Raw genomic sequence first — 72,089 nt, 5'->3', positions numbered from 1 at the left:
TAAATCAGCTGATGCTGAGGAAATCAGTTTAGGAAATGAGACACTTAAAGCAGCAGATGAGTTTTGCTATTTGGGGAGCAAAATAACTGATGATGGTCAAAGTAGAGAGGATATAACATGTAGACTGGCAATGACACGGAAAGCGTTTCTGAAGAAGAGAAATTTGTTAATATCAGTTATAGATTTAAGTGTAAGAAAGGGTTTTCTGAAAGTATTTGTATGGAGTGTATTCATGTATGGAAGTGAAAAATGGACGATAAATAGTCTAGACAAGAATAGAAGCTTTCGAAGTGTGGTGCAACAGAAGAATGCAGAAGATTAGGTGGGTAGATCATGTAACTAGTGAGGAGGTACTAAATTGAATTGGAGAGAAGAGGAATTTGTGGCACAGCTTGTGTAGGAGAAGGTTAGGTTGGTAGCACACGTTCTGAGGCGTCAAGGGATCTCCAGTTTAGCATTGGAGCGAAGCGTGGAGGGTAAAACTCGTAGAGGGAGACCAAGGAATGAGTACACTAAGCAGTTTCAGAAGGACGTAGGTTGCAGTAGGTATTGAGAGATGAAGAAGCTTGTACGGGATAGAGTGACATGGAGAGCTGCATCAAACCAGTCTCTGAACTGAAGACCACAACAACAACAATACCACATACATCCGGCGCCAAATCGCTTGCCATCTGGAAGCTCCCAGAAAGGAACAGTTCGCGCCAATAGGCGGGAAGTCCTTCCACTAGATCGCGCACTTCTGGGCAGAAGCGACAGCAGAAGTTTAGTCTGTAACAAACGGCCAATGACAGTCGGAGTGCGGCCGCAGTGTCGGAACGGTTTTTGTTAATTTAAGAGAAATGTCCATGGTCAAGATTTTGAGGTGTTCAGTGATTTGAACAAGTAGTTCTGTAACTGTGGAAATTGAAGTTTTGTCAATATGTTTCCAAGGTATCGAAAGTTATAAGTGGAAGGTAGATCACAGAATATTACTATGTTGTCACCATTAATGTCACGCGGGTATTTCAATATTAATAAGGTGGTTGTTGATATTATCGAATGTTGAAAGTAGTTGTATGAGAGCCAGTGAGGGTTTAACTCTTCAGAACGTAATTTTCAGGTTATTGCTACGTTGTGGCTAGATAGAGAGTGAGTGCTGTGAATTTGCGTATGAGACAGATTAGCGACCATTTACTTGCATCAAGAATTAAGTAACGTTTAAATAGAGTGACTTTTATAGTTTCAAGAACCTCTTTAAATATAGATCCCTATGCGCTTAGGAAACAGTGCCTAGGAGGGTTTCAAGCACACGGTAGCATCCAATAACTGCCTACCTATCTGAATGGAATCGCTAACCCATTTCTCTTACTTGCCAGATAGGCAAAAGAATTATTAAATAACAAAGTGGATGGTTTCATCTCGTATCAGAAATGGAACTTTTGGAATCTTGAGGCACCCCTCCCACCTCTTGGATAAATTTCTGCGGACTCCCATGTGTACACTAAAAATACTAAATGGATATAATCGTTTGAAATACAATAAGTGATGTATACGTCTTAATAAATTTAATTCTTGGGGCGCAATAAATTTTCAGACTGACAGAATAATTTATATCAAAACTAGCAATTTTACATTATTGCCGCCTATTGGCAAAATTTCCGCGGACGCCCGTGGATAGGCAGGACTGGATACGTACTGAAGAAGTAGCTGTTTGCAAACCCAACTAATCACCTAAGCCTGTTCTAGCGGTGGGAAAGGGAGTACTTCTCCTACAGCTGTCGTCTGCTCACTGCTGAGTGTCTGACAGAGAGTTCAATGAACCATCTTCAAGCTGTCTGCACATACCAGTCATCTTACAAGCATAACTTGCAAACAGTTCTTGTAGTCAAAAATATGACGGCTAGCTTACTAGTTCTTTCATACTCGTTCAGCAGCGTAACGTTTACTTTTAAGCACTCATACGTAAACATAACTGTTACAAATCTCAGGTGGCGCGTTAACTGGCCGCGCGGTTTGAGGCGCCATGTCACGGATTGCGCGGCCTCTCCCGCCGGGAGTTCGAGTCTTCCCATGGGAATCGGTGTGTGTGTTGTTCTTAGCATAGGTTAGTTTAAGTAGTGTGTTAGTCTAGGGACCAATGATCTCAGCAGTTTGGTCCCTTAGGATTTTACACACATTTGAACATATGAACAAATCTCGGGAAACGAGCCCCATTCAAAGATTATGCTAAGAGTTGTAGCTTTGTGGAGACAAAGCTATCGTCACAGTTATCGTCAGACGAAGCTGTAGTTATATGATTACAGTCTTGCACACATGTCGTTAATCTTTATTAAAATTCTGTCGTAATGGATTTTGACTTTACTTACAACCACTATACACACATCAAAGAAGTTTTGCACCACCTAGGTTCTGAGAGTTCCGGAACCTGTACAGAAAATTGAAAAGAGATCAACATAAACATCATTGCCGCCATTTTTATTGCTCATGAAAACCACACATTGCATGTAGCACCACCACACAGCGAGACCTGCAGAGATGGTGGTCCAGACTGCTGTACAAACCGGTACCTCTAATACCCAGTAGCACGTCCTTTTGCATCGACGCATGCCTGTATTCGTCGTGGCATACTATCCACAAGTTCATCAAGACACTGTTGGTCCCACTCCTCAACGGCGATTCGGTGTAAATTTCTCAGAGTGGTTGGTGGGTCACGTCGTCCATAAACAGTCCTTTTCAATCTATTCCAGGCATGTTCGATAGGTTTCATGTCTGGAGAACATGCTGGACACTCTAGACGAGCGATGTCGTTATCCTGAAGGAAGTTATTTACAAGATGCGCACGACGGGGGTGGGAACTGTCGTCAATGAAGACGAATGTCTCGCCAATATGCTGCCGATGTGATTGCACTGCCTGTCGGAGGATCGCATTCACGTATCGTACAGCCATTACGGAGCCTTCCATGACCACCAGCGGCGTATATCGGCCCCACATAATGCCACCCCAAAACAGCAGGGAACCTCCACCCTGCTGCACTCACTGGACAGTGTGTCTAAGGCGTTCAGCCCGACCCGGTTGCCTCCAAACACGTCTCCGACGATTGTCTGGTTGAAGGCATATGCGACACCCATCGGTGAATAGAACTTTATGCTAATCCTGAGCGGTCGATTCGGCATGTTGTTGGGCCGATCTGTACCGCACTGCGTGGTTTTCAAAGACGGACCTCACCATGGACGTCGGGAGTGAAAATGTGCATCATGCAGCCTATTGCGCACAGTTTGAGCCGTAACACGACGTCCTGTGGCTGCACGAAAAGAATTATTCAACATGGTGGCGTTGCTGTCAGGTTCCTCCGAGCTATAATCTATAGGTAGCAGTTCAAAATAGTTCAAATGGCTCTGGGCACTATGGGACTTAACTGCTGAGGTCATCAGTCCTCCAGAACTTAAGGACAACACACACATTCATGCCCGAGGCAGGAGTCGAACCTGCGACCGTAGCGGTCGCGTGGTTCCAGACTGAAGCGCCTAGAACCGCTCGGCCACACGGCCGGCCAGGTAGCGGTCATCCAATGCTGAAGTAGCCCTTGGGCGGCCTGAGCGAGGCATGTCATCAACAGTTCCTGTCTCTCGGTGGCTCCTCCATGTCCGAACAACATCGCTTTGGTTCTGTCCGAGACGCCTGGACACTTCTCTTGTTGAGAGACCTTCCTGGCACAAAGTAACAATGCGGACGCTATGGAACCGCGGTATTGACCGTCTAGGCATGGCTGAACTACAGACAACACGAGCCGTGCACCTCCTTCCTGGTGAAACGACTGGAACTGATCCGCTCTGTCGGACCCCCTCCCTTTAATAGGCGCTGCTCATGCATGGTTGTCTACATGTTTGGGCTGGTTTAGCGATATCTCTGAACAGTCAAAGGGACTGTGTCTGTGATGCAATATCCACAGTAAACGTCCATCTTCGGAGTTCTGGGAACGGGGGGGGTTGATGCAAAACTTTTTTGATGTGTGTAAGTATAATCAAACACTTGTTATTGCTGCAAGAATGCCATTCATATGCATTGTGAGTTAAAAAAATAAAACTGAAAACCTATGTTAGTTAAAATGGTTGTATCGTTTAGACGAAGCTATGTATTTTCTCCTTCCATATCTGAGGTAAACAATGCCTACGAATTTCGAACTGAAAACTTGTTATGTGTCTTGATACAATGTTCTTTGAATGGTAACTGAAAAAGAAAGCGTTTGTACATGCATTTTTATATGATATTCTTTCTCGTTTTTCGATATGAGAGACCCGTCACCGAAGTTTGTCAGTGTATTTTTGTGGAATATTGTGTTTCCTTTAGCAGTGTGACAGCTGTACGGGGATGTGAAGTTCCTTTCTATTTTCCTGAAGTAACAGGTGCTGCAAGCGGCGGAAATTCTCGCACCCGTTTCTCCGCGCGGCCGCTTGTATATCGTCCTCTTGACAATCGTCTGGTGTGACAATAACAGTAAAGTACCCGCCGCGACAGCAGCGATATCGGGAGGCAGGCAGGTTCCATAACTCGGTGTCGCTCGCAATAGCGAAGGCGGCACCGCGGAATATACTACTGAGAGCGTACGTCGGCAGGGGGGTCTGGAAAAATGCTGCGAGCCGTCTCCAGCGCTGGAGGCGTGCAGATTCACGGCAGGGTCAGCGCAGTGCAGGGCAGGGTAGGGCGAACTAGAGCGAGATAAGGCGCCGGGACTCCGCAGAACATGGCGCAAAGCTGTTACGGAAAATGTACGTAGAGTGGTGATCGAGCCATTTGCTTCCAAAGAGGGGTGACCTATTCAGCAGCTTGTGAGAACCTTATATCCTCACACGTTATAGATGTTTACTACCTTCATATTTCTTAAGTTCATTCTTTCCTCTGGCGGTATGTATCGTTGAGTATCGACAGTTATGCAACAATACCTGGTTAAACTGTGATAGTGGCAAAAATAATCTTTGTTTACTATCAAAAACAGTCTTGATCACAATTTATTTATTATGGTGACCGGTTTCGACCACTACTGTGGTCATCTTCAGGCCTATGAGTAAGAACCTCCTTCTGCTGGAGAATCAGAGTAGTGATTCTCCAGCAGAAGAAGGTTCTTACTCATTGGCCTGAAGATGACCACAGTAGTGGTCACCATAATAAATAAATTGTGATCAAGACAGTTTTTGATAGTAAATATTTGTAACACATTGATCACTGTCACTCCCATAATGTATTCAAAAGTAATCAATATGCCGAACATGTTGTTTGATTTATCGTCATTGATCGAGCTGGGCATGAGTTTTGTGTGAGTTGTGGTTAAGTAACAGTTCGTGGGTAGAATTCACGAGATATAGGCGCGTCCATGTTTTTTTCTTGTCATGGCATGTTGTTATATCAATTACTGTTTATACAGGATATTCGACACTGAATTAAGCACTGATGTCAGGATTTTTGGCTGAGTAAAATACTGAGGTGTGCAAGAATTTCTCGAAATCCTTGGCATGCAGGTATTTCCCGGAAATTCTGCGTTTTCGATTGCTGCAATTAGTGTAACAAGCGAGATAATATACATGAAGCTGATACCCATCATTGACTACGCCAACTCACAGCCTTCACTGACCTCATCGTCATCCCGTACTGCCAAAAATTTTACCACACTAATTAAAAGTAAAATTATTACATCTATCAAAATTCAGACTTATGACCCGCCGTTTGATAGAGGATAAAATAGGATTACAATAGGGAAGAGAAGATTATTGTGACACTGCTTTTTGGTTGACATTATTGCAAGTTCTCATCACCTTTGAAATGGAAAGGCACTACAGCAGTTATATTTTGCGTCACAGACTTTTCTTTAAAAATTAATCTATTAATGTGCTGTATGTGAACATGCTGTATGATAAAACGAGTAAGCATACAACAGACGTTGTATCTCGTAAGTGTAAATAAAGGCTGCAGATGCAAGAAAACAGTACTTACACGGATTTAGAATGCAAAAGAATTTCGTATAAAATGAAACTACGAAAGAATATTAACCGTGAGAGAGGAACATATTCATAAAAAGCTATGTTTGAAGTGCAGTCCTGTATTGGTGGGAAATGTGCATATTGGGAAGACGGAAATGAAACAGACTATTACCGGAGACTGTCGAAGGTAAAATGTATCGTTGCATGAAATCTCGGGTGAACGGTCGGATGTCAGTAAGTTGGCAGCAAATTTTCAGAGAACAGCTTTCATGGAACAATGTGTATGCCGGCAAAGATTTAAATTTCGCATCAGATAAAGTGAAATGAAGAATTATTGCTACGTGTCAAAGAGAAGAAAAATCTGTTTTACTAGACCGGTATCCTGGAACCCAAGACTACTTGCAGGTTGTCTAGCAGACGGCTTCCAGAGGCACACAAATAATTTCATTTTCAATATTTCGCGTAATTATTGGCCGAATTTATAATTTTAAACTGCTGTTATAATCTAATCGTTAAGAGCTACAATCTTATGTTAAAAGTTTAACACAATAAAACAAGCATTACATTTAGAAAGTATATGTTTGTCTTGAGGCAGCGAAACTGACGGCGCGCAAATATCCTGATTATATTCATTCAGTACGTGGCAATGAGCGCACTTAGCGACTTCCAACAAACTTTACACATAATTTCAAATGTTGCGAAACTTTTTCTCGCTGACGCCACTCACCAAATGATGAAAGGAAAAATGTCTATCGCTTACTACGATTTGCTCTTCATCTAGTCAAACTTAACCATCAGGCAGACGTTTTAATTTATTACTTCTTCACTATCGGCTATATTCGTAACACACTTTGCAAACAGTATCTACAGATGTCACTGAAAGTAGCTACAGAATTATGTCATTGTACGACGTATAGGTCATTATGTGTATAAACGTTTAGATGCGTCAGAATCTAGCTTTTGCTTAAAATGGCGCGCAGTGTAATTTCATTAGGCATGACGATCTAATTTATTATTTCTTTATTACTAATTTTTTTAGCAACTGTACTGTCTGCCATCGGGTTCCCCTAAATGTCAGGCAGCACCGCATAACAGCCACGCTATGAGGGCAACAAACCAACAGCCAAACAGGCGAAGACATCAGGTAAACACGCCGAAGATTCCAGTCGATTAATAGGAACCTTTCCTTGCAGAGGTCGCTGCACATATCCAGCCACGGATTCCTACGCCGGGTCTCTATTGGCTCCAGCTCACTATATAGGCCCGGCCGGTCGAAGGCAGACCAGTCTTCGTCCGCTGCTAATGGCAAACGCCATAGCAGAGTCTCCGAGAAGATATCACCGAAGCCGCTGTACTGCACCGCCGATCGAAGTATCAGCCGACCGAGAGGAACCATATCTCCGGCTAAAATCGACGGACGTCTACATCTATTGTACAGCCAGATATTGTATTGTAGAAGTTACGTTCAATAAACTGTTGGAGAATACAACAGCAACAAACTTTGCAGACAACATATATTTAGATCACTGAATTTACCTTTAAAATTATATTATTGTACGACACAGGAAAATTAAAGAGACCTTTGGAGAGAAGAGAACCACTTGTATGAATATCAAGAGCTCAGATGGCAACCCAGTTCTAAGCAAAGAAGGGAAGGCAGAAAGGTGGAAGGAGTATATAGAGGGTTTATAAAAGGGCGATGTACTTGAGGACAATATTATGGAAATGGAACAGGATGTAGATGAAGATGAAATGGGAGATAAGATACTGCGTGAAGAGTTTGACAGAGCACTGAAAGACCTGAGTCGAAACAAGGCCCCGGGAGTAGACAACATTCCATTAGAACTACTGATGGCCTTGGGAGAGCCAGTCATGACAAAACTCTACCATCTGGTGAGCAAGATGTATGAGACAGGCGAAATACCCACAGACTTCAAGAAGAATATAATAATTCCAATCCCAAAGAAAGCAGGTGTTGACAGATGTGAAAATTACCGAACTGTCAGTTTAATAAGTCACAGCTGCAAAATACTAACGCAAATTTTTTACAGACGAATGGAAAAACTGGTAGAAGCGGACCTCGGGGAAGATCAGTTTGGATTCCGTAGAAATGTTGGAACACGTGAGGCTATACTAACTTTACGACTTATCTTAGAAGAAAGATTAAGAAAAGGCAAACCTACGTTTCTAGCATTTGTAGACTTAGAGAAAGCTTTTGACAACGTTAACTGGAATACTCTCTTTCAAATTCTGAAGGTGGCAGGGGTAAAATACAGGGAGCGAAAGGCTATTTACAATTTGTACAGAAACCAGATGGGAGTTATAAGAGTCGAGGGGCATGAAAGGGAAACAGTGGTTGGGAAGGGAGTGAGACAGGGTTGTAGCCTCTCCCCGATGTTATTCAATCTGTATATTGAGCAAGCAGCAAATGAAACAAAAGAAAAATTCGGAGTAGGTATTAAAATCAATGGAGAAGAAATAAAAACTTTGAGGTTCGCCGATGACATTGTAATTCTATCAGAGACAGCAAAGGACTTGGAAGAGCAGTTGAACGGAATGGACAGTGTCTTGAAAGGAGGATATAAGATGAACATCAACAAAAGCAAAACGAGGATAATGGAATGTAGTCAAATTAAATCGGGTGATGCTGAGGGGATTAGATTAGGAAATGGGACACTTAAAGTAGTAAAGGAGTTTTGATATTTAGGGAGTAAAATAACTGATGATGGTCGAAGTAGAGAGGATATAAAATGCAGACTGGCAATGGCAAGGAAATCGTTTCTGAAGAAGAGAAATTTGTTAACATCGAGTATAGATTTAAGTGTCAGGAAGTCGTTTCTGAAAGTATTTGTATGGAGTGTAGCCATGTATGGAAGTGAAACATGGACGATAACCAGTTTGGACAAGAAGAGAATAGAAGCTTTCGAAATGTGGTGCTACAGAAGAATGCTGAAGATAAGGTGGGTAGATCACATACCTAATGAGGAGGTATTGAATAGGATTGGGGAGAAGAGAAGTTTGTGGCACAACTTGACTAGAAGAAGGGATCGGTTGGTAGGACATGTTTTGAGGCATCAAGGGATCACAAATTTAGCATTGGAGGGCAGCGTGGAGGGTAAAAATCGTAAAGGGAGACCAAGAGATCAATACACTAAGCAGATTCAGAAGGATGTAGGTTGCAGTGGGTACTGGGAGATGAAGAAGCTTGCACAGGATAAAGTAGCATGGAGAGCTGCATCAAACCAGTCTCAGGACTGAAGACTACAACAACAACAAACGACACATAGTTCAGAAGATGTGATGTCATTATATGGAGATGCAACAAAAAGTAGTTTTTCCTTAAAATGGGGCGTAAATTAACCAGAATACATTCATCCAGTTCTTCGTAATGATAGAACTTAAGTGACTTCCAACAAAGTTTAAGGGTAATTTCAAACCTTCCTTAAACTTTTTCTCATTTAATTGCTTCAAGCGTAATATTTTGCACATTTACTCATACGTAAAGTAGTTCGACGTTTGAACCGTTTTATTCATGGGAGTCCGATTCTTCAAACAATCTGTAGTTTACTGGTGCCTAATGAAGAAAACGGCGAATCGTAGCGACACAGTGGTTGAGCTTGTCGTAATACATGAGTGGCTCCTGAAAACTATGCGTGAATGGACGGTGGAATTAAGAGGCAGTCACAGATATTATGATGTGGGATACGGCAGTTGTGCTTGGATGAAGAGGATAGATGATGCGGGGTAGGAAGAGGAACTGCATCAAATAAACCTTAGCATTCCCTGAAACGTGTGAACAAATTAATTTTTAACAAGGGAACTATTGTTATTAGCGACCAGATAAAGCGATGGATAAAGACGATCTCAGTACCTAAAGAATGGTCGCAGGCCTCTGCGTGGCCTTATATCGGAACTTAAACTATCCCATAGTGTACTGGTATTAAAAAATAACTTTAACAGTCAGGGCGGTAAAGAAACTGAACGGCTCTGACCCCACTTCGATAGTGACGTCATCTTCAGACTGCGCCATTGTACTCTTATTGCTTTTGAACAATCTATGGAGAGAGGAAGGAAGACTAGAAGTTAGGTATCTAGTGTCTCTTTGGCTACGAGTTTATTCGAGATTGTAGGATGTTGGGGAAGGAACAGGGCGTGCCTTATCGAAGGCACCATTCCGACATTTGCCTTAAGCGATGTAGGGAAATCACGGAAAGCCTAAATCTAGATGTGTGAGGAAACGAGAACGCGGGATGTGCTTGGGGCGTACGTAGCCATGTGTGCGCACAGAAGGAAAGCGGGTTACCTGCGTAGGGGAAGCCAGCGTGGGGTGGCTGGCACTAGTACGGAGACTATCCCCTTGTTATCTTATGGGGCAGCACACGATGGCAGCCTTGTGGTGACGGCAACTGGTGAGAATACGCGTATTCCAGAGGTATTTTTCTTGGAAAATCCATTGCTAGACAGGTGAGTAGGGTGATCACCAATTCCGAATTTCGCACGACTGTTCTGCATTTTGATACATTTTAAATTGTTCCAAGCGGGACCGGATTTGTCCTGTAAAATGTGTTTCAGACTTCTTTACATTTTTTCAAACATGAATTTCGATTTCAGGTAATCGATCGTCTTATGTTAGTCATCTCAGCTTTTCGATTGTTGGTCCAGTTGTTGTATTTGTAGGCTGCGTCGTAACACACGTTAATTTACTCTGATGCAATCTCTGATTGGAAGTGAAAATGCGACTTGCAGAAAGAAGACAGCATAAAAAAAGAGAGAGAGAGCGATATCGGGAGGTACCTCCAGAACTATACTGGCCATTAAGCCATTAAAATTGCTACACCAAGAAGAAATGCAGATGATAAACGGGTATTCATTGGACAAATATATTATACTAGAACTGACATTTGATTACATTTTCACGCAATTTGGGTGCATAGATCCTCAGAAATCACTACCCAGAACAACCACCTCTGGCCGTAATAACGGCCTTGATACGCCTCGGCATTGAGTCAATCAGAGCTTGGATGGCGTGCACAGGTACAGCTGCCCATGCAGCTTCAACATGATACCACAGTTCATCAAGAGTAGCGACTGGCGTATTGTGACGAGCCAGTTGCTCGGCCACCATTGACCAGACGTTTTCAGTTGGTGAGAGATCTGGAGAATGTGCTGGCCAGGGCAGCAGTCGAACATTTTCTGTATCCAGAAAGGCCCATACATGTCCTGCAACATGCGGTCGTGCATTATCCTGCTGAAATGTAGGGTTTCGCAGAGATCAAATGAAGGGTAAAGCCACGGGTCTTGCCACATCTGAAATATAACGTCCACTGTTCAAAGTGCCGTCAATGCGAGCAAGAGGTGACCGAGACGTGTGACCAGTGGCATCCCAAACCATCACGCTGGGTGATACGCCAGTATGGCGATGACAAATACACGCTTCCAATGTGCGTTCACCGCGATGTCGCCAAACTCGGATGCGACCATCACGATGCTGTAAACAGAACCTGATTCGTCCGAAAAAATGACGTTTTGCCATTCGTGCACCCAGGTTCGTCGTTGAGTACAACATCACGGGCGCTCCTGTTCGTGATGCAGCGTCAAGGGTAACCGCAGCCATGGTTTCCGAGCTGATAGTCCATGCTGCAGCAGACGCCGTCCCCTTCTGTTGACTCAGGGATCGAGACGTGGCTGCACGATCCGTTACAGCCATGCGGATAAGATGCCTGTCATCTCGACTGCTAGTGATACGAGGCCGGTTGGATCCAGCACGGCATTCCGTATTACCCTTCTGAACCCACCGATTCCATATTCTGCTAACAGTCATTGTATCTCGACCAAAGCGAGCAGCAATGTCGCGATTCGATAAACCGCAATCGCGATAGGCTACAATCCGGCCTTTTTCAAAGTCGGAAACGTGATGGTACGCATTTCTCCTCCTGACACGTGGCATCACAACAACGTTTCACCAGGCAATGTCGGTCAACTGCTGTTTGTGTATGAGAAATCGGTTGGAAACTTTCCTCATGTCAGTACGTTGTAGGTTTCGCCACCGGCGCCAACCTTGTGTGAATGCTCTGGAAAGCTAATCATTTGCATATCACAGCATCTTCATCCTGTTGGTTAAATTTCGCGTCTGTAGCACGTCATCTTCGTGTTGTAGCAATTTTAATGGCCAGTAGTGTAAAATGCGTTTATGTGTAAACAGTTCAAAGTGGGAAATGAATGCATCATCCTTGGGCTCATGTGCAAGTAACCGATTCAAAGCCATGTGTACAAATTGTAATAAGATATTTAGTGTTGGGCATGGAGGCTTCAACATATAACAAAATATCATAATGGGCAAGAACAAGAAAAGACTGTGAGCCTCTCAGTCAATAACAAGGCAATGACTTCATATTTTGGGTCAAATACTGAAAACAGAATGTATCAGGATAAAGTTACAGCTTCTGAATTGATCAAGCTGTATCACAAGGTTCTACACAATGTGACTTACTGTTATTGTGACTGCGACTCAAAATTGGTGTCTATGATATGTCCAGGTTCAGAGATCGCCAAGAACATTTCCTTGTGATGAACAAAAGCGACATCAATAGTTAACCAATACGCTTGTACCCTTCTCAATAACTCAATATATTACAGCTCTTGTTGATAGACATATGTTTTATTCAATAGAAAATGGTGCCTCTAATCGTGGACAGACTACAATGTTTCCATTTATCATTATGTATTTCAGTTTTAATGAAGAAGTAGAGCATGTGCTGTTAGAATATTATATTGACAGTCATGAGTCTGCATATGCTATTTTGGTTAAATTAAAGGCAGATTAACAAAGCACAATTTAATCTTCAATAACATTTCTTCATACACATGTCAACTTTGGGAATAAACATTCCGCATTTTCTCTGTTAAGAAACGAAAATTAATTTTAAATACCAGCAAGTTGCTCAGGTCATAAAATTCGTAATGGGTCTCAGTCCGCAACTGATAAATTTCAACTTTTTGATTTAGAAAAATACATGGGAATTGTCAGACAAATCCTCACATGATGGCTGAGCATTTATACAGCTGTTGATAGGCTACTACAGCGCATTCCAGTCATAACACGTTATTTGATTTCACAGTGGGAGAATCGACCAGCAGCCACACAAAAGTTTTTCCAGCATGTTCAGATTGGTGATGAAGACGTAAATAGAACACATTGCTATTCTCTGTTTTTCATAATTGTCTAAAAATGCTTCATGTGACTGTGGAGCCCTTAGAAAGATATAATTTGTCGCATGTTCAACTGTTTTCTATAATGGAATCCCCTTAAAAACAGTTAGAACAACGAATATCAGGTAGGTTTTTTGGAATCAGAACTATGACGTGTGTCTTAATATTCTGCTAGCAGGAAATATGCAATCAGTGGAGTTACGGTTTAAATAATGGTATAAAATGGCAATGGAGTAGTTGATATCTAGGATCTGTAAAATGAGCATCATGCCTCTGGAGAAGGAGATTGATTTCAACTCTGTTCCGAAAATGCTTCAGGGATTAATGGCAGTCTTGCTAAGTAGTTACGGTTTTTGTCATCAGCTTTGAATGTATTGTCAATATCAATGAAATTCGCCAACAGCCGTGTAACTGAGATGTTATTTTATATTATTTTGATACCAGTTTCGGCATTCCGCTATACCATCTTCAGGCCCCATATGCATGTCTCAAAATAAAGGATATTGTCATACAGTGCCATATGTTCCTGGATGTTGTGAATTCAAACCGTTTCTCAAGTGCTTCATTGGAAAACTTGATTGTCTGTATGACAATATCATTTATTTTGAGAGATGCATATGGGAATTGAAGATGGCATAGTGGAATGCCGAAACTGGTAGTCAAAATAAAAAGTACCTCATTTACACGGCTGTTGGCGATTTTAATTGATATTGACAATTACTTGACCAGCTGATGTCCCCTGTCCATGATGAATCAACAGAGAACAAATGAATTTGTTGAAAGAAGTTTCAACCAGGGTATAAGATTCTGGTCAGTTAGTAGAAATGGGCTTCACAGGGATACATTCAAAGCTGAGTTTCAAGTGAAAATAAATTATAATGTAGAGTGTCAAGACTTTCTCAATATGGTCCAAAACATTAAGGAAATTTTGGCACGTGCAAGAAGCAAAAGAATTATTTTTTTAACATACATAACACGTGTTATGTGTGTGAATTCAATTTGCAACAGACAATACAATATGTGTGTTTCTAAAAATAAATCAGGTCAAACCTGTTTATAATTTATAATCCTGCAGTAATTTGAATACTGATTTTTTGTTAGGTACGGTTAAATTGGATTTGTGTGAAAATATTTTTCTATGAATAAGAGAAGGAAGAGAACGTAACTATGAATTTAATTTCATGCTGTACTGCGTGTCTCAAAATCCTGAAATGTCTCTCTTTTTTGGCACACTTAACCCTTAACCTACTCCTACAGAGCTGGTCACCATACAGGCGAGCAATCTTTCCCACGTTTTACTCCACGAGTGGACGGAGATTTTCAATCAGTTCTAAATCTACAAGTAATTAGCACACTGAGGAATCTGTTTTAATAAATAAAAAGCAAAGGGTGTCGTATATTTCGAGTTACAAATAAGAAAACATTATTGTTTTGCAAGAAGGGGAAGAGGCCTAGCTTGTAGTGGGGAATTTGGCTATCGTCCATTGGTTCAGCTCGAAATCGAGCAGTAAATTACAATACGGAGCAGTATGCTAAAATAGTGGGGCAGGGCTTTACTCTTTGCTGCATCTTGATAGACGAAGGACACGCCCGAGAGGCTGCACAGTACTGACTGAGTAGCACGTTCCACGGAAATGCGGTAGCACGCTTGGACTGTTAACTAGACTTAGCTGTATTTGTTAGCATACGAATTATTTATGCGTTATTTTTTCCAGTACAGATATTTAGTTATAGCAGTAGCGTGTGGGTAAGAGCGAATGTATTAGGATCATCTTAGCAGGAATATTTCTCTGGCGTTTCGTCCCGTTGAAGTAATAAAATTCCATTTAGTTCACTAGTAACGAATGTTTTCATGTGTCTCACTGTACAACCAATATCATAACACGTTAGTAGACGTGAAGCTTAACTCTTCGGACTTTGACATGAAGATCAACCGAACTTTCTTTCATTACCTTCCTTGGTGGTAAAGCCTAGTGATGACCCTGTTATTCGATAATTGATCTGTTTATATTAGGTTCGAGGATCATTACTTGTCTCATAACAAGACCACAATTAATTTGCACTCTGGCAGGCCGTGGGGCAGTGTGCGAGGGAAATAAAGGAGCGCGAGCGCTAGAGGAGAATACCAGTGACAGCCGTCCAGGAAAACCGTGTAATCTCACAGACGGGCGGACGGGGACCAGAAACATCGTTCTCCCAACAAAGACTGCCGTGCTTTCTACTGCGCTACCCATCTGGGAACGTCGTCTTCTGTGATCTCCCGCAAGCTGAAAATGTAGCTGCTGGTCTACGTGCCTCTACTTAAAAAAGAGTTTAACTCACGCCGTCTACGGACCACATGTGGCCCATCGTTACCATCCGGCCGCCGTGTCGTCCTCAGCTGAGGATGCGGATAGGAGGGGCCTGTGGTCAGCACACCGCTCTCCCGGCCTTTATGATGGTTTTCGTTGACCGGAGCCGCTACTATACACTCGAGTAGCTCTTCAATTGGCATCACAAGGCTGAGTTCACCCCGAAAAATGGCAACAGCGCATGGCGGCCTGGATGGTCACCGATCCAAGTGCCGGCCACGCCCGCCAGCGCTTAACTTCGGTGATCTGACGGGAACCGGTGCATCCACTGCGCCAAGGCCGTGGCTTACGTGCCGCTACAGCGACCTTAAATAGGGGTAGTTCACCTTTCGATCCACGAGTTGATTCCTCACGCTGTAACTCCACGTCATGACGTCACAAAATCTGTCATGCTCCACGCTTATATATGTGTTGACGGCCTACGTAAGGAGGACTTTGGTCATGTCTTTGTGGAGTCGACCACGCTTTAGCCGTGCCATGAAACTGGACTCCAGTAAGAAGAATAAAGGAAAGTGAACAACAATATATTTAAAACGTAAGGAAGGAACCAAAATACTACTCTCATAAACAATGCGAAAAACCCTGTTTGGCTGCTCTCCATTTCGGAGGACCTTTCTTAAGATATATAGCGTGTTTCAGTCTTTTCATTGAATGTCTAGGGGTGATAAATCATGTCAATGGGAAGAACTTCTGTTGGAGACAAAATGTTCGCTGACCTTCCTAGCGACTGTAGGCGTCCTTTATTATTCTCTGGTCCTGGGGCGAGTAGATATCACTGAACTAGCAGGGTCTATTAGCCAGGGGTGCTGCATCTGCGTACCATCTACACCAGCAAATTGATTTCGCGATTTTCAACAATAAAACCTTAAAAATGAGTGTGTCTAGGTGGAGAAAGGTACTTTAGAAACGAATCAGAAACCATCTTTGTTTGCCCACCGTTTTTCATGCGGAGGTTATGACTCGATTATAGGCAACAAACATTGCACACGCACACCGCCAAATGTCTACATCCTGCCGCCTCTCAGGGGCATAACCAAATCAAAAGGACGCCTAATGTCACTGGGAAGCACCAGTGAATGTTTCGTCTGGAACAAACGTTATTCCCCACGATGTGATGTGTCACCTCAAGATGTTCGATGCAAAGACCGAAAAGCCCTGAATGTATCACCTAGGCTGAACCTGAGATGTAGACCCAACCAGGGGAAATTTTGTGATAACTGACTGGCAAAAATGGCGTTATAGATCAGTTTTAGAAATAACAGCCTACAACACAGCGTTGAGCCCTTTCACTACTTTGAGATATAGGTATCCCATGACAGGCTATTACAGAAAGAGTGGGTGGGATTCTGATGCATGTTATTGCTATGTTTCAGTGTCCGACTGTGAAAGGGAAGCCTGCTAATGGTTTGAAAATTCTTATAATTATAGCTTGCTTCTTGTAATTATAAATACTGTCTTCAGAAGTCATTGTTAACCTATTCTTCTTCTCCTTTACGTATTGTCTCATCGAATTGGGTCGTGCCTGCAGCTGGGCAAGCCAATGAACAAATATCTGAGGCGGGTTGCTGTCGTGCCTTCCAGAACAACTCGTGTCGATGAATTGCACATACGTACTGACGTCTGCTGCGACATGAACAGTGTCCATATTGAGCACCTGTAATGTGAGCTAAGAACATGAGAAGAGATGCTCGGTCCATTGATCTGTGTGTTTCCTGTACGTGTTGTAGTTCTTGCAACCGTCATCTTCTGAAAACGTGGAGGGACGTATGAATAAGCTTGAGTGTCCCACACCGAGTTTGAGAACAAAACAGAGGGAAATAATTTTTCATCTTGTTACTTTTGACTACGTTAATTAAAATACTCCTATATTAATGTCTTCCACACTGAAAACAATTGGTAATGAAAGGATTAAAGTTTATTATCTGAGCTTATAAAATTTTACTATGCAGTTTATGATTTAGTGGAGTATCAGTTTAAGAAAATGAAATGAATTGAAATCAGTGAATTTAACAGGATTTACTAATATTGCTATGAATAGCTATATTTAAAAAAAATGGAGAAGTGCGAATAGGACTCGCGCACCGAGGAATCGATACAAAGTTACTTATGTATGCGGATAGTTCATCCAACAGGGAGTCGAGCATTTCGACGAGTTTTGCCTATTATCGATATCGATACTGGCAAGACATCAAAATATGTGACATAAATGGCAGCATTTCTTGAGTGCATGGTTCAAAAATGGCTCTGAGCACTATGGGACTTAACTGCTGAGGTCATCAGTCCCCTAGAACTTAGAACTACTTAAACCTAACTAACCTAAGGACATCACACACATCCATGCCCGAGGCAGGATTCGAACCTGCGACCGTAACGGTCGCGTGGATCCAGATTGTAGCGCCTAGAACCGCTCGGCCACTCCGGCCGGCTGAGTGCATGGACTTAGAAGTTTAAAGGTATGATACGTACATTAGTATACCACACGAATTTCAGCTTGATACGTTTACTGGTTTCTGAGGAAAAGGGATCATAAAAGACAGATAGACAGTCGGAAAACAATTGTGTGGCGAAAGTACGAATTAATATTTTTCGGATTTTTCCCCTACTTTTACTGTGGAACCTTGTTTAGGTTTTGATGTGTGTAATCACGAGTATCAAAATATGTGACATGAATTTCAGTATCTTTTGATTGTATTGACGTAGAAGCTTAAACTTTTTATGTCGCAAGAAGACCATAAACCTTAGTGTTTGAGATAAATTTCAACTTCGTACGTACGTCTACCCGTTACCGTGAAAAAGAGTTCTTAACAGTCGGACAGACAGACAGATGGACGGATGGTTCTATTTTTACCGATTGTGGTACGGAACTACAAAAAGAAAGAAAAGTTAAGATACTGTCCACGTGAAAATCAGTGTTTCTGTTTCAAAAATAATATATTGTAACTATAACCAAAGATATTGATTTGGGAAATTTAGAGTGACAAACGGAATGGATCAACCAAACAAATTTAATCTATATTCACATATTTTATTTAAACATAATATTTTCCAAAAACAATCACTCTTAAAATGAGTGTTTCAAGTAATTGTACTGGAAATACCTATGGCACCCATACTTGATATTAAGGAAGCTACTCATAACATCTTTATAGCTTAATTATCTTAAAATACCGCATTCATTATTAATAGAGGACAAAATGTTTAGCCGGATGGAAGCCTGTTTCTGATCTTCCTCTGTTTGTGATCTTATGTGATAGACTCATTTCTGCACTAACGTCTATAGTAAGAAAACAATCTTTGACTTTTTATGGGTGATAACTTCGATGAAATGAGGTACGAAATATGGAACACACTTGACACCACCAAAATTATGCAAAAAATTCTTGTAAAAGTCTATAGCAGATTTGCCAGTTGTAGTGTCATGCTGCTGGTAAACTTTTCGGAGTACAAGGTCGTGGTCTACGAAACTCTTCTGTTCGTAACGTTTCATCCAGAAACGGGCTGGACATCTTCAGAGGCGTTGCTCCTCTGATGAATCTTGCTGACTTGTCGGATATCTGAGAGCGACGTATATACTGTAGAGAAAGGACGTAGCCGAAGTTACACGTGATAAGCAGGGATGATCCTTGTCAAAAATAAAACTTAATGCGCAGTTGCTCTGCAGAATCGCTAAACAGTTTTTTATCTTTGACAAGGACCATCTCTGCTTATCATGCGTAACTCCGGCCACGCCCTTTTTCTGTAGTATATATGTCGCTCTCAGACATCCGACCGTCAGTCGGCAAGACTCAAAGGAGGAGCAACACCTCTCGAAGATGTTCAGTGCAGTTCTGGACGAAACGTTACAAACAGAAGAGTTTCGTGGACCACGAAATCTATACAGAAAAATTTACCAGCGGCACTGTCATCCGGTCTTGTAAGCCTTCATTTTATCATGTAGTACCATTCTTTCGACTGGACCCCACTGGAGATTTCAAGCTGGTTTTGAGAGGTACTTGATTGATATCAGCTGAGAACTCTAGCCAAATAAGCCCATAAAAAGGAATTACGTCTACGTTTTTTTATAAGAGGACTCGCTCCACACCACGACAAATTCGCCAAAATGAAATTACTCTATGTTACCATCAGACTAATGCAGTTCATGGTGCCATGTCCCATCTATCTATCAACTTTCAGAGGCAACAGAAATTTGATTTTCAGTATTTTATTTAACTATTGACCGAATTAAAAAATTTAAAGGGCTGTTATAATATACTCGTTAAGATGAATTATCTCGTGGTAAAGGTTGATCACAGTAAAACGAGTTTTACAGCAAGAAACTATGATTATGTCGCGGGACAGTGTAACTCAATGCGTGCAAATTTTACGGACTTTATTCATCCAGTATTTCAGAATGAGAGCACTTAACGACTTCCAACAAAGGTTACAAACAATTTAAACCCTTTCGAAAGTTTTTCTCCCTGGCACCTCCCATAAAATAGTCAAAAGAATAGAGTTTATTGCTAACTATATTTTCGCTGTTCTTGCAGTAAAACTTCTGCGTAAGGTATGACATTTTAATTTATTTACTTTACTACTAACGCAACACAGTTTGCAGACAGTATCCGTACATACCACTGATTCTACTTGCAAAATTATATCACTGTACGACACATACTCCAGGAGATATGACGTCATACGCATTGAGATGCATGAAAAAGTAGCTTTTGCTTAAAAGATAGTGTAAATTGTCGTGACTAAACTCGCCCAGTGTTTGACAATGAGGCCGTTCAGTTACATTTAACCAACTTCAAACATTATTTCAAACAGTTTCTAAACCGTCTTTCGTCGACGTGCTATTTAATACATTAACTCATATGTAAAATAATCATACGTTTGAAGTTGTTCTACCCACGGTAATTGGACTCTGTAAAGAATCAAGGGTGGGAGGTTAACTGGCAGGAAGGAGTGTCGTCGCTGAGGCGTTTTTTAGAGGTGGGGCAATCATATAGTTGGAGAATGATGGCGGACATTTTGATGAAGAAATCGAAAGACTTTAAGGGGTTTGCCAAAAATCACGAAAATTTAAATAAATACGATTAGACGAAGATTGGAACTGTGTCATTGTCTGTATCAATACCCCGCTTTGTTTGATAATCACTAAAAATGGCGAATGAAACACACCAGTACAAAATCTTAAAAAGGAAGAACCAGTTAAAATACTAGATAAAAACTAGATAATGCTTCAGAATAAACAATAAAGACTTGATAATTAGTGCAGTAAGCGTAGTCGAAGAGTCTCCCGATTCCTCGCTAAAATATATTTCACGAAGATTTTCGTACATTCCACAATTGTTCTAAACGTGGCATTTCAGGACTGAATAACTGAGCGATTTCGAAGCCAAGTTGCACTTTACGTTCCGACGCACAACATTTTTCGCTGTTTGGATGCATTGTCGAGGTATTAAGGCGGATAATGTGTGCTGCGTTACTAGCAAAGAGGATTTAAAAAAAAAATCTATTCACAAAGCTGTTACTACGGCCATGATAATCCGACGAGTGGAAACAGGGGCATTTTATATTTCCGCTGGATGGAGACTTTCTTGCGATAGGGCACCCGGAAATTACCTTATATTGATGGAATCCTGTACCGCCACTGTGTAACTGCCACTTTGGCATTCTGTTTGCAACGCTCATTGATTTCGTTAGAAAAACGCGACATTTATCTTTATTTATTGTTTTGCTCGCAGTTGTCAATATTTATGGAAACATGTTAAGCCATAGCAGATTTTATGTATGTTTCTTTCGGTTAACTGTCATACGATGATTAGGGCTCTTAATCCTTTGGCCACTGATAAAAACGTTAGAGCGATGGTGGTTAGACGATACAAAGCTTACTGTCTATTGTACACTGTATCGGCATGTAAGTCCTACGCCTTGTCGCCTCGTTGCTGTTGTGAACGACATTTATCATATTTATGCATTTGGTCGCTTGTTACGTACTGTTATTCTTATGGCTCAGATGATAGTTAACTTAATTATTCATGTCCAATGTAATAAAGAACTTCCTTCTCCGTTTTTTCAGGTTCACCTGACTTGTCACATGCGTTTGCTATTTTAAGACACTATTCTCACTAAACCTGTTCGTTAAATTCGAATCTGAAATACGGCAAATAGATACAGAGATGTGTTATACAATAAGTATTTAATGTAGTATCGATTTATCCAACAATCGATGTATAACATTGTATCTTTGCTCTAGAGGCTTCCCGCGTGGACAGAATTGACTTTCAATGACTGTCACTACAAAAGTGAGCCCATGCAGAGTCGAGGAACGTACCAATAGCTTCAACGATAGTTATTAGTGTATTCAAAAATGTAATGAACTGTCTAGCTTTCGGAATCATCATGTTCCCTTCTTATACTCGCATATATTACGGCATATTGTCGGTATTCCCTGATTTCTTAACAGATATTCTGTCATCCTGTCCCTTCTTCTTATCCCTTTCCTCGCGGAATCTACGGAGAACCTCCTCATTACTTACTTTATCATACTACCTAATTTTCAGCATTCTTTTGTAGCACTTCACTTCAAATGCTTCAACTCTCTTCTGTTCCGGTTTTGCCACAGTCCATGTTTCACCACTGTACAATGCTGTGCTCCAAACGTACATTTTCAGAAATATCTTCCTCAAATGAAGGGTTATGTTTGATACTAGTAGACTTCTCTTTGCCAGAAATTCCCTTTTTGCCAATGCTAGTTTGCCTTTCATGGCCTCCTTGGTCCGTCCGTCGTGAGTTATTTTGCAGCATAGGCAGCAGAATTCCTTAACTTTACCTACTTCGTGCTCACTAGTCCTGGTGTTAAGTTTCTCACTGTTCTCATCTCCGATTTCCTCTCAATCCATATTCTGTGCTCATTAGACTGTTCGTTCCATTCAGCAGATTCTGTGATTATTCTTCACTTTCACCGAGGATAGCAATGTCTTACCATTCATATCCTTTCATCTTCAATTTTAATTGCACTCTTGACCTTCCTTTTATTTTCGTCTTTGCGTCTTCGATGTGTAGATCGAACAGTAGGGGCGAAAGATTACATCCCCTTCTTACACCCTTTTTAATCCGAGCACACTGTTCTTGGCCTTCCACTCTTACTCTCCCCTCTTGTCTCCTGGACATATCGTGTATTAACTGTCTTTCCCTCTAGATTACCCCTCTTCTTCCCAGAATTTGAAACATCTTACACTGTTTGATACCTTACACTGTTTAACACTGTCGAAAGCCCTTTGCAGGTCGTATGAAGGTCTTCTTGCTTCCATTGTCAACCACAACGTCATAACTGCCTCTCTGGTGCCTTTACCTTTCCTAAAGCCAAACTGAATATTATCCATAGATCCTTAATAATCTTTTCCATTCTTCCGTATATTATTCTTGTCAGCAGCTTGGATGCATGAGCTGTTAAACTGACTGTGCGATAATTCTCGCATTTGTCAGATCTTGCAATTTTGGGAATTGTGTGGATGATGTTTTTCCGAAAATCAGATGGTATATAGCCAGTCTCAAAAATTCTACACACCATCATGAACGGTCGTTTTGTTGCTACTTTCCCCAATCATTTTAGACATTCTGATGGACTGTTATCTATCGCTTCTACCGCATTTGATCTTAAGTATTCCAAGGCTCTTTTAAATTCTGATTCTATCTCTTCTGCATCGACTCCCGTTTCTTCTTCTATCACGCCATCAAACAAAGCTTTTCCCTCATAGAACCTTCAATACACTCTTGTCAACTATCCGCTGTCTCTTCCGCATTTAACAGCGGAATCCCCGTTGCACTCTTGAAGATACTACCTTCCCTTCTTTTTAAAATTTCACCGATGGTTGTTTTGGCTTTTCTGTATGATGAGTCTGCCATTCCGGCAATCATTTCGTTTTCGATTTCTTCATATTTTTCATGCAACCATTTCGCCTTAGCTTCCCTGCACTTCGTATTTATTTCATTCGTAACTGATTTGAATTTCTGTATTCCTGAATTTCCCTCAACATTTCTATACTTCCTTCGATATGCGGAATCGATCAACGGATTCTAAAGTTTTTACTCGCCAAAGCCAACCGTAGACCCGGCCGTAGCAGTGATTAACATGTTGCAGTTCGAGGTAGCGCACGTTGTTACCTTGCAGTGCAAGCAGGGAAAGTGAGCAGGGAAGATACTTTTGTGGAGAGCAGTGATGGTTTGCCGTTACAGCTTGAGTCAAAGGCCTTTGAGATTGGTAGATTGCAGTGTGGACCGAGGAGAGGGAATGGGGGGGGGGGGGGGGGAGGGGGAGAGAGGAACAGCGTTGCAGCATTCTGCTAATCATGCTAGACAAGGCTGCGTGCGTACGTACAATCATTGTCAGTCACTAAGTTCTGCACTCGGCGAGTAATGTAAGTAAATTTATTGAAGAAGAGAAGGGGAAAGGAGTGACAGCGCTGACGAAAAATGTAGTGGAGCGTGCAACGAAAGGTTGACCTAGTTTTTTTCTAAGAATATACCGCCATTTGACTATTTGACTGTATATTTCTGTACATTTTTTGTGTACATCCTATATTTCGGCTTTCAGAACATTATCGAGTACAATGTTCTTACATCATTAACATCATTTTGCTGTGTACTGTGCAGAATGACATTCACATAGTTCACCACATGTATGTCATCCTGCACTGTACACAGCAAAATGATGTTAATAGTCTAAGAACATTGTTCACGGTAACGACCTGAAAGCCAAAATCTGGATTGTACAAAGGAAATGTATAGAAATATACAGTCATATGGTGGTGTATTCCTTCCAAAAAATACTGTATGACTGTGACTCAGCACCATCGAACACTTTTTCCCAAGTCAATGGCGTCTAAATTACTGCAGGAGAAATATGATGGTGCTGGACTTGTATTCAAGTATTTACTGAAGAAGAAAAAGTAGTGTCAGAAGAACGAAAAGACACAAGATAACATCGTCATTGACTACATGGAAAGATTCGCTACTGGGCAGCAATTTCTGTTACATTATGAACAATACAAAGGAATACCAGCTTTGCAAAAGGTTCACAGCGTTTGTCGCTTAGAACTGGACGTCAAGGCTAACAAGAAAGCCACAAAAAAAAAAAAAAAAAAAAAAAAAAAATCGTCTGCGGGACCTGATTGTTGTTTTGAATTATTTCAGTATTACAATAGTATTGGTTGCGAAATTATTTAATACCAATGACGCGTTTCACCCTGCTGTGGTATTAGTGTGTGTAAATGTAGCTGGATATGTAGCCCATCCGTCATAAAGCCATATAAAACCGAAAATGGACGGAACAGTAACTGGATATGTAATACATCTGTCATAAAAATATATATAAAGTGCAACGTGGACCTTGGGCACACCAGCTGACTGCATTCAAGTAAGATTTTGATCCCGTTGTAAGACGTGTATATTTCTATTGTCTATTGTCAAACCACAATTTATGAAAGATGTTTATATTTTATTAATAGGGTTAAGTAGGTATAATTAATATTTGTCATGTTGGAAATAATTGTGGTAGCAGGGAATGTCTCACCAAAGTATTGTTGGCAAGAGAGACCGCAAATTGATATAATTTTAAAAAAGGGCGGGAGAGACTGCATATGGATACACTTTAAGAAAAGAGCGGGAAAGACCGCGCATTGATACATTTTGTAATGGTAGCAAGGATTGTCTGCACCAGAAAGCATTGTTGGCAGGAGAGACCGCACTTTAGCGTTCGTAGAAAGGCAGTAGTAAGCGAGATGTGAAGCGAGTCGGTAGCAGGTCTGAAGCGAGAGGTTGAGAGGAGCGGTGTGCCTGCCAGCCACCAGCTATGATTTACAAGAGATTATAAACGGATGTACAGAGACATCAGCTAACTATTATCATAACAGGGACTAATATTATTGAATTATTTTCTTTGAGAAACTCAAGACTATTGAAGGTATGTTTGCGCAATGCTAGTTGTAAGATTATTGTAAAAAGTAAGTTCCATTTGAACGTTTGTAAAATCATTTCATTACCAGCAGTAAATATTTGAAGAAATGTTTTCAGAATATAATTAATTCCTGCCAGCAATATTGCATTACTGATTCTAATCCATCCCAAAAACCATCAACCCAAAAAATTTGCAAAATTTTATTGTTGTCAAGAAAAAGTTTAACTGTGAAGTACGTTACTTCAGTCAAATTTATTAAAGAATAACGTCAGCTTTGCTATTAAAGAATAACGTCAGCTTTGGTAATAAATACAACCACTTATTATGAAAGCCCACCAGCAGCTAATAGAGTATAGTAAACCAGACTAAGTATATTCATGTCGCAGTTCGATGTAGCAGTCAGATGGCGATCCAGTAACAGTAAAAAAGGTAAGGAACAGTTATGGGTTATTGCAGGTAACGACTGAGGGCCACGACGACGACACATTCTATGTTTCGTCGAAATAATCAGAAAATCACTTTTAATATGCAGCATTTAAATTTGTATGCGAAGATTGAGAAAGAGAATAAATTTCAAAGGGAAGATTTCATTCGTTATTATTAAGCAAAAGATAGAAATCCTAAGGAAAGGTTTCATAGATTATTGTAAAAGGGAAGGTTGCGTAACAAAAGAGATATAGGGGAGACGGGAAGGTTTCACCGTTAGATGCAACATTCTTTTTCTACTGAAATATGTACCTAGTAATCGCCATCTCTCTTTACTGCGCAATCGGCGTTCGTAAATTCTTTCCCAGGCTGCCAAATTTTTCATGCTGTTGCCGCACCGTTTAGTCAGAAAATTTCGTGTTTCATTACTGCCTAGTGCTTATTACTGAACACATTAACTAGTACCTGCGGTGACCCACCTCGGCTCGCTCTTGACCACTATATTAACAGTGGGTGAGGACGGGCAGGCCGCCGGGTTCCTGTAATGCGGGTCTGCAGGCAGCAGCCGGCTCTGGGTCTGGCGAGGGCGGTGTTTATGTATCTGGCGGGTCGCAGCCAGCGGCCGGTCCTGCCGTAGCACCAGCCGTAAACAACGAGTGCCGTACATTATCTGGGGCGCCATGAATATGCATTTACGAGCGCCAGTGCCACAGCAAGGTGTTTTCACTGCGATTAACACCTACAGCACTCACATACATATCATCCACTGGAGTAATCATTTTGCTCAAAAAAAAAAGTAAAAATAAAATAAAAAAAGTTTCGGGTTCACAAAGCGGATTCTCAGAAAGTTCAGACACACTACCTACTGGTTTGATTGGATCTTCAGTTCGTATTCTTCTATATATAATAGGTTTTCTATATACAATCGCTGCACAAAATGCCCCTCGCTGTCAGTATTCTGTGTTATAATCTATCTAAAAGTGGCAGCGGTAAAATACAGGAAGCAGAAGGCTATTTACAATTTGTACAGAAACCAGAGGGCAGTTATAAGAGTCAAGGGGGCACGAAAGGGAAGCAGTGGTTTAGAAGGGAGACAGGGTTGCAGCCTGTCCCTGATGTTACTCAATCTGTATATTGAGCAAGGAGTAAAGGAATCAAAAGAAAAATTTGGAGTAGGAATTAAAGTCCACGGAGAATAAATAAAAACTCTGAGGTTTGCCGATGACAGCAAAGGACTTGGAAGAGCGATTGAACGGAATGGACAGTATCTTGAAAGTAGGATATAAGATGAACGTCAACAAAAGCAAAGTGAGGATACTGGAATGGAGTCGAATTAAATCAGATGATGCTGAGGGAGTTAGATTAGCAGTAGATGAGTTTTGCTATTTGAGGAGCAAAATAACTGACTATGTTCGAAATAGAGAGGATATTAAATGTAGACTTGCAATGACAAGCCGCCCGGGGTGGCCGAGCGGTTCTAGGCGCTACAGTCTGGAACCGCGCGAGTGCTACGGTCGCAGGTTCGAATCCTGCCTCGAGCATGGATGTGTGTGATGTCCTTAGGTTAGTTAGGTTTAAGTAGTTCTACGTTCAAGGGCACTGATGACCTCAGAAGTTAAGTCCAATAGTGCTCAGAGCCAGAGCAATGACAAGGAAAGCGTTTGTGAAGAAGAGAAATTGTTAACATCAAGCACAGATTTAAGTGTAAGAAACTCTTCTGAAAGTATTCGTATGGAGTGTAGCCATGTATCGAAGTGAAACATGGACGATAAATAGTTTCAAAAAGAAGAGAATATAAGCATTTGAAATGTGGTTCTACAGAAGAATGCTGAAGATTAGATTGGTAGATCACGTAACTAATGAGGAAGTACTGAATAGAATTCGGGAGAAGAGAAATTTGTGCTACAACCTGAGCAAAAGAAGGGATCGATTGGTAGGACACATTCTGAGACATCAAGGGATCGTCAATTTAGTATTGGAGGGAAACGTGTGAGGTAAATATCGTACAGGGAGACCCAAGAGATGAATACAGTAAGCAGATTCAGAGGGATGTAGGTTGCGGCAGCTGCTCGGAAATTGGAAATTTGTGGTAAGATCTATGGGACCAAACTGCTGAGGTCATCTATTGCTAAGCTTACATACTACTTAATCTAACTTAAAGTAACTTACGCTAAGGACAACACACACACGCATGCCCCAGGGAGGACTCGAACCTCCGACGGGGGGAAACCGCTAGAAAAGTGACAAGGCGCCCTAGACCGCGTGGCTACCCCGCGCAACTGTTACTCGGAAGTGAAGAGGCTTGCATGGGATAGAGTACCAAGGAGAACTGCATAAAACCAGTCTTCGGACTGAAGACCACAACAACAACAACAATCTATGATTTCGAACAGTAGTTATCTTTCTAGACAATTCCTCGTTTGTCTTCAAAAATGTTACCCTCCACTAAACTTATTTTTCTCTACCAAATACGTTCCACGAGTAAAACCTTTACCACTATTTTTACTAAGGGAAACTGTCAGTAATATGTATCCAGATATAAATGTCAACTTTAATAAGGTATTGTGTATGTAGCGGATAGTAACTGTTAATCTTATAAAAGTGTTATATTTTGCTTTCAATGTTGTTATTAATCTCTAAATGTGTCAAACTGCAGTAACTAAGATATATTTTTTGGCAATTATGGAGACTTTTTCTACTGCTTTTTCTGTTTACATCCGTGTGTAACCATTTTTAAATATGTGGAATCTAGTTCGTTGTTTTCTTTTCGCAGAGAGATCGGAAGATGTGTTGTGAATGCCTATTTTTAGTCATCTTGTATAAATTTCAGAAAAAATATTAGTCTTATTTTTGTTAGCGTTTCTGTTATTTTTTTGTATATTTTGATTTATTTCATCATTGCATCTTAATTTCCAAGAATATTAGCTTCTTATCGGACCTCGTGGTGCTCCCCTATAATATTTATAGTTTGTCTAAATTGTAGTTCAGTGTTCGGCATTCATTTGTGTTTAGTCATTCTGGCTTCACTACCGTGTTGTAATGCTTTATTTTTGCGTTCTTGGTATCACTTTTTATTGTAAATATTTTCTGTTACTCCTGGTGTCGTTTCCATTTTGTGTCTAATTTTATATAAGGCAAATTTTTCCAAGCATTTCCTTGAATTTTGTTTCCTAGAAACTTCTGAACTTTTCTGTTTGCCCAAATTCTATCTGTAAAAATTCTACCGTATTTTGTGTTAGTGATAAATTTGGTTTTCTGTGCAGAGATAGTTACACCTGATCTGCTGGTTATCTATTCCATGATAAGGATTTTCATTTCTACAAGTGCTGGACACGACTGCGTGGTTCAAATGGCTCTGAGCATTATGGCACTTAAGTTCTGACGTCATCAGTCCCCTAGAACTTAGAACTACTTAAACCTAACTAACCTAAGGACATCACACACATCCATGGCCGAGGCAGGATTCGAACCTGCGACCGTAGCAGTCGCGCGGTTCCGGACTGAAGCGCCTAGAACCGCTCCGGCCACCCCGGCCGGCGAATGCGTGGTAATTAATGTTTATATCAAAATTTTGCATAAGAAAACTGCAATGTGACCTTATGGAGAGGTGAAGGTATAAGGAGACGGCGGTGTGTGTGTGTGTGTGTGTGTGTGTGTGTGTGTGGAGGGGGGGGGGGAACGATTAGCGGAACGGTGGTATGAGAGAGGGGATAATTCGGAGGGGCCAATAAAGTAAGAGTAGAGTTCAACGACCTGATGACGGTGATGTCATTAGAAAGGTACCTGAAAGGAGAAAGTAAGAGGGAGAGGTGGAATGAGAGTCGAAGAGGAAGGGAAAGGCTGAAAACGTTTGGACGTAGTGCGTGTGTGCAATCAGTATGCAATTTTTATGCTATGTCAATATACGAGTCTGTTCGGACGCCGAGTTCGTAGTTAAGTTGGCGAACACGAGCTGTGGAACCTGAAATTCTGGCTGGTGCTTCACTTTTCAGGAGTCCCCCCGCCCCCCACACACACACAAAAACATACGCTCCGGCAGCGTGCAGCGCGTACCTGTCACGGGGCGGGTATCGCCCTTATTGTTAACGACTTCAGCAGGGCGCCTGTGCGACATTTGTAAGCCCTACAGACGCCACCCACCTGCACTGTACCTAGCAAGCAGACTGGCGCAATTAGAATAATCAGGCCGACATTTCACGCCGGGGCGACGAGAGCCGGAGACATTTCCGTCGCCCTTTAACTCCTTCCTGGGCCGTTCTCCCCCTCCCTGCACCAAACCCCGCACTCGCCACCACGAGGACATCGGTGTCCCGGCTGGCACCTTTCCGGATTTCAGCGCCGGCAAAGCAGAGTTCCACCGGGCGCAGCCGAGCCGCGCTCCGAGGAAACGGCAAAGGGAAGGAAGGCGCCGTGGGAGGAAGCAAAGAGAGAAAGAAGGAGCGCGCCAGTCTCGTCCTGCTCTCCTTTTTCTGGGCCGCCTGGCAGACGCCGACATACAATAGCTGGCGCCGCTCTTTCGCAAAGTTTCTGGGAACGTGGCGACTCGTTCATTATAGCGCGAGAAATTCTTGGCTCTGAAAAACAACGACGTTCACTTCATTTTATAGACCGGGTGGCGGCGCCAGAGGTGCCACCTATCTGAAACTGCAATGGCCAGCTCTCAATACCGACGCTATTCTCTGGTGTGAACCTGAATTAGTGATGTCTCTAGCACCATTGAGGCAGCGAAGCTATTAGGGGAACAGTTGCGGTCTCCCTTTGCTCCGCTATGGACTTTCACGCGCCAGTCGCACTTTTAATGCCAGATTTAGAATTTCTTGTACGTTAACTATCAGAAAAGGATAATTCGTTAGAGAATTTTTTTTCCTACGACAAAAATATGGTTCGAATTGTTATTCTGAATGATTGCAACATTCAAATAATATTTGGTTTATATTCTCACAAAGTATTTGTTTTCTTATGTAATTAAAGATTAAAACTCATTAAATTTCAGATTTGTTCACGTGGTGGAATACGTTCTGTTATTGGTTGCGTCTTTGTTGAAGTCACAGGCTAGGATTCGGGACGAAGATATACCGGGTGATCAAAAAGTCAGTATAAATCTAAAACTTAATAAACCACGGAATAATGTAGATAGAGAGGTAAAAATTGACACACATGCTTGGAATGACATGGGGGGTTTATTAGAACAAAAAAAAAAAAAAAAAAAAAAAAAGACCCCATATTGCTAGACGCGTCAAAGATAATACCTTCATACCTAGTGCAGAAAATGTCAGAAATATTCCGCAGTTGCGAATAAATTTAGTGCAACTGGAAGATCATCATCAGGGTCTGTTTCCTCACGGTTAAAAGTACCGGGTGATCAAAAAGTCAGTATAAATTTGAAAACTTAATAAACCAGGGAATAATGTAGATAGAGAGGTGAAAATTGAAACACATGCTTGGGATGACATGGGGTTTCATTAGAACAAAAAAATTGCTAGAAGCGTGAAAGATCTCTTGCGCGCGTCGTTTGGTGATGATCGTGTGCTCAGCCGCCACTTTCGTCATGCTTGGCCTCCCAGGTCCCCAAACCTCAGTCCGTGCGATTATTGGCTTTGGGGTTACCTGAAGTCGCAAGTGTATCGTGATCGACCGACATCTCTAGGGATGATGAAAGACAACTTCCGACGCCAATGCCTCACCATAACTGCGGACATGCTTTACAGTACTGTTAATAACATTACTCCTCGACTACAGCTATTGTTGAGGAATGATGGTGGACATATTGAGCATTTCCTGTAAAGAACATCATCTTTGCTTTGTCTTGCTTTGTTATGCTAATTATTGCTATTCTGATCAGATGAAGCACCATCTGTCGGACAGTTTTTGAACTTTTGTAATTTTTTGGTTCTAATAAAACCCCACGTGTGTCAATTTGTACCTGTCCATCTACATTATTCCGTGATTTATTCAGTTTTCAAATTTATACTGACTTTTTGATCACCCGGTACGTGTGTCATTGAAGTGACAGTGGAAGGTGCTGGTGTTTTGCCGTAGCTTTTCTGTAGAAACTTTCGTTATTTACTGATCGAAAAACATTTCCAAAAAGTGGCTCTGAGCACTATGGGACTTAACATCTATGGTCATCAGTCCCCTAGAACTTAGAACTACTTAAACCTAACTAACCTAAGGACATCACACAACACCCAGCCATCACGAGGCAGAGAAAAATCCCTGACCCCGCCGGGAATCGAACCCGGGAACCCGGGCGTGGGAAGCGAGAACGCTACCGCACGACCACGAGCTGCGGGCGAAAAACATTTACAACTTTCAAGAAACTATGGAAAGGAATTTTGTGAAGGATGATGGTAGAAACCTTCCAAAAACTGATGCGTTTATGGTCTCTTCGTTCTTCAAGAACACCCCAGATTTTTATGTCTCAGAAATAAGAAACGCGAAGACTGGATTGGTTGGTTGGTTGGTTTGCCGAAGGAGACCAGACAGCGTGGTCATCGGTCTCATCGGATTAGGGAAGGATGGGGAAGGAAGTCGGCCGTACCCTTTCAGAGGAACCATCCCGGCATTTGCCTGGAGCGATTTAGGGAAATCACGGAGAACCTAAATCAGGATGGCCGGAAGACTGGATTGCATGGCAACTGGGATACAACTATAAGTCGCTGAATTGCCTCAGAAAGTGAGGGAATTTCGAACTGGATTATTTGTCGGACTACGCTGAAAGGTTTTCTAGGGCAAATTTTCGAAACGTGCACAATAAAACACGGAAGAAACTTTTCCATTCAGAAGGTAATTCTAATTAGTAATTTCTGTGATTTGTGCCAGAACTACTATTGATTTCCAGGTACCTTTTCTCTCAATACTATAATTTTCAGGCAGCATAATAACACTGCAAATCATCATCGAGTTTTCCTTCAACAGCTTCACACATTGCATTGTTTCTCTTCCTCCACGTCATCAGTTTAAACCACTGGAAAATTATGTCTATAAATAATGCGGTATCTGTTGTTCCACCGTATACTTAACTGTCGTTAGAATACTATGTTTTAAAAGTACTTAAGGAAGACCAACTTTCATTTTATCGTGATGTCCTGTTCTTAATACATTTACATGTAGCTTCCAAGCATGTTTAATTTTTCTCTTTGTCAGAATCATATAGTTACAAATGGCGCAGTGGCGGGTACAAGGAAGTAGCTAATTATTGTCTTCCACTTGTTTGGGTACAATAATGTGATCGGTAATTGTTAAACGATATCTCAGATTCTTAAAAGTAAAGTCTACATCAGGCATGAAATACAGTTGTATCCTTGTGATTCATCTCAAATTTATCAGGTTTAAAGTAAAGCTAGTAAATGAAAACATATAAAACATAAAACGGAAATGTAGTACGATATAGAATTTGATGCTCTTACATAACTGTGTTACTAATAAAGTAGACTTAAGAAGGCAGCAGTATTAAACGAAGAGAACAGGAAGGAAAGAGAAAGAAGAAAAGCACTTGCTCCAAATGAGACTCGATCTTGCGAACATTGAATCAGAAATCCAGCTCGCTAGCTTTAACACTACAAGCGACAACATATTTATTTGGAATGTATACTTACAGCAAATTATTCAGTCTATATATTGAGGAAGCAGTAAAGGAAACAAAAGTCAAATATGGTGTAGGAATTAAAATCCATGGAGAAGAAAATAAAAACCTTGAGCTTTGCCGACGATATCGTAATTCTGGCAGAGACAGCAAAGGTCCTGGAAGAGCAGTTGAACGGAATGGACAATGTCTTGAAAGGAGGATAAAAGATGAACATCAACAAAAGCAAAACTACGATAATGGAATGTAGTCGAATGAAATCAGGCTATGCCGAGGGAATTACGTTAGGAAATGAGACACTTTAAGTAGTAGATGAGGTTTGCTATTTGGGGAGCAAGGTAACTGATGATGGTCGAAGTAGAGAGGATATAAAATGTAGACTGGCAATGACAAGGAAAGCGTTTCTGAAGAAGAGAAATTTGTTAACATCGAGTATAGATTTAAGTGTCAGGAACTCTTTTCTGAAAGTATTTGCATGGAGTGTAGCCATGTATGGAAGTGTAACATGGACGATAAATAGTTTGGACGAGAGGAGAATAGACGCTTTCGAAATGTTGTGCTACAGAAGAATGATGAAGATTAGATTAGTAGATCACGTAACTAATGAGGAGGTACTGAATAGAATTGGGGAGAAGATGAATTTGTGGCAAAACTTGAGTAAAAAAAGGGATCGGTTGGCAGGACATGTTCTGAGGCATCCAGGGATCACTAATTTATAATTAGAAGGCAGTGTGGATGGTAAAACTCGTAGAGGGAGACCAAGAAATGAATAAACTAAGCAGATTGAGAAGGATGTAAGTTGAGTAGATACTTGGAGATGAATGTGCTTGCATAGGATAGAGTAGCATGGAGAGCTGCATCAAATCAGTCACTGGACTGAGGACCACAACTTACATTAAAATGATCCTCACATAAGTAAATAGACAAAGTGGCCACTATCTCATTTCGGTGTCTACGAGCGCGATGAAACCACATTCTTCACAACTTCTCATTATTTGGAACAGTCGAAAACAATTTTTCATGAGTTTGTATAAATGTATCTGTACAATGAGGTAACACACACCATTGGCAAACCATTGTACGAAACATGAATTCCAAAACAAGATATCACTGCGAAGAGCTTCGTGACAGTAGGGACAGCGAGCTACCCAGAGGCATCACATGATTTAAATGGAGCTGTTTAATGGGCTTTCAAACAATTTGAATTTCATTTAATGTTTTTAAATATTGAAATTCGTGAAAGAAAAAGTATCTTATGAGAATAAAATGACACAATTAACAGTTTATGACGATATTCAGAAAACAGCCAAATATCCTGTTTCTTGAAACTTCCTGGCATATTGAAACTGTGTCCCGGACCGAGACTCGAATTCGGGACCTGTGCCTTCCGCGGGCAAGTGCTCTACCAACTGAGCTACCCAAGCACGACTCACGTCCCGTCCTCACAGCCTTACTTCTGCCAGTACCTCGTCTCCTACCTTGCAAACTTCACAGAAGCTCTCCTGCGAACCTTGCAGAACTAGCACTCCTGAAAGACAGGCTGTGAGGACGGGGTGGGTCGTGCTTGGGTAGCTCAGATGGTAGAGCACTTGCCCGCGAAACGTAAAGGTCCCGAGTTCGAGTCTCGGTCCGGCATACAGTTTTAATCTGCCAGGAAGTTTCATATCAGCGCACACTCCGCTACAGAGTGAAAATCTCATTCTGGATCCTGTTTCTTACTTTTTGTCTATACTCTATATATGATTGTAATTTAATATACAATACAACCACCAGTCCAAATGGGGAAGTAAAACATTGAAAATATAAAAATTATGTTCATAGTGATATACTACCCACACCAACTCGATAGCTAAGAACGTAGCCGATGGTTTCTCAAACGCCTTGTAGACGGTCGGTAGGGAACAGACCTGAAGACAGGTGAGAAGGCGTTTGGTTAGGCAGTGGCTAACCGGGCAGACCAACCCACATTCTAAAAACATTACTGAATCTACTAACTATGAGTGTAACGCTGAAACATGTAATGTCTTTCATTACACACTAAAAGTGGAACGTCACAGACTGGCTCTCTACCATTTCATTACCTTTAAACCATTTGAGATTTGTGGGTTGGCGGCTAGTCATAAGTTTTCTAAGCCAATACATCACAATTACTGCTAACTGCAAAACATTCCTATATTATTATTGTATAATTGCCGGTAACCGAGTGACTAATACATACGGTAAGTAATTGTAGCGTCCTCGTTTCGAATCTCGTTGGTGGCAACCATTTTTCCGCTTTTATTTACAGTCCACATTCGGTAACAAAAAATGTTAATTAATAATAAGCTAAATAATAATTTTTAACCAAAGTAATATCTTTCATTATTACTTACGATTCGCATGAAAATGTGAGCAATCACATTAAATTAAAGTTTGGTAGAAAAATACGGCAGAGAAAATGTAAAATTAAATGCTTGAACAGTATTGCTGACGCATAGCGTGAACTAGAGTGCAGAGATGCATTAGACCACTCTCGTATCGAAGAACACAAAAACATAGCTTTTTTATTTCACAATAAGGCATTTTGGACGTCTGTGAACTTTACATTTATGTTCATGGGATGTTGTTGTTGTGGTCCTCAGTCCAGAACTGGTTTGACGCAGCTCTCCATGCTACTATATCCTGTGCGAGCTGCTTCATCTCCAAGTAACTATTGCATCCCACATCCTTCTGAATCTACTTAGAGTACACATCTCTTGGTTTCCCTCTAAGACTTTTACCTACCACGCTACCCTACAATACTAAATTGGCAATCCCTTGATACCTCAGAACATGTCCTACCGACCGATCCCTTCTTATAGTCAAGTTGTGCCACAAATTCCTCTTCTCACCAATTCTTTTCAGTACCTCCTCATTAGTTACATGATCCACCAATCTAATCTACATCGTTCTTCTGTGGCACCACATTTCGAAAACTTCTATTCTCTTCTTGTCTAATCTATTTATCGTCCATGTTTCACTTCCATACATGGCTACATTCCATACAAATACTTTCAGAAAAGACTTTCTTACACTTAAATCTATATTCGATGTTAACAAATTTCTCTTCTTCAGAAACGCTTTGCTTGCCATTGCCAGTCTACATTTTATATCCTCTCTACTTCGAAGATCATCAGTTATTTTGCTCTCCAATAGCGAAATTCATCTACTATTTTAAGTGTCTCATTTCTTAACGTAATTCCCTCAGCTTCACCTGATTTAATTCGAATACATTCCATTATCTTCATTTTACTTTTGTTGATGTTCGTCTTAAATCCTCCTTTCAAGACACTGTCCATTCCGTTCAACTGATCTTCCTGGTCCTTTGGTGTCTCTGACAGAATTACAATGTTATCGGCAAACCTCAAAGCTTTTATTTCTTCTCCATGGATTTTAATTCCTACTCCAAATTCATGCGATATATAAGTAGAAATACGATACTTCTGTTAAAAATCTGATTCTGTATTTGTTAATCATAATTTTCATTTGTCGATAAATATAGATTTGAAATAAGAGTAAAAGAAAGAGTTGCTATCAATAAGGTCTGAACTAACAGCTTGGTGATTGCTAGACTTCCACGCGTTTCGCTCACCTACTGGCAAATATGTTATAAAGTTGAAATGTTTTGTTGTTAACAGCGGTAAAAATGTAAAAGGTGATTTTTTTCGAGTTATTTTTTTTTCTTTTTTTTGTGAGTTGCTGTAAGAAATTGGTATTGGGCACTGAGATCAATATCGTGTGAGACAGCACCTGACAGGATTTTATAGGTGTCTCATTGTGGCAGGATCCAGATTTAAGGGAGATTCGGATGTGAATATGGTCCATTGTTGGATTGGATGAGGAGTTGAGAATAGATATACTCGTAGAGTCCCGGTCGAGCACGTTTTACCACCACAAGGGAGGATTTGCTCATTGTGCACCAAGCAGATCGCGACTCCTCCACATTCGTTACTGCCATCCGAGAACATTAACGTGCTTTGGTGAGGCCTGGACAGCTGGTGAATGGCGTCGCATTGTGTTGAGCGATGAATCGAAGTTCAGCACTAACCTGGGTGACCATCATCGGAGAGTACAGCGCTGGTGGGGCTCTATTGTTCCAATGTTGAACTGGACTGAGGTATTTCGATATCAAAAATAAGTTTTACACATTTCTCAGATACCAACTTGACACTTACAAACACGAGTTTAAATATCTAAAATGCTTTTAAGTTGAAGGAACGAAAGTAAACTAATGACTGAAAAAAGGATTTTTGCAACAAAGTGTTTGTAACAATGACATGCACCCACCGAACGAATCGTGCATTGTTTAAAAAGACTAAAGTGACTGTAGGCTTTCTCAACAGAGGAGTACTGGAAGCAAGGCTACGTAATAGAATTTGTGAAAAAGGTCATAAATTCACGGATCCTGGTGTTTTCAAAATGAACTACCAAGACTGCAATAAATTTTCTGTTGGTCAAACTGGCAGGAACTTTGCTGTTATATTTAAAGAGCATACATATGATAAAAACGGAAGTGCCCTGTGCACCTTTTTGAACACCAATAATGATAAATAGGTCACATGCAAGACAACTTAGAAATTTTACACAAGGCACCTAAAAGCTACACCCTCGTCATACTAGGAGAAACAGTGATCTTTGATTTACGTCTGCATCTATGCTCTGCAAACAACCGTAAGGTGCATGGCAGAGGGTACGTCCCATTGTACCAATTATTAGCGTTTCTTCCTGTTCCATTAACGAATGGAGCTCGGGGAGAGTTATTGTTTGAATGCCTCTATGCGTGCAGTAATTGTTCTATTCACGATCCCTTTGTGAGCGATATGTAGATAGTTGTACTGTGTATTCCTAGAGTAATCATTTAAAGCCGGTTCTTGAAACTTTGTTAACAGACTTTCTCGAGATAGTTTAGGTCTATGTTCAAGAGTCTTCCAGCTCACTTCCTTCAGTATTTCTGTGACACTCTCCCACGGATGAAACAAACCTGTGACCATCCGCGCTGCCCTTCTACGTGTACGTTCAATATCCCCTGATATTCCCGTCTGGTACGGGTCCCAAATACTCGGACAATATTCCAGAACAGTTCGCATGAGTGGTTTGTAATAAATCTCCTCCGTAGATTGATTGCACTTCCCCAGTATTCTACCAATAAACCGAAGTCTACCATCTGCTTTATCCACGACGAACCTACTACTTCATATCCCTAAAAAGTGTTACACCCAGGTATTTGTATGAATTGGCCGATTCTATCAGTGATTCAAGAATATCATAGTCATAGGATACTACATTTTTTCGTTTTGTGAAGTGCAAAATTATACATTTCTGAACATTCAAAAGAAGTTGCCAATCTCTGCACCATGACGAAACTTTATCAAGATCTGACTGAGTATTTATGCAGCTTTTTCAAATAGTACGTCATTATAGACAATGGCATTATTTGGAAAATCCTGATTTTATTATTAATATTGTCCGCAAGGTCATTAATATACAACATGAACAGTGAAACGTCCCCTTTGAACAGTTTATACATGACTGTGCTTAAACTGACATACAATATTTTTAGCGCAACGCAATCTGACTTTCAAAAATCCCTACAAAAATATTTTTAGCGCAACGCAATCTGACTTTCAAAAATCCCTACAAAAGAATGGCCCTGACTAACATTAATCTATACGTTTCACAAATCACTTACCTCACAAAAATCTTGGTTACTCGAACTACTGCAATACAGCGAGCACCACTACTGCCAGCTAAATAAAAGATTCAAACTACGGAAGGCACTAACTACTGATAGGGATAGTTAGCAAATGAAAGATATTAATAGAGAACAAACAATGTATTTACCTTAATATCATCAAAAGTCATAATATATATAGGAGTTCATAACATCCATTCTTACAAATATCAAAACTCCGCCATTTCTCTCTACACATCCACCACTGCTGGCGGCTCACCTCCAACTGCGCAACGCTACGCGCTGTTCACATCCAGCTGCCGCTGCCCAACACTACAATGGCAGACAACAATGCAAACTAGCCACAGACTGCACACAGCACAGCCAGTGATTCTCACACAGAGCGCTACGTAACAATGCCAATAAGAAAACAAAAACAGCCTACTTACAATAGCAAGAGTCCTACCACACTTCCATTGGGCATTCCCGAAGTTACTTTTACCTCTGATGATGACTCTCTACCCCATACAACATGATGTGTCGTCTCTACCAAAATGTCCTCAGTCGAGTCACAAATTTCGCTTGATACTCCATATGATCCTGCTATGGTCGCAGGTTCGAAGCCTGCCTCGGGCATGGATGTGTGTGATGTCCTTAGGTTAGTTAGGTTTAAGTAATTGTAAGATCTAGGGGACTGATGACCTCAGATGTTAAGTCCCATAGTGCTCAGAGCCATTTGAACCATTTTTTAGAACTACGTAAACCTAACTAACTTAAGGACATCACACACATCCATGCCCGAGGCAAATTCGAACCTGCGACCGTAGCGGTCACGCAGTTCCAGAATAAAGCGCCTAGAACCATTCGGCCACAACGGACAGCACCTCGATAACGTCCAGATGTCACGGTAGAGCTGACACGCCCTCCGGGTGTATGCTCTTCAAAGAGGAACGGACCGAGAATAAAAGTGCTTTTGAATCCACAGCACGCAGTCACATATGGTGATCCCAATTCCTCTTCGTGCACAATAGGCTGTCTGACAGTACCCCAAATTAAGCAGATCTGTGTACTCACTGCACCCTGTAGTATCAAAAGTGCCTCGTCACTCCACACAATATTGCCGGGCCTTATGTCATCAACTTTGATCCGCGGCAGAAATCGAAAATTCAGAAGATTGCTGCAGATTCCGAGGTTTCAGTAGCCGCACCATGTAGATCTTGTACTAGTATCAGTGCAAAATAGACCGCAAAACTTTCCCTTGTTGTTGTTGTTGTTGTGGTCTTTAGTCCAGACAGTGTTTGATGCAGCTCTCCGTGCTACTCTATATTGTGCAAGCATCTTCATCTCCCAGTACCTACTGCAACCTACATCCTTCTGAATCTTCTTAATGTATTCATCTCTTGGTCTCCCTCTACGAATTTTACCCTCCACGCTGCCCTCCAATACTAAATTGGTGAGCCCTTGATGCCTAAGAACATGTCCTACTAACTGATCCCTTCTTCTAGTCAAGTTGTGCCACAAACTCCTCTCCTCCATAATTGTATTCAATACCTCCTCATTATTTATCTGATCTACCCATCTAATCTTCAGCATCCTTCTGTAGCTCCACATTTTGAAAGATTCTATTCTCTTCTTGTCCAAACTATTTATCGACCACATTTCACTTCCATACATGGCCACACTCCACACAAATACTTTCAGAAACGACTTCCTGACACTTAAATCTATACCTGATGTTAACGAATTTCTCTTCTTCAGAAACGGTTTCCTTGCCATTACCAGTCTACATTTTATATTCTCTCTACTTCGACCATCATCAGTTATTTTGCTCCCCAAATAGCAAAACTCATTTACTACTTTAAGTGTCTCATTTCCTAATCTAATACCCTCAACGTCACCCGATTTAATTCGACTACATTCCATTACCCTCGTTTTGCTTTTGTTGATGTTCATCTTATATCCTCCTTTCAAGACACTGTCCATTCCGTTCAACTGATCTTCCAGGTCCTTTGGTGTCTCTAACAGAATTACAATGTCATCGGCGAACCTCAAAGTTTTTATTTCTTCTCCATCTATTTTAATTCCTACTTCGAATTTTTCTTTTGTTTCCTTTACTGCTTGCTCAATATACATATTAAATAAAATCGGGGAGAGGCTGTCCCACCCCCTTCCCAATCACTGCTTCCCTTTCATGCCCCTCGACTCTTATAACTGCCATCTGGTTTCTGTACAAATTGTAAATAGCCTTTCGCTCCATGTATTTTACAACTGCCACCTTCAGAATTTGAAAGAGAGTATTCCAGTTAACATTGTCATAAGCTTTCTCCAAGTCTACAAATGCTAGAAACGTAGGTTTGCCCTTCCTTAATCTTTCTTCTAAGATAAGTCGTAGGGTCAGTATTGCCTCACGTGTTCCAACATTTCTACGGAATCCAAACTGATCTTCCCCGAGGTCGGCTTCTACCAGTTTTTCCATTCGTCTATAAAGAATTCGTGTTAGTATTTTGCAGCCGTGGCTTATTAAACTAATAGTTCGGTAATTTTCACATCTGTCAACACCTGTTTTCTTTGGGATTGGAATTATTATATTCTTCTTGAAGTCTTAGTGTTTCGCCTGTCTCATACATCTTGCTCACCAGATGGTAGAGTTTTGTCAGGGCTGGCTCTCGCAAGGCTATCGGTAGTTCTAATGAAATGTTGTCTACTCCCGGGTACTGTTGATCATGGGATGCGTAATTCTCATCACAGTGCACGAGCACTAGCACTAGCCGGAGCACAAAGTGATGCACGGTCAGTTTCAGGAACGGCAAGCTCGTCATTAACTTCCACCGGGATAGGACGCCTTCCTCTTCCAGGTGCCACACCAGCCGCATCCGTGATATAGAACAACATTATCATCTTCTTTAAACCATTTAATGACACCGGGCGTCTCCTGAGACGTTTCAGTCGGCGATACCCTTGCAATGCAACACTGTAATTGCTGCCGTTTCACTTAAGCACGCAGTCTTTCTTCTCGGTAGCCATACAGCTCACTCACGTTATGGCTTATCAAATGACAGGATGAATGTCACAGCGTCATACAGACAGTGTACAGCGCCAGATTTGCACTTGTTGATCAAAATTGGAATTAATTTTTCTGGTCCCGGCGGAGGTTCGAGTCCTCCCTCGGGCAGGGGGGGGGGGGGGGGGTTGTCCTTAGGATAATTTAGGTTAAGTAGTGTGTAAGCTTAGGGAGTGATGACCTTAGTAGTTCAATCCCATAAGATTTCACACACATTTGAACATCTGAATTAAGTTTTAGCCAGCGTAAATGTGTTCCGCATTAACGCATTGGCGTCTTTACCAAGTTTCGCTGCTGTACGATGATTACAGCCTACACTGGACCTAAAAGAGCTGCACTTTAATTATAACCACCCAGAACAATTCCTTCTATGCTCATAGGTTAATGCCTTGCTTTGTGTTTAATATAAAGTCATTAAGTTTAATATCCTCAACTTACGACAGTAAAAAGATGTTGGAATGTAGCTTTACCTACCTTCTAGTAGAGGTAAAGTTACTTTTAGCTCTGCCTTGTATAATGTTATAGGTCCTAGGTTAAATTGTTTTACAGACACAATTCTCGGTTTTAATTTTTACAGATTAGTTTTTATGAAATGACTGCGTGCTTAATGTGACGTAAATTTGAATTTTTAACATGACAAAAGCTATTCATTATTTTTATAGATCATTTTTTATGAAATGAATGTGTGCTCCATTTGTAGAATTTTAGCGTGAGAATTCCAGTTAGTTATTTTTAATTACTTTTATGAAATGCTTACTTTGTAGACGTTAGCTGGAATTTAACAAGTTATATTGCTTGTACTGACAGCTAACGGCCACTGAGTGTCGTTTAAGACAGGCGCTTCACTGAACGGCAGTAATAAAGGAACAAGTGTACATGTGAACTGACGAGATAAAGTGTATAGAGGATTTGTAAAATGTGTTACTATTTCATTTGGTTTCTATACAATATATTATTGTAATTGTTGCAGAAATTGTTCTGTTTATCTGATTCTGACGATGGCTGTAACCGAAACGCGTTAAGGCGTATTAAACAAAAAATAAAGGTGTAATACGGATCAAGACAGTTACATTGACTAGTGATAATGGTTGCGGACTCCTGCAATAATTTTACGTCATTTGCAAGTACTAGTATTCATTTTATTTTACATTCTGGAAATGTTTTAACGAAACAAAATCCTTGCAGCAAGGTAATCGGCGTAGAACCTGTAGAACATTCTCGTCGTAAGAAAGCGTTACAGAGAGAGTTCCGTAACTGGAGTATTTATGTAAGCACCTTCGCGAGTGTTTCACAAAAATGAAACGACTGTAGCTACTTCTTCCAGCGGTGAGACGACGGAAGAAAAACATGCGGGTCGTTCACATCTATTTATGTACTGCTAGAGCCCCATTGCTGTAATGCAGGCAACAGGGGACTGGAGCAGATTTTATTTGCTCGCTTCTTTCTGCCAGCGAACGCAGCGCATATGGAAACGAAAGCCTCCTTTATACAGCGGTTGCGGAAAGTGCGGAAACAGCCCTGAGAGGCTGTCCAAGGCCAGGTCCGTATATTATTTTACAAAGAAAAATTTCCTTATTCTACTAAAAACAATGTCTCCTGTTCTGGAAAAATCAACACTGTGTCCCTAGTACGACGTTTATGGAATTTCGATATGGATGAAAGAGTTATACCAGGGCTTTCCAACCTTTGCAGCTGGTGGACCCCTTCTTCAGTCGAAAATCCATGGCGGACCCCTAGTCAGTCAAGAGCCCAGTAACTTTAAATTTCAGAGCGAAACCCATGGGAACTGAAAGCTTCTTAATGCAAGTTCCATGTTGCCAATGAGCCCCCCTCCCAACCCCCCATCCCTCCTCACCCCCGAAGTTTCAATAGTCTTTGGTTTAGAGATGAAAGAAAACAACTTGAAGGACAAAAATCGACTTATGAAATAGTTAATGCACTGATAAAGCAAGTTTAACATTTAATGATGCCTGAGGCCGCATACGTGCCAGCGAGCGCTGTGATTGGTCGACAAAGCTCGCTCCGCGCATGCGTAAAAGGTTTCAGTACATCTACCGCCTTCAGCTGGCGCACAAACGACCCCCGTATTGTTGCGAAACAGTCGATCAGGGAAGCCGCATTCTCCGGCACTAAACTGTGTATGCGTTCTCACTTAGGAACCACAAAGGCTGCTTGGGAATACGACCTGAAGAAAAAGTGCACAAGTTTTTCACACGAAAAAAAATAGTGATGAATTTGATTTTCACATTTTTATTCAATAATTTTACTCATTATTTTACACGATTTGGTGAAGGGCGACCGCGGACCCCCTAGAAAGAGCCGGCGGACCCCTAAGGGGTCCGTGGACCACATGTTGGGAAGCCCTGAGTTATACTGTTGCCAGGAGCTGAGAGTACGAACACACGCTTATGTCCGAATCCTGAGGGGAGAGAAAATGTTCAGTATAGCAAAAGCGGGAGAGAATGAAGGCTGACAGCAGTTGAGTCCCATAGTGCTCAGAGCCATTTGAACCAATGAAGGCAGTATATTAACTTTTCGTCAATGCTACATGTCCAGTTCAATTAGGGAAAGAAATTGTTATTTGTTCGAGAACTCATTACGACTTTTTACACAGATACTTTTATATGAACAGACAACATGTGTCGGTTGTTTTCTCTCTGTGTATAACAATCTTCTACAAACACATCACAAACTTTACAACCTGATGTTTTCTGCTTGGTCGTAACTACATCACTAAGTGGACTACGCCCGTCCGTAAAGACTAAACATTTTGCCTCCATTCGTGCATGCTTGAACAACTGACGCGCTGGTCATGGGAATATTAGCATTAATGGTGTGCTCATGGAGTACTAACCATCCTAAAAACATACGACTTGTAATAGCTATAATTATTAGTCTCCAAATGTCGTAAACACTGTTGTAATATTGTTCAGTACGCCTTCCTCAGTCGCCAGTGCAAATGTCTGCAGTTACACCTGTTACACTGCGTATACTGTGCAAGCCTTAGTATGCTGCAAGGTGGAGGATGGCTTCATGGCTGTATGAGAACTTACCAGGTCTGATCCGAAAGCGTATTAAGCAGTAGATAAAAAAAACTGTATGCTCCATACGGCCGTAACCTCTCTTCTACAGTATTACTATTATTGCTGTACGCGAAATGTACGATGGAGGCTGTGGAATCTTTTTTATAGATGACCTCGGATAACGATTTTCTACCTGCCTCCTGTAATATCCACGACACTATGATCTAGCCATAAGATGTTAAAATGTACTAAGTGTACAAACGTCAACAAATATTATCGATACTACGTATAAAAAAGACTGTATCGTGTAAAAATGACGATATTTATTTCATTATTTCTGTAATAATTTAATTTCTGTGTGAATTAAAACTATTATCAGAGAACTACATTCATAGACAACGACAAATATAATCCTTTTTTTGTTATCTGTGATAACTGTGGTTTAGTTGTTCTTCCTGTGCTAACCGATACTGTTCGGACGTGAGACATGTGAGGTCTGTAAAGAGGAAGCCTGTAACTATATTGTTAATTATTATTTGCAAAATAGAGTCGCTATTGTCTAGACGTGGATTTATATTTATTTCAATTGTAATCCAATCTAATTAATGTTTTAAGTGTTAATTTTCAGATCCGCAATTAGGAGCGCAGCCATTAGCGCTAGTAACTTATACCGGAGTTTACTAGTAGCTGGTATAAAAAATATGAAACATTTTCATTGAGCATAATTTTAAATGCTAAAGAATAGAGAACAAGAGACTTTTATCTAAATATAATAACTTGATATAAAATAAATCGAGAATAACAATAGACAAATTGACTATCGTCTGTCTGCCGCCATCTTAGCAAAAATATCTCCGCGGCGGTTTTGAATCGAGAATTTTAACAAACATAAATGTTGTTAGATATAAATGAACGGAAATAAATGTGCACTGGTGGTCCCGAATCTACTTTAAACAACAGAATTAAACTCTGATTGAATCCTTAAATATAGTGCTCACAGCACGTTACGTAATATCAATTTCTTATTTGCTGATGTATGAAGCCTAATTATTTCGTACGATTTACATGAAATATTTTAATAGGAGACATACGTTAGTGTTGCGCGCGGGTAGTATTTTGTGACTAAATGTTCCCCTTGCTAGAGGAAAGTGCATCCATCTTAAGTAACAGTTGTGCAAAATCTGATAAATGATAAGCAATTTAGTGCCATGCACACGACCTTAAAGACAATATTTCTACACAACGTCAAGTGGAGATTTCTTAAGCAGAGTGACAAATATTAGCCGGGATAATCATTTATGAGATCAAACGAATTGTCACGTTGACAATAGGTAACTGGTTTTATATTTTTTTGATCTACCTGAAATATCATTTGTTGTTGTTGTTGTTGTGGTCTTCAGTCCTGAGACTGGTTTGATGCAGCTCTCCATGCTACTCTATCCTGTGCAAGCTTTTTTATCTCCCAGTACCTACTGCAACCTACATCCTTCTGAATCTGCTTACTGTATTCATCTCTTGGTCTCCCTCTACGATTTTTACCCTCCACGCTGCCCTCCAATACTAAATTGGTGATCCCTTGATGCCTCAGAACATGTCCTACCAACCGATCCCTTCTTCTGGTCAAGTTGTGCCACAAACTTCTCTTCTCCCCAATCCTATTCAATACTTCCTCATTAGTTATGTGATCTACCCATCTAATCTTCAGCATTCTTCTGTAGCACCACATTTCGAAAGCTTCTATTCTCTTCTTGTCCAAACTATTTATCGTCCATGTTTCACTTCCATACATGGCTACAAATGGTTCAAATGGCTCTGAGCACTATGGGACTCAACTGCCGAGGTCATTAGTCCCCTAGAACTTAGAACTAGTTAAACCTAACTAACCTAAGGACATCACAAACATCCATGCCCGAGGCAGGATTCGAACCTGCGACCGTAGCGGTCTTGCGGTTCCAGACTGCAGCGCCTTTAACCGCACGGCCACTTCGAACATGGCTACACTCCATACAAATACTTTCAGAAATGACTTCCTGACACTTAAATCTATACTCGATGTTAACAAATTTCTCTTCTTCAGAAACGCTTTCCTTGCCATTGCCAGTCTACATTTTATATCCTCTCTACTTCGACCATCATCAGTTATTTTGCTCCCCAAATAGCAAAACTCCTTTACTACTTTAAGTGTCTCATTTCCTTATCTAATTCCCTCAGCATCACCCGACTTAATTAGACTACATTCCATTATCCTTGTTTTGCTTTTGTTGATGTTCATCTTATATCCTCTTTTCAAGACACTGTCCATTCCATTCAACTGCTCTTCCAAGTCCTTTGCTGTCTCTGAGAGAATTACAATGTCATCGGCGAACCTCGAAGTTTTTATTTCTTCTCCATGAATTTTAATACCTACTCCGAATTTTTCTTTCGTTTCCTTTACTGCTTGCTCAATATACAGATTGAACAACATCGGGGAGAGGCTACAACCCTGTTTTACTCCCTTCCCAACCACTGCTTCTCTTTCATGTTCCTCGACTCTTATAACTGCCATCTGGTTTCTGTACAAATTGTAAATAGCCATTCGCTCCCTGTATTTTACCCCTGCCACCTTTAGAATTTGAAAGAGAGTATTCCAGTCAACATAGTCAAAAGCGTTCTCTAAGTCTACAAATGCTAGAAACGTAGGTTTGCCTTTCCTTAATCTTTCTTCTAAGATAAGTCGTAAGGTCAGTATTGCCTCACGTGTTACAGTGTTTCTACAGAATCCTAACTGATCTTCCCCGAGGTTGGCTTCTACTAGTTTTTCCATTCGTCTGTAAAGAATTCGTGTTAGTATTTTGCAGCTGTGACTTATTAAGCTGATAGTTCGGTAATTTTCACATCTGTCAACACCTGCTTTCTTTGGGATTGGAATTATTATATTCTTCTTGAAGTCTGAGGGTATTTCGCCTGTTTCATACATCTTGCTCACCAGATGGTAGAGTTTTGTCAGGACTGGCTCTCCCAAGGCTGTCAGTAGTTCCAATGGAATGTTGTCTACTCCGGGGGCCTTGTTTCGACTCAGGTCTTTCAGTGCTCTGTCAAACTCTTCACGCAGTATCAAATCTTCCATTTCATCTTCATCTACATCCTCTCCCATTTCCATAATATTGTCCTCAAGTACATCGCCCTTGTATAGACCCTCTATATACTCCTTCCACCTTTCTGCTTTCCCTTCTTTGCTTAGAACTGGGTTTTCATCTGAGCTCTTGATATTCATACAAGTCGTTCTCATATCTCCAAAGGTCTCTTTAATTTTCCTGTAGGCAGTATCTATCTTACCCCTAGTGAGATAAGCCTCTACATCCTTACATTTGTCCTCTAGCCATCCCTGCTTAGCCATTTTGCACTTCCTGTCGATCTCATTTTTGAGACGTTTGTATTCCTTTCTGCCTGCTTCATTTACTCCATTTTTATATTTTGGCCTTTCATCAATTAAATTGAATATTTCTTCTGTTACCCAAGGATTTCTATTAGCCCTCGTCTTTTTACTGTATTTCTTTCCCCCATTCCTGTCAATTGTTCCCTTATGCTCTCCCTGAAACTCTGTACAACCTCTGGTTCTTTCAGTTTATCCAGGTCCCATCTCCTTAAATTCCTACCTTTTTGGAGTTTCTTCAGTTTTAATCTACAGGTCATAACCAATAGATTGTGGTCAGAGTCCACATCTGCCCCTGGAAATGTCTTACAATTTAAAACCTGGTTCCTAAATCTCTGTCGTACCATTATATAATCTATCTGATACCTTTTAGTATCTCCAGGGTTCTTCCATGTATACAACCTTCTTTCATGATTCTTAAACCAAGTGTTAGCTATGATTATGTTGTGCTGTGTGCAAAATTCTACCAGGCGGCTTCCTCTTTCATTTCTTAGCCCCAATCCATATTCACCTACTATGTTTCCTTCTCTCCCTTTTCCTACACTCGAATTCCAGTCACCCATGACTATTAAATTTTCGTCTCCCTTCACAATCTGAATAATTTCTTTTATTTCATCATACATTTCTTCAATTTCTTCGTCATCTGCAGAGCTAGTTGGCATATAAACTTGTACTACTGTAGTAGGTGTGGGCTTCGTATCTATCTTGGCCACAATAATGCGTTCACTATGGTGTTTGTAGTAGCTTACCCGCATTCCTATTTTCCTATTCATTATTAAACCTACTCCTGCATTACCGCTATTTGATTTTGTGTTTATAACCCTGTAGTCACCTGACCAGAAGTCTTGTTCCTCCTGCCACCGAACTTCACTAATTCCCACTATATCTAACTTCAACCTATCCATTTCCCTTTTTAAATTTTCTAACCTACCTGCCCGATTAAGGAATCTGACATTCCACGCTCCGATCCGTAGAACGCCAGTTTTCTTTCTCCTGATAACGACATCCTCTTGAGTAGTCCCCGCCCGGAGATCCGAATGGGGGACTATTTTACCTCCGGAATATTTTACCCAAGAGGACGCCATCATCATTTAATCATACAGTACAGCTGCATGCCCTCGGGAAAAATTACGGCTGTAGTTTCCCCTTGCTTTCAGCCGTTCGCAGTACCAGCACAGCAAGGCCGTTTTGGTTATTGTTACAAGGCCAGATCAGTCAATCATCCAGACTGTTGCCCTTGCAACTACTGAAAAGGCTGCTGCCCCTCTTCAGGAACCACACGTTTGTCTGGCCTCTCAACAGATACCCCTCCGTTGTGGTTGCACCTACGGTACGGCTATCTGTATCGCTGAGGCACGCAAGCCTCCCCACCAACGGCAAGGTCCATGGTTCATGGGGGGAAAATATCATTTATAAGTCATTAAAGTCACGAAATACTATAAACCCGTTCCGCCACACTCCGTAGCTCAGATCGCTGTTGTAGTCTTGTTCTCTGCGGTAGCTGGTTCGAATCCTACGGGTGAAATAAATTTCAAATACCGGTAATTGTCTGGAAAGGAGTCGACGGGTGGTGGCGTAGAGTTGCTGATCGCCAGACTTCGAACCAGCGTCCTAGATCACATTCCAAACCACTGTGCAGTGTCTAGTGAAAAGATAGGTGGTGACGCTGTTATGGTGATCCGTCCGTCAGAAGGGAACGTTACGGCTGCGTTCACAGTGCCACCTAAAACTGTCGCCAGACGCCGTCACCAGAGGTCTCCCGATAATATCGGCCGACAGTTTGGCCACTGTGCGTCCGATCCCCTTCGTCAGTCTTTGGCGGGATGAAGAAGGTTACGTTCAATTCCGTTAGCTTAGAATCTGTTTTATCAAGGAGGTTAGAATCTGTTTTAACTTCCGTGGGCGGGAAGGATGCAATGACGCCTCTTTGCCTGGAGACGAGTGCTACATTGCGGCTTCTCCTACTGCCGGCCGGAGTGGCCGAGCGGTTCTAGGCGCTACAGTCTGGAACCGCGCGACCGCTACGGTCGCAGGTTCGAATCCTGCCTCAGGCGTGGATGTGTGTGATGTCCTTAGGTTAGTTAGGTTTAAGTAGTTCTAAGTTCAAGGGGACTGATGACCTCAGAAGTTAAGGCCCTTAGTGCTCATAGCCATTTCCTCCTACTAAAAAGACACTTAATGCATGTGGAAGAGCTATATCTAAGTAAGTAGCGAGTACTGTGCACTCTTTCCTGAGTTATTGGACTAACCAGACAAATCTTACGACTGTCACATGAAGAGAGAAACGTTCTATTACATACGGTAGATGATTCGTGGTAACATTGAAAAGCAGCCTGCCGTGGTGGCCGAGCGGTACTAGGCGCTACAGTCTGGAACCGCGCGACCGCTGCGGTCGCAGGTTCGAATCCTTCCTCGGGTGTCGATGTACGTGACGTCCTTCTGTTAGGTTCAAGTAGTTCTAAGTTCTAGGGGACTGATGGCCCCAGAAGGTAAGTCCCATAGTGCTCAGAGCCATTTGAACCATTTTTTTTTGAAAAGCAAAACTACAAAAACTCAGCAAAAATTCAAACAAATTCAGCAAAACAGTTATATTTCAGTTAATCTTCAATGACTGTCGCCTGCGCACATGTGATAGACAACATAATTTTCAGAATAATGTACTGTGAGTACATAAATTGCAGGAAAGTGGAAACAACTATATTTTGCAAAACACCTCATATACCATAATCACCAGTGTACTGAAAAAAAAAAATGCCAGTAAGCAGTAATAATTTATAGGTAGATAACGCCCACCTGTCGCAACCGAGAAATAGTTCGCCACACTAATACTAAGCATACATTAAGGCGCTCTTCTCATTTGAACAAATTGTTTTTTGAGGTTATAATGTATGCCTAAAATTTTACATACTTTTGGTTTCCAATAAAGCTGTGATTTCAGTCCATAGATTCCGAGCTACATCTTGATTATGATATTATTTACATTCAGGATCCCACAAACACCTATCTTGGTCTGAACGAAACTGATTTGAATTTCACTTATTGTCGTCCGAATTCTTTACGTTTGGGCGACGAGATGGGCTGCATTGTGGGCGCGCGAGCAGTGGCCTACAGATTTGAAAAGATCTGTCGTCTTTCGCCGATGTTTTCCATCTGAGGAATCAACCGATGTCGGTGCCACTGTGACAACAGCCTAAATCCGACGGCCCCTTTTGGATGGAGTAGGCTGTAAGCCGGCACCGGGATTCATCCTCTCACTTCTGTCCTCATCACACAATACAAATGTGACAATACACTGTTCACACGGACCGAACAGAATTCCGTCCGATCAGGCCTCGCAAGGCCCAATGGTACCGACCGAACACCGTGTCTTCCTCAGGCCATGGGTGCCAGTAGATGCAGATATGGGAGGGCATGTGGTCAGCTCACCGCAATAACGGCCATTGTCAGTTTACGAGACCGGAGCCACCACTTCTCAATCAAGTAGCTCCTCAATTTGATTCACAGGGGCTAAGTGGATCCTGCTTTCCTACACCGCTCGGTAGAACTGGACGGTCACGCATGCAAGTGCTATCCGAGCCCCAAGTGCTTAACATAGGTGACCAGACGGGAACTGGTGTTAGCACTGCGGCAAAAAACCGTTGTCTGCACACTGTACACTTACCTAATACAATCACCTGCGCTCATCAGATACGCTTAACATAAAACTCTGATACACTGCATCGAAGCGAGCCATTATGTTCGTGGCTCCTTCCTGTTAGGCGGCTTAACGACGCCTCGGAATCTCAAGCCAACGATCCCTATGGCTCTTTTCGTTCTGTAAACTTCGATTAGCACTTAGAGAGGACGTCGACTTCTTGCTTCCGATTATTGCCAAGTAACTTTGCTTAACGGCCGCTGGACCTGATGGGATACCAGTTCGAGTTTACACAGAGTACGCGAAGGAACTTGCCCCCCTTCTTGCAGCAGTGTACCGTAGGTCTCTAGAAGAGCCTAGCGTTCCAAAGGATTGGAAAGGGGCACAGGTCATCTCCGTTTTCAAGAAGGGACGACGAACAGATGTGCAGAACTATAGACCTATATCTCTAACGTCGATCAGTTATAGAATTTTGGAACACGTATTATGTTCGAGTATAATGACTTTTCTGGAGACTAGAAATCTACTCTGTAGGAATCAGCATGGGTTTCGAAAAAGACGATCGTGTGAAACCCAGCTCGCGCTATTCGTCCACGAGACTCAGAGGGCCATAGACACGGGTTCACAGGTAGATACCGTGTTTCTTGACTTCCGCAAGGCGTTCGATACAGTTCCCCACAGTCGTTTAATGAACAAAGTAAGAGCATATGGACTATCAGACCAATTGAGTGATTGGATTGAAGAGTTCCTAGATAACAGAACGCAGCATGTCATTCTCAATGCAGACAAGTCTTCCGAAGTAACCGAAGTAAGAGTGATTTCAGGTGTGCCGCAGGGGAGTGTCGTAGGACCGTTGCTATTCACAATATACATAAATGACCTTGTGGATGACATCGGAAGTTCACTGAGGCTTTTTGCGAATGATGCTGTGGTATATCGATAGGTTGTAACAATGGAAAATTGTACTGAAATGCTGGAGGATCTGCAACGAATTGACGGATGGTGCAGGGAATGGCAATTGAATCTCAATGTAGACAAGTGTAATGTGCTGCGTATACATAGAAAGAAAGATCCTTTATCATTTAGCTACAGTATAGGTCAACAACTGGAAGCAGTTAATTCCATAAATTATCTGGGAGTAGGCATTCGGAGTGATTTAAAATGGAATGCCATTCAAAATAAATCGTCGGTAAAGCAGATGCCAGACTGAGATTCGTTGGAAGAATCCTAAGGAAATGCAATCCGAAAACAAAGGAAGTAGGTTACAGTACGCTTGTTCGCCCGCTGCTTGAATACTGCTCAGCAGAGTGGGATCCGTACCAGATAGGGTTGATAGAGAAGATCCACCGGAGAGCAGCGCGCTTCGTTACAGGATCATTTAGTAATCGCGAAAGCGTTACGGAGATGATAGATAAACTCCAGTGGAAGACTCTGCAGGAGAGACGCTCAGTAGCTCGGTACGGGCTTTTGTTGAAGTTTCGAGAACATACCTTCACCGAAGAGTCAAGCAGTATATTGCTCCCTTCTACGTATATCTCGCGAAGAGGCCATGAGGATAAAATGAGAGAGATTAGAGCCCACACAGAGGCATACCGACAATCCTTGTTTCCACGAACAATACGAGACTGGAATAGAAGGGAGAACCGATAGAGGTACTCAAGGTACCCTCCGCCACACACCGTCAGGTGGATTGCGGAGTATGGATGTAGATGTAGAACTTCCTTTTACATTTTCCTATAGGCTACACCCACGGAGCGTTTCTGAAGTCGTTTGAAGTCTGTGCAATGAAGGTTCCAAACAATGAAGCAGTGTTGTAGAGTTGCTCGTACTAGCTACTTTTATGGGATCTCTTAGTAGTATTACTTTTTAACTAGTAGTATTTATTTTGCTTTTGAAATCATTTCCTACATTTACGGAGTCAGAGATTCCATATTACATCCTGTCTTATACACTCCTGGAAATTGAAATAAGAACACCGTGAATTCATTGTCCCAGGAAGGGGAAACTTTATTGACACATTCCTGGGGTCAGATACATCACATGATCACACTGACAGAACCACAGGCACATAGACACAGGCAACAGAGCATGCACAATGTCGGCATTAGTACAGTGTATATCCACCTTTCGCAGCAATGCAGGCTGCTATTCTCCCATGGAGACGATCGTAGAGATGCTGGATGTAGTCCTGTGGAACGGCTTGCCATGCCATTTCCACCTGGCGCCTCAGTTGGACCAGCGTTCGTGCTGGACGTGCAGACCGCGTGAGACGACGCTTCATCCAGTCCCAAACATGCTCAATGGGGGACAGATCCGGAGATCTTGCTGGCCAGGGTAGTTGACTTACACCTTCTAGAGCACGTTGGGTGGCACGGGATGCATGCGGACGTGCATTGTCCTGTTGGAACAGCAAGTTCCCTTGCCGGTCTAGGAATGGTAGAACGATGGGTTCGATGACGGTTTGGATGTACCGTGCACTATTCAGTGTCCCCTCGACGATCACCAGTGGTGTACGGCCAGTGTAGGAGATCGCTCCCCACACCATGATGCCGGGTGTTGGCCCTGTGTGCCTCGGTCGTATGCAGTCTTGATTGTGGCGCTCACCTGCACGGCGCGCCAAACACGCATACGACCATCATTGGCACCAAGGCAGAAGCGACTCTCATCGCTGAAGACGACACGTCTCCATTCGTCCCTCCATTCACGCCTGTCGCGACACCACTGGAGGCGGGCTGCACGATGTTGGGGCGTGAGCGGAAGACGGCCTAACGGTGCGCGGGACCGTAGCCCAGCTTCATGGAGACGGTTGCGAATGGTCCTCGCCAATACCCCAGGAGCAACAGTGTCCCTAATTTGCTGGGAAGTGGCGGTGCGGTCCCCTACGGCACTGCGTAGGATCCTACGGTCTTGGCGTGCATCCGTGCGTCGCTGCGGTCCGGTCCCAGGTCGACGGGCACGTGCACCTTCCGCCGACCACTGGCGACAACATCGATGTACTGTGGAGACCTCACGCCCCACGTGTTGAGCAATTCGGCGGTACGTCCACCCGGCCTCCCGCATGCCCACTATACGCCCTCGCTCAAAGTCCGTCAACTGCACATACGGTTCACGTCCACGCTGTCGCGGCATGCTACCAGTGTTAAAGACTGCGATGGAGCTCCGTATGCCACGGCAAACTGGCTGACACTGACGGCGGCGGTGCACAAATGCTGCGCAGCTAGCGCCATTCGACGGCCAACACCGCGGTTCCTGGTGTGTCCGCTGTGCCGTGCGTGTGATCATTGCTTGTACAGCCCTCTCGCAGTGTCCGGAGCAAGTATGGTGGGTCTGACACACCGGTGTCAATGTGTTCTTTTTTCCATTTCCAGGAGTGTAGTTTCATCTGTGTGTACTTATTGAAGTATCTGCTCACGTTCAACTTCTGTTTAATTTCGTTAGTCATTTTTATGTCTAATTCTTTTGTCTAGCATCCGCTGATTTTTGTTGTGCTCTGATCCCGCTCTGATTACTTACGGACGCATTGTCATGACTCTCTGTATGAATCTATGCTGAAATGTACCTTAAGTGCTGATAATATAGTCGAAGTTAACTTTACTATGATTTTCATTTCTAAATTTCAACCCTCCATGTTACTTTGTTATTAATGTTTTATGATTTACGTTTTTCAGACGATCACAACTGGAAAAGAGGCGCTGACGACCCATTGTTAGTGGACGTATATGGCCGAACACTTCTCGTGTTCAGTCATTAATTTCAAACCGCGTATATCGTTCCACGTCCCTGAGATCGGTGCGCCGATCATTTCATTTGCATTCTGCCGCAGTTTTCACGCGACTGACGCAAAGAATTATTCGGCCCGCCGTCCACTAACAGTGACGTCGTCGTGCGACCTACACTAGTCGGACACAGTCCCCGCTTCGTTCATATTATTGATGGCGGTCCATGTTTAGTTTTTTAATTTATACTAGCCGCTTCACGCCGTACTCGGCACTGAGCGCTGCAGTTTCATCGCGCTGCAGTTTCATCGCGCTGCGCCGTCCGTACTGCGGGCAACAATACGCGCGCGACCGCCATCTAGTGGCACTTTCCTCCTTCTTTGTTAATTTGGAATGCTAATTTACATTTTTGATTCCCCTTTAAGGCTAAGAAACGTGTCATCTTTTAGAAAGTACTGAACTTTTCCAAAATGGTTGCCTCCCCCCATTCCCCTTCCCGCTGCACCAGCACATATTACTTACCAATTATCGTGTTTGTTCCATGCCGTCATGCCGCATCACCTCATAGTATTAACTCTAGATATTTAAATGATTTGACAGGCTTCATAAGACCAACAATTCTGTAATCGCGTTCTGGAGGGTTCTTTCTCTTTGTCACGGGAATTATTTGTTATTTATCCAGAGATGTCGTCGAGCCCTGTGATACAATACACGACAGATACTTCCAAATACAGGGTGTAATGAGTATAAGTGCATATATTTTTATATGGGTACCTCACTAACTAACCACTTCAGTGTGTCAGTTGTTTTTCCCATAAACACGTTCAAAATTTACTACCTGCTGTTTACTGCACTATCATAACTGCTCATTAAGTGCACTATGTTGACATATAGACTAACCGTCTTACGTCCTTGCTTTCATAATTCAACACATGACCTGCTGACCAGTGGAAAATAAGGATTAACGCCACATGTACTTGGCGATGCTATTCAATCTGAAAACATACAACTTAAAATATCTGTAATTAAGAGTCTGCAAATGACTTAAATACTGATTCAGTGTTATTCAGTACACCATCCTCATATACCAATAGAAATATTTGCCCTTACACCCGTAACATAGTGCATAATGAAGGCATTTGAAATACCATCAAGGCTAATCAGATTATAGGGTGTAAAAAATTTCCGCTACCAGTCACAATAAAAGGTAAATGACCGCGGAGAAGCCCTCGGACGTTGGCGCGCCAGGTACATATAGTCTGCGGCCGCGAGCTCGGCTCCAGTTCACCACCGGCAATGGAGGATGAAGCTTTGACAATGCCAGCCACTTTTGCTGGGGAAACGTCAGTAAAATCATTAGATGAACGTCCGCCGAAGAACCCGACACAGAACCCAATAGGCAGTTTATCAACAAGTGGCCACGAAAGCCTTAACAATTTTGGAAAATGTTATTTATTTGTCACACGACCGGTTTCGGCATTGCGCCCATCTTCAGATGTTTATACATTCAAGTGCATGTTTATATGCTGGAGATCACTGTATAAATACAAAAAAGTATTTGCTGGTGACTAAACAGATACAAGTCGGACAACTGTAAGTGGTGAGGCAGAATTTGTCACCAGTAAATAATTTTTTTGTATTTATACAGTGATCTCCAGCATATAAACATGTACATGAATGTATAAACAACTGAAGAAGGGCGCAAGTCCGAATCCGATCGTGTGACAAATAAATAACCTTTTATTGTGACTGGTAGCGGAAATTTTTCTACACTCTATAAAGGAACAGTCACGGAGTTCAACAGCATCCACTATGGATTAAATTCAATTAATCAGATTAGTTGAAATATTTATAAACGAAACTTTATGCCATATAAAGACACCCGATTGAGAAACTGAAAACTTTAAGGTGTACTCGTATACTGGATTGAGATAAGTGTACTGCATTTCACCATTTTATTTAACCTCGCGTTAGAGAAGATCGATCGAGAACTTACTTTAACTAATCCACAATTCAACCAACTGCATGGGTTAACATTACAAGACTTGCTTCTTAGATGATGTAGCATTAATAAGTGGTTCCAGAACAGAAGTAACTGGACGATGAAAAATTATTGCAAAATCACTGAGAACACTGATTTACTTGTTAATGAAAGAAAGACAGAACATCTGTTCATAAGGAAGGCAATCAAAAGTGATTACCTTTGGCTGGTGATGGATTCACTTTCGAGACTGTTGACCGCTTAAAGTACTTAGGGAGTCTTTCTAGTAACAATAACAGAAGGAGGTTGAAATAGATATCTGTCTGACAACAACGAACAAAACAGTTTTCAGGTACATCAAAATTCTAAAGAGTAGAGAAGTACCAACTTCAAAATGCAGATATATCAATCGATTGTTATACAGGAAACGTATACGGATGTGAAGCGTTAATACTTAGAAAGAAATATGAAGGAAAACTGATAATATTTGGATGAAAAATACTAAGGAAAATTTTGGGAGCTGTGTGTATAAAATAACGCGGAGAGGATGATAAGAAAAAGATGGAGAATTAAGAGAAGTGCTAAACAAAAGAAGTTTCAACTGGGCAGGCCATGAAGCAAAGTTGACGGAGAGTAGATTGCCTAGAGCAGCATTCGGCAGGGCAATAGCTGGAACGAGAGGAAGACCGAACATTAGGAGGTGAGGTAACATCCGGGAGGACACAGTTGGGATGAACCTCAACACCAGTGGACAAGCATAACACTCGACAGAAAGAAATGTAAGAGGCTCGTAGAGTAGGCGTATGGTCGATAAGAACCTTGCCACATACAACTTAAAAGAAAATATTTTCTTTTCCAGAATGAAAACATGCCGCAAGTAGGCTGTATTCTTTTCGTCATCTATGCGATTTGCCAATTTGAACACCTGATCACATTCAAGCACGTGACCTATGCTACTGCCTTTACTTTACATTATAATATATCGCTTGCACATGTGGACAGGATATATTACACTACTGGCTATTAAAATTGCTGCACCACGAAGATGACGTGCTACAGACGCGAAATTTAACCGACAGGAAGAAGAAGCTGTGATATGCAAATGATTAGCTTTTCAGAGCATTCACACAAGGTTGGCGCCGGTGGCGACACCTACAACGTGCTGACATGAGGAAAGTTTCCAACCGATTTCTCATACACAAACAGTAGTTGACCGGCGTTGCCTGAACAGTGGACGTTACATTTCAGATGTGTTACGACCCGTGGCTCTACCCCTCATTCGATCCCTGCGAAACCCTACATTTCAGCAGGATAATGCATGACCGCATGTTGCAGGTCCTGTAAGGGCCTTTCTGGATACAGAAAATGTTCGACTGCTGCCCTGGCCAGCACATTCTCCAGATCTCTCACCAACTGAAAACGTCTGGTCAATGGTGACCGAGCAACTGGCTCGTCACAATACACCAGTCACTTCTCTTGATGAACTATGGTATCGTGTTGAAGCTGCATGGGCAGCTGTACCTGTACACGCCATCCAAGCTCTGTTTGACTCAATGCCCAGGCGTATCAAGGCCGTTATTACGGCCAGAGGTGGTTGTTCTGGGTACTGATTTCTCAGGATCTATGCACCCAAATTGCGTGAAAATGTAATCACATGTCAGTTCTAGTATAATATATTTGTCCAATGAATACTCGTTTATCATCTGCATCTCTTCTTGGTGTAGCAATTTTAGTGGCCAGTAGTGTAAAATGTAAAATGAAGCTAGAAGCTTAAGGTACGCGCTTTAAAATGATCGAAGGTTGAAACTGGCCAATAGCATATATAATAAAAGAATACATTCTGCCTGGACCATGTTTTCATTCTCAAAACATGTTGACGCTGTCGACCCACATGAAAATAAAATTTTAAAATTTTCTTTTCATCTGGGCCCGCAGCATAGAATACGTCAAAATATGAAATTTTGCAATGAGTTAGGCCGGTATTACACTATCAAATTTCTTTGTCAAAGATTTGATCAAAGATTGATCAAATATTCCGTCAAATATATTTGAGAAAGGTCTTTGACGTAGCGCTAGAAGAGATCATCAAATTTTCGTCAAAGTTCAAGGTGGCTGACAACAACTTGTTATTAACCGCAGCAGTTGCACATACTGCAATTGCATTGTGTGCACATGCGGAAAAGAAGTGGGGGAAAGAAAGGAACCATACATACGTGGTTTACAGTCTTAAATTCCTGGGATTACAACTTGATAATAAATTCAGTTGGGAGGAGCACACCACAGAACTGCAGAAACGCCTTAACAAATCTGTATTTGCAATTCGAGTGTTAGCAGACATAGGCAACATAAAAATGAAAAAGCTTGCATACTTTGCCTACTTTCATTCCATAATGTCATATGGTATAATATTTTGGGGTAACTTTTTAAGTCAAACAAAAGTTTTCAGAGTCCAAAAGCGTGTAATACGTATTATTTGTGGAGTAAATACACGGACGTCATGCAGAAACCTCTCCAAAGAACTGGGCATACTAACTACTGCCTCTCAGTATATTTACTCCTTAATGAAATTTGTCCTAAATAATATATCTCTTTTTCCAACAAACAACTCAGTTCACACATACAATACCAGGAACAAATATGATCTGCACAAGGACTTAAAAGCACTTAATTCAGTTCAAAAAGGGGTCCACTACTCAGGAACACTCATCTTCAATAGTTTGCCAGCAAACATAAAAAATTTAGTTACAAATAAAGATCAGTTTAAACGGAGCTTGAAAGACTTACTAGTGGCCAACTCCTACTCCATTGACGAAATTTTTAATAGAAACAAATGATGTATTGTATTTATTCATACTATTAGTATTGTTATTTGAGCCGACCGAAGTGGCCGTGCGGTTCTATGCGCTGCAGTCTGGAACCGCGTGACCGCTACGGTCGCAGGTTCGAATCCTGCCTTGGGCATGGATGTGTGTGATGTCCTTAGGTTAGTTAGGTTTAACTAGTTCTAAGTTCTAGGGGACTAATGACCTCAGCAGTTGAGTCCCATAGTGCTCAGAGCCATTTGAACCATTTGTTATTTCAGCTTAAAAAAATTGACATGTTCCACATCCACGAGATCTCCTCAGCACGGATCTATTGAACGAAAAACTAATCTAATCTGGGCGAAGCCGTGGGTTTTACGACGACACGATAAAAGCATTCAACAAAACTTGTTACGTGAGCTTACAGTGGAAGACGTCAAGTCGTACATCAATTACTTAAGAATGGATGAGCATACATTTCTGTATGTGCTCAGTGAAGTGTATACTCATATCACAAAGCACAATATAGCACAATATTAAGAACTGCTACATCTTCAGAAGACAGGCTCACTGTAACACTCCGATTCCTTGTTACAGGAGAGGGTTATGTTAGGTTAGGTTAGGTTAGGTCAGGTCTCCAATCTTCTTAATCTATTTTTGTATTCAGGGTGCCTAACTTTGTAAAGCGTCTCATCAGCTTCATACATCTCTATTAATTTTGTAGTTGTCGGCACACACCAATTGTATTTACCGCCAATGTTTATAAAAAAACTACAGACGACAGACGCTGCAGCGATGCTAGCGCCCCATGTGGTATAACATGTCACATTGCAGTGAACAGAAGACAAGCGATTTCTTTGATCAAATGTACAGCGAGGCCCTAGATTTGATCAAATATTGGACGACATTAGATAAAGTTCCTATTACACCATCAAATATCTTTGACAAAGATTTTTGACAAAGATATTTGACAAAGAAATTTGATAGTGTAATACTGGCCTTATTCCAGGCAATAATTCTTTATAAAATGTCATACTGTAAAATTAAGTCTTTCAGTATACCAAGTGGCAATTGTGGCTTTAGTAGTTCGGTAGTTTTCTGTTGACACCATCAGAATAATCTGTGTGAGCCACGGGGGCTGGATCCGGTCGATCTCTGACCGCAAAATTTGATCTTTGCCCGCTTTCAGTGTCCGGCGGGCAGGTGGCGCCTGCGGCGAGAGGCTGTCCCTCTGGCGTACGCAGAGAGGCGTGTGGCCCAGTGAAAGGCGAGCTATTGTGTGGTTGCTGGGCAAGTGATTGGTCGTTTGGGGGTGTGCGGTAGCTTCTGTTGTTGTTGCTGTCTTCGCGGAACGCGGTGGTGCGGGACCTCCCAGATGCCGGGAAATTCATTCTTCTCGTCGCCTTTGTGGGGGGGATGAGGCTCAAACGTGGAGGTTTCCTTTCGTGTTGCGTAATGGCCATGAGAGCTTATTGTCTGCCAAGTTGCAGCGACCTTCTGAATGGTCTTTTACTGTAAGAGTCAGCAGAATTAGGAACAGAGTTGCCGCATGGTGCGTTCACGCAAATTTGAGCAAGACATTAATATTAATCAAACCCTGAATTTAATTAAGAAAAATCCATGAATGTAATTAAGAAAAATTTTAGAGGTGTGATTATGTGCCATGTGTAACGTCTTGTTTTAAACTATTTTTGTTGTTACCAAGCCTTGGCCTCACAGGAGTACAGTGTGACTTCAGATGTGGGACACAATGGGCCTGTGTAATGGGCGTGGTACATACCGGTTGGGAATAACAATCTATTCATGAATGGGAAACTATAAATAGCGACTAAAATTTTTGTTCTTCAAACATAGAACTTATACAGCCTTCCAGTTAGAAATAACTATTTGCTACAATTTGAAGCAAACCAAGCGCTGTATCGTGTGTGAGATACAGAGGCGAGCGAGTGCGCCGGGACTTACTCCAGTTCACTGCTAGTAGCGCCACGCCACCTTAACGCGTCTGCATGTAGCGCGCAAGTATTGCACCACAATTTAGTATGAAATTAAAAATCAAAATTTATGTTTAAAACTTTGTTAAATTATAGTTTAGTGTAATAATGTTCCAAATACCAAGTCTTGATGTTCTACATAGTTTACGGAAAAATGTCGTTTTAAGAGAGAAATCGGAGGCGCTAAATAATGACCCTGGGAAGCCAGACTTTGGTCAGAAGGTGCAGTTAGAAGTTTCCAAAACCATAAAACAAAAATTAGCGCCAGAATCCACGTTTTTCGGAAAAATCAGAGGCGCTAAATAATGCACATAGAAACTAGAAAATTTGTTTTATGCTTCAGTACACTCCCAAAAAAATAGTAGAGAGACCACTTTAATCTACCTCTTATAGTTTTTGAGTAATTAAATAAAAACTAATTTTGTAACTAAAATGTACCCGAGTGTTGTAGATTAAGTACGTGAAATTTTAATGATAGAGGATTTTGGTTAAACCAGATGATCAAATATATCAAATAATAGAGCTACACTAAGTTTAAGACTTGTAACATAAATAGCAACTGATATAAGTCTTAGCGAAGGTATTGTTCAGAGGTAACAATCTACACTTAGTGCCACTAAATAAATTCTGTTAAGCAAAGTTTTCATTCTAGCGAGCTGAAACTTTCTACGTACTTTCAAACTGCTTATCTGCATACCAGCAAAAATTAAGAAGTTTCTGAAGTAATTGGTAACTATATTATTAAAGATTATGTGCCCGAGATAGTGGTCGTTTGTAGACTGCCGTCGTATGCAAATAGACAGACAACAGATGTTTTCTCGGCAGTCCGCACCGGCACCTTATGAATACAGCCCCTGAAGCAGTAGGAAGGTTCACTTCGCTCTCAGACACTGTGAGGTCCAGGCCAGTTAAACGTCTGGTCGCGCTTTGCCTCTGATGACGTCAGCGCCGAGCTGTGACAAGCGCGTATTTGGCAGTGAAAACGGATAGTGAACTCGCGAGGACTGTACACCGTCCTGGACCGGTTAGAATTCGGTAAAGTAACTGTTAGTGTGCCGTCTGTGTGAAATTCAATTCTGCGTGGCAAGTGGTGAATTTATTCCCACTTTTATGGCGAGCATTAATTTTTGAACATTTATTGCGAACTTCCAGTTGAGTGATGTTAGTCAGGGCGAAAAACAATCTGGTAGGAAGTTACCGTAGAGGTCGCCTCTGAACTGCTAAAGGTGCTGTTAGATTAGAAAGTCTTGTTTTCAATTGAACATAACGCAATTTTACGTGTTGTTTGTGAGAAACTTTAATTAAATTAAATCTTGATTAGAACTTTAATCTTTTATTGAAGTTATAGTCCTGATCCTGCAAAGAAATGGGAAATAGACACTTTTCTTTCAGAGGGCTGGACCGGAATGTGGCCGTGCTGACTGGAAACTAAGGTCAGTATGTTTCCCTTCGCTTTCTGGCTGACCACCAAATTAGTTGCCAGGCTCACGTGATTAAAGACGGCATCAAAACTTTAAAGCGTGAAGTAACTTACTCGCCGCCCCAAAAATTTACCTAGGTTTCGACACCTACGAAGCGTGTCGTCATCTACCTAGGCATACGTGACAAGGCAAGCAAGTACTTAATTTTATTTTTGACTTGAACATAGCTGCTATAAGTTCTGACCATTGCTTTCTCGCAATGTAATTTTACGGTTTCTCAAAATTTCATTCTGATGAAGACAACCTCAGTAGGTGTCGAAACCTAGGTCAACTGTACCAAACAGTTATTTGCAACCAGTTGGTTGTATATTTCCTACGTCTGAAAATTGTATACGTTTGTTGAGAAACAACCATGTTTAAAACTGTACAATTTTTGGTGATCTGCGTCCTTGGCCTTAACAGATCCTTATCTTATTTCATTCTCATCCTCTTGTACTTGAGCGTCACTTTCCAAGGCATCTTGGTCACCTTAGTTGTCATTATTAGTTGTGGCCTTGCCAGTGTACTGACCAAGTTTAAGATACTGTTGTAATTACTAGAAGTTTGGCTGTCTCATACTCCTGTGCTAAACAGTTTTTAAGCATTGTTGTAACAGTCGGTACTGCGGGCAGGTTGCAGTTGCTTACCTTTGCTTGCCCAGTGCTAAATACGTTCTGAGTCATCTGAACGCCCCTTGGCCCGCATTTCGCCTGTGCAGTTTCCTCTCGGTAGTCCAGCCGAAGGGGCGCGGGGGCATGGCACGATAGCTTTTTCCCATTATACTTCTCTTTCCTGCTCGCCGTGTTTATACCTAACTCATCTTGTGTTCCTTAAGCAACATTTATTACAGTAAACATATTGCCTTTTTCCTTAGAGCCTAGTTAGTCTTTTGATTGTTCAGATCATTCTCGGCTCTTGGATGCCGTAACTAAACGTTATTTATGTTTTAGAGTTGCCTCGCTTCAGGGGTCTGAGTTTACTTTTATCTATTTATATGTGGGGCCCTAATTTATACAGGGTGTTACAAAAAGGTACAGCCAAACTTTCAGAAAACATTCCTCACACACAAATAAAGAAAAGATGTTATGTGGACATGTGTCCGGAAACGCTTAATTTCCATGTTAGAGCTCATTTTACTTTCGTCAGAATGTACTGTACTTCCTCGATTCATCGCCATGATTTCATACGGGATACTCTACCTGTTCTGCTAGAACATGTGCCTTTACAAGTACGACACAACATGTGGTTCATGCACGATGGAGCTCCTGCACATTTCAGTCGAAGTCTTCGTACGCTTCTCAACAACAGATTCGGTGACCGATGGATTGGTAGAGGCGGACCAATTCCATGGCCTCCACGCTCTCCTGATCTCAACCCTCTGGACTTTCATTTATGGGGGCATTTGAAAGCTCTTGTCTACGCATCCCCAGTACCAAATATAGAGACTCTTCGTGCTCATATTGTGGACGGCTGTGATACAATACGCCATTCTCCAGGGCTGCATTAGCGCATCAGGGATTCCATGCGACGGAGGGTGGATGCATGTATCCTCGCTAACGGAGGACATTTTGAACATTTCCTGTAACAAAGTGTTTGAAGTTACGCTGGTACGTTCTGTTGCTGTGTGTTTCCATTCCATGATTAATGTGATTTGAAGAGAAGTAATAAAATGAGCTCTAAAATGGAAAGTAAGCGTTTCCCGACACATGTCCACATAACATATTTTCTTTCTTTGTGTGTGAGGAATGTTTCCTGAAAATTTGGCCGTACCTTTTTGTAACACCCTGTATAGAGGATTTTCTCAGTTCAATGTTGATCCCAGGCACTTGATTATTCAAGGTTGAAAATATTGTAAACTTTTGATGTCATACTTTTGAAAATTTAAATTAAATGCCCACCCTGTCAATTCTTACTACTTAGTAGTAATCGGGCTGATTATACATAATTTTAGAATTTGTGGTAAAATTGAACTTAAAAAATTTGTGTTGTCCAAAGAGTTCGAGTTTTACTTGGGCTGATTATTTATTATTTTAGAAATTTTTAAAATTGAATTTGACAAATTTTGAATCATGTAAAGAACTTCTTGCTTCTCAAAATTTAACGTAAATGCCCGTTTTAGAGAGTTCTTGGGTTTATATTACCCGGTGTAATTAATACCTCTGTGTTTTTAAAAATCTTAAGATAGTTTGAGCAAATTAATTGATTTGAGAAACTGAAAACCCTGAATGCTGTTGCAAATAAAGATGAATCTGGAACCCATTGCTTCCATCTTGGTTTTCCTTAAATTTGTTTAAAGGACTGGTGACCCTCGTCTCAGTGATTACTGATGCACGATGTCATAAATCGTTTATACACATTGGGAAAATTAGTGGTCGTATTTCGTTACCTTGGGGCCTCCTCGGTTAGTTTTGAGTCTGTCGCAAATTTTCTTGTGTCTCTTTTACTTCATCCTCAGCATCACTAGAACTTACCACTATCGTCTATAACGGGTCTGAGTGAGTTAATAAGAATACACCACTTCAAGTGGATTTTGCCCAGGGCAGTTACGCAGGTACCCTATTTCCCTCCCCGCGTTTATTGGCGAGTAGCAGATTGAGTTTGACCACCTAGTAGGGCCGATGATTGCCTTTTCTCTTGCTGCTGCATCATCCTCTATAAAGCGTGTGTGATATTTCTTTCTTTTCTCTGGGAACGTTTCGATTGTACAACAATAATAAATTCGATCGTTTATGCAGTATGACTGTTTCGTACATTTATAACACTTAGAAAAGACTTCAGAAAGTAAGTTATACAAGTGATACAAAGCTAAGATCATTATGCAACACGGATGGCACGTTGTCAGAAGAGAGAACATGTTCCAGGTTTTGTCCAGAGACATCACAGTCGCGCGGCAACTGGAAAGGTCCTCCAAAGCTGAAGTACGCTAGAGAATCTGTGGGCAAAATGTTTAACCCTTTCATGGATAAAATTCATTGTTTACAGATTTTTGAAATATTAAGGTGATAACGTTTTCTTTTCAGTCCCATTATTATATTTTCACCACCAAAATATTTTTTAAGTTCTCCATTTCTTCACAACAGGAAGTGGGACACATATGTCCCATGAACCAACGCGAGATACCTTTTCTGCTAACTGACTGATTTTGTAATTTTATTTTTTTAGCCATAAACTGGATTTTGTGGAGAATAAAATAACTACAAATTACACATGCATGCAATCTTTTTATTTGTGTAGAGTCAGTATAAAAAATATTCATTACATTTCAGTTTTCATGATACATGACCAATACTTACAAAACTTTACATTCCATGAAACTTGGAAAAACATGGTGTGGCACGAAGTGGTACACCACAAGCAGTGCAAACAACTTTTGTTCTCAGAATGAGATTTTCACTATGCAGCGGAGTGTGCGCTGATACGAAACTTCCTGGCAGATTAAAACTGTGTGCCGGACCAAGACTCGAACTCGCGAACCTTTGCCTTTCGCGGGCAAATGCTCTACCAACTGAGCTACCCAAGCACGACTCACGCCCCATCCCCACAGCGGTACTTCTGCCAGTATCCCGTCTCCTACCTTCCAAACTTTACAGAAGCTCTTCTGCGAACCTTGCAGAACTAGCACTCCTGCCTCTGCAGTGCAGTCCCGATTTTTTCTCAGGTTCAGTACAGTCGTCCCTAGATGTCAGCACCGTGCAGAGCTGGCTAACATATTTCCCGAACTCGAACTGGCGCTCAAAGTTAGTGGGACATATATGACCCATCAACCACGAAAGGGTTAAACAGCACACAGATTCACCGGCATATGGATTCTGACGATATATATAGACCTAATACACTGACGATTCCAGCTGTAGCGAAAAGGTGCCAACAATTTCACAAAGGCGGCACAGACGTGGGTTATGCTTATCCGTCATACAGTCCAGGTCTATGATTCGTGGGTCGTTCCATTAATTGTTTACAGAGATTTGGTGACTACGTTGAAAAACAGTGTCATGTGTCTGTGTCATTTTGAAGCGTAGTGCAGCATTAAATAAAAGTTACTTGCTCTGTCATGATAATATATAACTCACTTTCTGAAGCCCCTCGTGGAAATTGCACATGTACTGCTCTCTCTCCTTTTCGCGTCCAAAAAAATGTGTAAGGAACGCATGAAAATTAAAGTGTTCAAAATGGTTCATATGGCTCTAAGCACTATGGGACTTAACATCTGAGGTCATCAGTCCCCTACACTTAGAACTACTTAGACCTAACTAACCTAAGGACATCATACACAGCCATGCCCGTGGCAGGATTCGAACCTGCGACCGTAGCAGCAACGCGGTTCCGGTCTGAAGCGTCTAGAACTGCTCGGCCACAGTGGCCGGCTTAAAGTCTGATCGACGATGAATGATAATGTACAGATTCATATCACGTTATACAATAGAAAAGCAGTGAATTGTAACGACAGCCTTCAGCTAACGGGAGAAGGAATAGTCTTAGAATCTTTATCAAATAATTTCTACAGCTTCAGTCACTGTTTTACTAATTTAGTTAGCATACTGCTTTTCGGCAGCATGCTTCCATCATTAGGTGGATTCCAACTATGTATGCATTATGTGAATTATATTAATTTGAAGTGTGATTATGTTCATTTGCTAGGTGTGCCGGTAAGGTTATGTGTCGAAATAGAACTCTGTACAGAAAGATATTTTAGAGTGTATATTAAGTAATTTGCATCTTTATACAATTTCGTTAATGCATTTACTTACATTTTTGTTGGTAATTTTGTTGTCTGGCACACAGAGCAAAATGACAAAAACGTCCCAGCTTAACACTTCCATGTACAGATTTTTACATCATTCCAAAGACATAACTAATGAGATAAACTAGATTCTATTGTTAAGATACTAACATACAGTGACGACGAAACCTTTTTTATTTAAAGGTATTTATATCATGGCCAAATTAGATACTATAATAACTCGGTAAATACAATTTGTTGTTGTAAAAGCCAGTACTTCCACTGACATAAGCTCTGAAAACTGGAGACTTTTTGAAGAAATTACTGTTCCTACTTTCTAGCTTATAGTTTAATAAGATGTTATCATGTACTGTGCAATGAAGAAAAGTTTCTAATTCTTTTTCAAAGTCCATTTGCTGTCCATTTTATTTAGTATTTGAAGGTAATGCACTATATTATGGAAAGGGTGACCAGTGTCCTTTATGTGGGTGGCTATTGCTAATGTGTACTCGTATTATAATTGTTCGTGCGGTAGGCATTTATATGTTCATTTCATATTCTTGGAAACCTCTCCCCTTCTGGCCTACATACAGGAATTTCCATTTACTACATACATTTATATAATATATATGTAACTGGAATGCACCTGATAATGACAGCATGCCACCGAAACGCGTCGTGCTAATTAAATATTAGCAAATAAGTGACTGAAACAATAAAAATGATTTCATAAATTTAGAATACAGACGCAGCCCTCACAACATTCCATATAATATGAATAAATTTAATCATCTTTCATTACCTTAAAACAAATGAAAACTGTGCCAACCTGGGAATCGGAATCGTATTTTCCACTTTTCGCGAACAGTAACCTTGAGCATCACTCTATCTGAAAACATCTGCGAGCTGCACTCAGAATTTGACTGTCAGCGATATTACCCCTGTCTATCAGCCTGGTAGTCAAGGCTACTCCTCGATACAATTTCGGTATGACTCAAAGTTTTGTTTGCCACGAACATATTAATTACATTTATGAACGATTTTAATTGCTATAATATCAAGTCTTAGCATGTTCAGGGAAGTGATACCTATTTTTTGTATTCATTTCATATCAGTGAACGTAATTCAACAGAAACATCCCAGGATTCTCGAAAACTGGACTAATTGTCAGAAGATACGTACTAAATTTCAGAACTGTTGAGAACACATGGACTAAGTGCTGTACGAATAGCACTGGTAGCAAATTCATTTGGTCGAATCAAGATTGCATGTTGGTAAACAATTAACAGTACAAAAAAAATGGTTCAAATGGCTCCGAGCACTATGGGACTTAACATCTGAGGTCATCAGTCCCCTAGAACTTAGAACTACTTAAACCTAACTAACCTAAGGACATCACACACATCCATGCCCGAGGCAGGATTCGAACCTGCGACCGTAGCAGTCGCGCCGTTCCGGACTGAAGCGCCTAGAACCTCTAGGCCACAGAGGCCGGCAATTAACGGTACAGATTTTATAATAGTAGGTTAAGCTACATGTCCTTATTACATAATAATAGCATGGGAGATGAATCATATTTTTAGCTATTATAGGTGTACTGCTCATTCTGTTTACATGGTGAAAATCGAAAACGATTACTTAGGTTTATCATACCATTGGTAATTACACCATCATGGACGGTGGGGCAAGTCATAATACATGAGGGTGGAAGAGGAACAACCTTGGTATTTACTTTATGCGATTGAAGAAATGACCGGGGAACTGAAATATGATTGACCAGACAGGGATACGAACCCAGCCCTCCCGAACTGAAGTCTTTTTGATTTTTGTAACCATTGCACCAACTTCCTCGGGGCTTCAGTTATTCGAATGAATATAGCATTACGGCCCGACAGCGTATAACTTAGAAAAAAATAAAAAGATGTAACGTTCTAAATGCCAATACTTCCAGAACGTTTCGGTCTCTGGACGTTCTGGAAAGAATGATCACTGGCTAAACATGGCGCTTATTGCTTATTTGCGAGACAGTCTTTTCTACGGGAGCAAAACAATTGCGTCGCTACGGGTGACTAGCGGGGTGTTTGCCGGAGCGGCTGTACTTGGCCGGTGTCCAAACTCGGTATGGCCCTGCAGCACTTCATATCGACGACCTGAAATTATTGGTTGCAAACGACCCATCATAAAATCCGAATCAATGAGCTGCGCTGACGCAGAGCCAAATGTTCCCCTAGCACGTTTATACATCTTGTATTCAACGAGAATTAGCCGCCAATATACAGGGTGTTACAAAAAGGTACGGCCAAAATTTCAGGAACCACCTGCAATGGACGAGGCAATTCTTCGTGCAGTTGACGATAACCCTAATGTCAGCGTCAGAGAAGTTGCTGCTGTACAAGGTAACGTTGACCACGTCACTGTATGGAGAGTGCTACGGGAGAACCAGTTGTTTCCGTACCATGTACAGCGTGTGCAGGCACTATCAGCAGCTGATTGGCCTCCACGGGTACACTTCTGCGAATGGTTCATCCAACAATGTGTCAATCCTCATTTCAGTGCAAATGTCCTCTTTACGGATGAGGCTTCATTCCAACGTGACCAGCCGGCCGAAGTGGCCGTGCGGTTAAAGGCACTGCAGTCTGGAACCGCAAGACCGCTACGGTCGCAGGTTCGAATCCTGCCTCGGGCATGGATGTTTGTGATGTCCTTAGGTTAGTTCGGTTTAACTAGTTCTAAGTTCTAGGGGACTAATGACCTCTGCAGTTGAGTCCCATAGTGCTCAGAGCCATTTGAACCATTTTTGAACCAACGTGATCAAATTGTAAATTTTCACAATCAACATGTGTGGGCTGACGAGAATCCGCACGCAATTGTGCAATCACGTCATCAACACAGATTTTCTGTGAACGTTTGGGCAGGCATTGTTGGTGATGTCTTGATTGGGCCCCATGTTCTTCCACCTACGCTCAATGGAGCACGTTATCATGATTTCATACGGGATACTCTACCTGTGCTGCTAGAACATGTGCCTTTACAAGTACGACACAACATGTGGTTCATGCACGATGGAGCTCCTGCATATTTCGGTCGAAGTGTTCGTATGCTTCTCAACAACAGAGTCCGTGACAGATGGATTGGTAG

This window comes from Schistocerca serialis, chromosome 8, assembly GCF_023864345.2.
Source record: "Schistocerca serialis cubense isolate TAMUIC-IGC-003099 chromosome 8, iqSchSeri2.2, whole genome shotgun sequence".
NCBI lineage: Eukaryota > Metazoa > Arthropoda > Insecta > Orthoptera > Acrididae > Schistocerca > Schistocerca serialis.
The sequence above is the reverse complement of the archived record's forward strand: the minus strand, read 5'-3'. Positions refer to the sequence as shown.